A 70,723-nucleotide genomic window follows, 5' to 3' on the forward strand; every position below is an offset into this window, starting at 1 on the left:
TTATCCGTACATGAGGGGGGGGGGGGGCACTCGATGGGGAATTTCTAGAAGTGACACGTGACGTGAGACAAACGTTGGTTCACCAAAGATTTAACGATGAATGATACAAAAAAAAACCTTTAATCGATTATCCTCTGAGGGGTCTGTGCTCGCTGTGTCTCATAACCGCTGATGCTCAGGGAGAAGAGGAGAGCACAATGGCTCGACCAAACACTAAAACCCAATACGTCGTTTAATCACAAATTAAATGTGGGGATTGTTGTTGTTAATTACACGATAAAAGGAATGTCGTCGTTGGGAGAAAAAAAAGACACAACCGTAGCACAAGTGACGCTTCCACCGAACGCCGACAGGACCGTGTCATTAAAGGGCTCATTGTACACTGGGTAATGAATGAGCTAATAACGGCCCATCTCACTCCAAGGTAAATACCGACTTGAAAAAAGAAGGTCGACCGAAGTTGTTTTAATCTATAATGGACCGACCGCACACCCAAAACTGCGCACGCTAGATTCGCATCTCCCTTAAAGTAAGCTGCGAGAGGTTGAATGGGCTGAGGAGCGGCTAGCTAACACTTCACTGCTCCATTAAAGGCTGGGGGATAAAAACGTACGTTTGTTCCCACGAGGTTTCGCTCACTCGGACACGCGTGTAATAACACAACTGGTCACGTTGGGGGGGGGGGGGGGGCGTTGTTCCAGTGTCATTTCGCGGTATTAGCATTTTAGCTGCGCGAGGACAGCCAACTTGGGTAAAAGTGACAGCTAGCTAGCTAGCTAGCTTAGCGAGCTAACGTCAGCTGGCAGTGGAACTGGTGGCCTGCGACGGACTCTTTCTTACCGTCATAAACTGCTCCAGGGGCGTCCAGTTTTTAAGGAATATATGTGTTTTTTGCCGTGTGCGGAAAATCTTTTTTGAGCCGGGGCGGCTTGGCCCGAACATCCAAGAATCAGTTGACCCGCTGCCGCTGAAACCCGAGCATCGTCGCACCGTCTTTCACCAGCACTCGGGAGTCCAGCGCCGCCTCACGCGCGTCCGTCCCTCCGGGGCAGAGCGGGGCCTCCTCCGGGCTCGACCATGCGACTGGCTCGGCGACGACGGATAATCCACACGACAGGAGCCCCCGCAGTAACCATTGGCTAGACGCGGCGACTGGCAGTCATTTCAGCTTCGCGAGAGAACGGCGGGGGAAGGAAAGGTATATATGTCTATATCCATATATATCTATGTACTCCCACGCATGCGTAATAACCACAATAAATAAAGCAAACGGAGACGTGACAGCGTGGGTGGGGGTGAGGGAAAAGGTGAAAAACGTTGCGTTGCTCGAGTCTCCGTTGTTGTTGTCAGCGTCCCCTGGTCTCGCTGCAGCTGCTCTGCCTCGCAGCTCAGCAGCGATCAGCGCAGCAGCGACGTAATGGCGCAAAGCGAGCGCAGAGGGGAGGGGGGAGGAGGGGTCTAGGGGGCGGGGCCACCGAGCGGGGGGGGGTTTGTTTTAGCGCACCCAGGGAAGAGCTGCTTCTCCGAAGAGCCGTCGGATTTATCACAGTAAATATTGGCACGTTTTTAGTCGCGTTTTAACTTTGGTTCTGTTGAATTATTTCAGCTCGCCCGAGATCCAACATCACCACAGTTTGCATTTATTCTGATATGTAAGCTCTCTGTGTAGCTTGACTGTATTTGGAAGCTTTATTTTTGTATATAGGTCGAACATATTGCATAAGGGTACGTCCTACTAATTGCAAAAATATGATAATATATCATTTTATTTCCTATTACCCATGAAAGCCCTCCAGAATAAAATGTGTTTGAATACATATATGCATGTAATTAATATTACAGCTGCTACTGTAATTTGCATACAGACACACACATATTTTATCTACATTGTAATGTTTAATTTCATTTTTTTAAGGGCCGTGTCCCGCATGGGTCGTAATCTCATAACGTAACTTTCAAAACTCATGTAATAACAGACGTGACATTAAACCCTTTTTCTTCTTCTTATTCTCATTCACTTCAAGTCCAAGCCTGTCCATTCAACCCGAATGAATGCGAAGGCCCGTCATTCATGAGACACTGCAAAGAGAGTGACGAGTACTGAGAGTAGTGATGTGGGCTGTACTGACCTCAAGTGGCTTGACAAAAAAAACCCAGCATAGAACACAACTAACAATGGACCATTGTACAGTGACTCTGTTTGGCACACAATGAAGTGAGCAGATGAAGCGGAGTGCTGAGGGCGAGACAATGAGCCCAGTGTCGTTGATATGCATATCCTAAAAGCCCCATTATAGTCGGGGATTTGATGGAGGAGACCTAACAAATACCTTCATTTTTCAACATTCCTAATCAACTATGAATTCATTGTTTTTTTGTGTTCTCAACATGGCAGGAACACGTTATTTTTGGAAGGGAAATACATATACTATGGGATACCTATTGAGCATTTCTTGATGTAGGATGCAAGTTTTATAAAGGCGACGATCTGCTGCATAATCGTGGATCTGGAAGATCTTGCTCAAGGGCAGTCTGACTCGATGGCAGAATACTAAACCAGAGTTGTGCTGATTAAAAACGGTCCCTCTGCTCCACCCTTTTTTCCTTTGAATCTAGTGATCCATTGAAAGAAAAGATAGTGGGTCGTAGATTCCACTTATTGTGTATATATGGCCCAGTCTACCTAAGGACAATGATGTAAAAACTCCCAGTATGTCTGTCTACTACCCCATTAATTATATGCATCCTTCATTAATTTAGTCCACAGGGTAAAGATGGAACCTTTAATTAAAACACCATATCTGAACCTTGTTAATGTGCAGACAGACGACCTAAGGGGACCATTTCTGAGCCGCAACAGGCTGCATATTAAGATTATTAGTTAGGGCCATGCAAAGGATGTGTAGTAACAGAGATTTACTCTCCTTTGAGATTATTTGAGACTTACCTGGCGAGGTAAATACTGAGGTTAATTTTAGCAAACACAATTTGATATTATTGGTGCGAATGGGTGGCAGTAGGTAATTAAACCCGAAAAAGAGCTTCCGTAAAGCTGATATGGAATAAAATGTATGCTTTATGCAACAATAAATATTTTAGCACTTGTTCTGAAACAGGTTTCAAAAATATTTATTTTTTTCCCCCATTAGGTATTCAACTAAACATGTTTAAGAAATCTAAAGAAAAGCTCAGGAAGCCACTCTCGACCTGCAGTTCTTCAACTGCCTACAACCTCACTCGCCATGACGCAATCAGGGGACTTTTCAAGCCTTTTCTTCTTCTCTCAGCAGAGTGAGGATCCCGTCCCGCCTGGATGTGTACGGCGTGTGTTTCAGCTGAAAGATGTGAGCGGGAAACAAGTTGCCGCTGGCGGCGTACATCTCTTCTCCCTTCTGCCCCATCAGCGAACGCAGCGTCTTGTTTCGGGACAGAACCTTATCGTAAAACTCCACCCCTCCTTTGGCGTAATCCCGGGACACTCCGGCCGCTCGCCGGTCCGAGCTGCGGTCCACCCACTGGCTGACGGCATCCGAGGAGAGGAAGTAGGACACCGCCCCCACCGCCAGCGCCACGGCGTTGACGCCGCCGCGGAGCAGGGGGGGCCCGCCGTGGAGGCCGAACAGCTGCTTCATCAGCACGCTGTACACCCAGACGCCACCCAGGCAGAGCGGGGCCACGGCGGCACTCAAGGCGGGCCCCCCGGACTGCAGGCGGGCCACCTCCCGCGCTACGGCAAACCTCTGCGCATCGAGGGAGAACACCAAGCTCCGCTGCAGGGCCGCGCCGCCGTCGCTGGCCCAGTCCACCTTTCTGCCGTTGATGTAGATGGCGCGGTCGGTGATCCCGCTCGGGTCGTCCGGCGTGCTGTTGAAGTTGGCCGGGATGCCGATTTGGGCCCCGGCAGGGAGCCAAGGGACACCGGCACCGACCGGATGAAACCCAAAGGAGGCGAAGGCGGAGAAGTTCTTGGGGGCGCTGATGCCGTAGTCCTTCAGCACCTACGGACGACAGCATCGGAAATTGGATTTTCGCTCCTACATAGGATTTTTTTCATTTGTGAATGGAAGGTGCTTTTAGTGAGGGTTATAATTTAATATCCCTCTTACTTCAGCTGAAATGCATCCGGATAATTCCAGTAACCCCCGACGACATCACCGTTATTGCCACAATTTAGGTACAGTTGGCAATGAACTATACTTCAATATTAGGTCTTTTATCTCAACTGAATCATCTGCGAGCAACTGTATGAATCTCAGTTGGTCAAACTGTCTGGAACCGTAAGCTTGAAGGGAGATCGGACCACACTACCTGCTGGAATACGTCCTCGAGCTTTTCGGACAGCGCCACCGGTTCTCCTTTGGACCAGGCCTGATAGAGCCGCCGGTAGGAGACGTCGGGGAAAACATGGTAGAACATGTTGGCCGCAAAGACCCCGCCGCAGCTCGCGACAAGCAGCGGAGTCCTGTACTTCTGAAGCAGCACTGCATACCGGAGGTAGTTAGACGCCATATGGGGGGGATTTGCTTTTTAATGATGCTGCATCCGCTGAGGGCCACAGACGTCAACAGGAGGCATCTGCGAAGGAGGCAGACAATATTCAAGAATACCAACAGATCGGCATTTTAAAAGATGTGCAGATGCAACAGTAACAGGATGGTGCAGGAAAAAGAGGAGGAGGTTAGGAGGAGTGAGTCGATCATCTCTCTCAAGGACACTTGGAATGTTACGAGTCATCTGTAATCTGTATGTTTTATATGTAACAATTATCATGGTCATCAACGGTTGTTCAAGAATCTTTTCTGAATTTCCTGTCTGATTTCATGGGGCTGCGTTTAAAGGAAATAGATCTCCTTCTTTAGCTTGAAGTGCAGGTGACATTTGCAATGACGTCATAACCACTTCGGAAATGGAGTTAGCCTCGCAGTAGCTAACAGAATCTCCCGGCACTCAACGTCGCTAATGACACGAGAAAAGCGAACCAAAGGGCCCCCAAAAGTTCTGTCCTGCTCCAAACCCACACTGCACGTGTAGAGTCTGTAACTTTGTTTATTGCACATGATCTAATCTTAGCTAACCGACCCGATGAGGAAATGCTACCGCGACCGGTTTAACGGTTAAACTCTGACTGCAAACACGTCGCGGTTCATAACAGCAGATACTGATGCCTTCAATAGCAACGAGAAACATGTAAATCATGTAACTGCACTCACATGTTCTCCACATCCCTGCAAGGGCAGCAGAGCTTCTCACATGACAGCAATCCCTGTCCGTAAAGCGGTCAGCTGTCGTTGCGCGACAGTTTTACGACAGCAGGCGTAGCAGCTGCATTCACAAAGAGAGCGAGTTGACGTCAGGTCCACTGAATATTTAACACGCAATGAAGCATTTCTGAGACGTATAAATCGGAAACATAACTTGTCATAATTCAAATGTTATTGTTTGTCTAGAAGTATTCATCTCAGGCATGAAAGGTGGGACCGAGGGGGCTTCCTCAGGTATGACCTTTCAAACAAAGTACCAATAATGGATGTCGTTCTAATAAGCACTGCTAAGATTCTATGCAGTCATTATATAGTCGATATATTATAAATTCACATATATTTTTCAGTTTCAAAGTGTTTTATTGTTATTTAGTTCATGTGTCTGCTATTTCCTTCTGGAATAAATAAAGTACTAAATGTATCTGTATTCTTATTTGTGTACATGTTCCTTCCTGTAAGGTTTATTGGAAAATAAAGTGTTGCCCTCAGGAGCATATCTGATGCCTCTCAACAGCTTTCAACATTGGGACAGCCGAGGCGCAAGGTTGGGGCTAAAAGCGTTAAGAGCGCTAAGTGCTGACCGAGCAGTGTTTACCTGAGGGTGGGGGCTCTGTGTCCTCTGTATCGAGTGTTTATTGAGGACCGGAAAGTGGAGAAATACTCTTTTCCGACAGTCTTCCCTGTAACGTTCAGTACAAAAGCTTCCCATCAGCCAAAAATACTTTCCACTGATATTATGCAAACTGTTTAAAGTAACAGGTTGGATTCACTTCAAAAGGGGCCGGAAGAGGGACTCGCTGCAGATATTCAAAGCTTTGCTCACTCCAGCACTTTGTGCTGCCGACGTTTATCTGATGTCCCTCTCAGCGTCATCATTTTCCATCTATCAAAATGAAGATAAATAAAAGTAATGCACTCTCCTAGATTGATATTGTACAAAAAAATGTATTGTGATGGCAAGGCACAAGATTTTATTTTTATTTTCAGCTCACAGACGAACTAAAGTGAACTCTGACCTGCAAGGCAGCTCAAGTCGACCTGAGCTGGAATCAAGCAGGAAACGCACGCTTGACTTTGCTGTTCAAACAGGATTCAGTTGAAGTGAACGAGGGAAAGGGGTGAACATTTGCAGAGACAAGTGAAAGTGTGAATGTGCTTTGTATCAGGAGACCCAGGATGGAGGGATGGGATTATTCTTTTTTAACCCGTTGCTCCTGATCTTAGAAAATAATAAAAACCTTACTGAGTATTCCACCAAAAACAAATATCTAAACATACCATTTCTTTGTTTTTAGTGTGGGAGAGTACAGCGTTGCAATTAATTATTCATTTATCAATTTTTGCATCAGTAGTGGGTGTCATTCTGCATGCATCTGTAGTGTGTGTAGTTCTGCATGCATCAGTAGTGGGTGTAGTTCTGCATGCATCTGTAGTGTGTGTAGTTCTGCATGCATCAGTAGTGGGTGTAGTTCTGCATGCATCAGTAGTGGGTGTAGTTCTGCATGCATCAGTAGTGGGTGTAGTTCTGCATGCATCAGTAGTGGGTGTAGTTCTGCATGCATCAGTAGTGGGTGTAGTTCTGCATGCATCAGTAGTGGGTGTAGTTCTGCATGCATATGCTCAAAACGCCATATTTCTCCAGACCAAGTTACACAATCAAAAGGGGAAGGGGCGATTTGAAATGACGTGTGTTTCCTTTGAAGAGCTCTGAGATGTGGATACATGCCCGTGAGCATGCTGTTAAGCTATAATAGCTGAGCTTGGTGCTTACGCACAGGATGCAAATGAAAGGTGGAACCGGCCACAAAACAGCTGGTCTCAATGTGCTGACGGGCTGCACACCTGGTGATGGTGTTGAGGTGGAGGAAGTGAAAGCTGTGCCGTGAGACGGTAGATTAGATCATCTTATTGTCTTCACTTCCAACAACAACATGTAGGATTGCAATGTGCAATGGGTGAAACCGTAAAGATGTTTCATATTCTGAGGGTTTTCATGAGGCTGTGGATGAATGTTTGTGTTCTAATGCAAAGTTAGTATAGATGAATGGGGAAAGTGAAATGTCTCACCAAAATAAATAAAACACGAAATGGCACTACACAAGATCACTTGGAGACAAAATGACAAGGCAAAGTGACTTTTTTTTAAAATGACAATTGTGAGATTAATGACGCAAAAAATGTGTGTGTAATAACATAATAGAACAATTTAAACTATTATACAGCAGTGTAACATGGGATGTAGCGTGGTGTTAAAGGCAGTAATAGCCTGCAGCAATCACACCTGCAGGCATCCCATTAGAAAATGGGATTGTACATGTTTACATTACGGTTACAGGGTTCACCGTGTTATCCATTTTAACCAAAGGCATATTTCATCCTGTCACACCTTCATCCTTCTCAGTTAACTGCTATCCAACTTGCAGTATTTATTTTCAATAAATTACAAATATTAAAAAGTGAAGCTCTTCATTTGACACATTTAAACAAATCCCTCACTATCTGGAAAGGAACAGTTTTTCAATCTAGACGCTCAAACTGAGAAGCCCGGATTCACGGGGTCGTCGACATGACAGCTGTGAAGTGATGGCGCGTCACTTACACAACCGTGTACATGAGGCGATAAGGCCCCATGTAGGACGCACAGTCATTTTGTGATCAAAGAAAATGAACCATTCATCACTCTGCGGTGTGTGTGTGTGTGACCGCGCGCATGTGTGTGTGTGCATATGTATCGGGATCAAGTCAGACGGTGTGATTCAAGTGAAGAAACAGCTCCCTGCTGTCACCATGGAAACAGGCAAGAGGCGACGGAAGTGCGTGTGTCTCTCTGTGAAATGTGTGTGTCTCTGAAGGGAAAGAGATAATCCTCTATTCTATTCTATTCTATTCTATTGTCAGCTGTAAATCACAAAATGAAAATGAGTGTAGGGTGCTCATGACGGACTCAATGCCGATCAATTCTCGAATCAAGATTCTATCAAGTCGTCTTCCAATCCAGTGGAGTGACCAGTCAATAGGCGAACGAATCAGTAACCGGGTCAATCGATGCACCACCTCTTGATTGCCCCCCTACGAGTCTTCCACAGGAGAAATCAACATGTTCTTACGTCAAACAGAGCAAGCCTTGTGACGCCAGATGGAAAGGAGGATGAGACGCGTCATTGAGGAGTTGAACTGTATCCGGTTTACCTCTTGTTTACCATCCATACCATAGCCACACCCGGTTTAGTACACAGGGACACAACTCTTGTACTTTTGGTCGGTACACTCAGGTCAGGCTGAATTGGGGCAGGAGATGCGCTTATCCAGTTCTAAAATGGAAGAAATTTGAAGGCCACACAAGGAGTATGAAAATACTTACAAAGCATGGATGTGCATTTGCACCCGCTTTCAAAACTAAAATATTTTTCCCGGAAATACTGGACAATCCTACGTAGAGAGAGACAGAGAATTTCATCTCCAATATCATTTTCTGTAACTTGAGTTCTAAATGCCTAATGTCTGGATTCTTTTTCAGAGGTAAAACTCATAGCAAGCTCCCTCTTCCGCTTTTCAATTGCATTATTCACATCTTTACCCCCTAACTCTCACACGCGCACCTCTGAGTGTTAATGGACTGCTACATCGTAAACAGTCCTTCCGGTAAAGTGGACGAATGTGTGTGTGTGTGTGTGTGATTTCGGTCTCTCTGAACACGTGTGCACTCATGATCAACACTATGTCAAACCTCTCTCTACATAATACATCACATCACATGAGATCTGAGCGTCCGTTAGTTTCAGCGTTTGTCCTCTACGGCACTCAACATGCTGGCAAAGGAACCTGACTGCTCAGCAGTGATTTACCATCAGTATTTAATCCGTATTCAATCAAGACTGACTTTCTTTATTCCCTCTTCACAGATCTTCAGCCAGGTACAAGCTGATTTAATGCACATGTGAGAAAAATGTTTAAAAAATTGAAAAAGTAGAAAAAAAGTAGATATTCTCACGTAGATCAAATGTTTTCGTAATTACAAAATGTATCTCCCCATGTGAGAGGAAGAAATTCCAATAATTATAAGGAAAACCATACAGTTATGGGATCTTGTTACAATGACATGGGAATGACAACGGTTGCCTAATTGTGCATATATACATCAATGCATGTGCCCAATTAAAGCTACATCCAAATGCATAAAATAATATAATATAATAAAGATATGTATTAATGCAAACCGAAAATAACCAGTCATAACCTGGAAAGAGAGAAAGCTAAAAAAAATACTGAGATAAATACAACGAATAAAATTCAACATTTAATCGGAGGCTCTAACTAAAATATGTTTGCATATTTGATAACCTTCACCTGTTGCTTAGAGTATGTTATAATTTAACTAATTGTGAATCTCTTTGTTACATGTCGCTGCACTAATGCCCCCAACGTATTTGATGAGAGGTTTTATCAGGTTTTGCTTATAATATTGAAAACGTCCATATTTAGATAAAATGGACGTTTTCAATAAAGGGGTAGCCCTTTAAAGAAGTCCGCTGTGTAAAAAACGGAACAGTCCATTTCCACTGAATAGGGGGGGGGGGTCTCTCTTTGATTCGTGAGATCATCAAATGTTTACCCCGAAAAAACCACCTCGGGAAAGGAAAAAAACAGGTTTACTTTGTAATTTCTCCAAAACACGGATATCACATTACCCTAAACCCCGATTCTTTTGTTTCTGTGTCTTCCCAAAATACATAAAAGGCCCCCTATGGGGCTTTTCTATTTATAGCATCAGCTGTTGCAATACAAAGATGAAGCTGTTCGCCGTATTGTTCCGCCGAGGTGGGCAGCGCTCGCGCGGCTGTGGCGAAAGGGCGGCGGCGGTTTGAAGCCGAGCGGCAGCGAGATGAGGAGCAACATGTCGGCGTGAGGACGTTTTGTTCTTCGTGCTTCCAAAAAGAACTCCTGTCGGGTAAGTCGCTTTCCCCCTCTGACGGGGGGAGGAGGTGGAGGAGGAGAAGGTGGAGGAGGAGGAGTGGCAGAGGTCTTGAATGCGGGCGTCTGTGTGCTCACGGACGGCGAAGGAAACACCTTAGCTAACGGTAAAAAAAAAAAAAAAAAAAACCGCCGTCTCACCCGGGGGGGGGCGGCCGAGGCTCGCGAGCCGATGACAGTCTTGCGTGCTCAGGGGGGGGGGGGGGTTAACGTTAGCTTGTCCGGCTGTATTCACGGCGTCAACCACCGGGTCCGGTTGGCGGAAAGAACGGAACGTTTTTTTAAATTATTATTTAGGAGGGAAAAGGCGACCGAAAACCGTTATTTTTAAAGGGGCGGCTTCTGTCGGGTTTTCCACACGGCCGTTCACCCACGGACACGCGCACAGACGGGCCCTGCCTGCCTGCCTGCCTGTGCGCGTGCGTGTCAATAATTTCACCGACCGGGGACGACATAAACAAAACACTGTGCTCTCTCTTGTATTTTATTGGTATGTCAGGGATGCGCACTTGCCCCCCTGCACCCCGTGTGGTGGGGCCCCCGGTGGGGCAGATGTGGTGTGCAGATCTAACCGCTGGACGGAGCGATTCTTCATGTGTCAAATCAGAGGATGAGATCATTCGGAAGCTCCTCGGTCTGCAGAAAGAGACTCGCACATTCTCTCTCTCTCTCTCTCTCTCTCTCTCTCTCTCTCTCACTAATTACTCACTATTAATAGCGAAGTGAACTCACCAGATCATTTGGTTGTCGGGGGACAGACGCCCCTTTTTTTATCCTTCCATCGCTCAATGGAAATATCGAGCTGCACGGTGAGTGTGAGAGGAGGAATGGGTAAAGCTGACGTATCCACGCAATTTCATTTAATTGTGACCGGTGGAAATCCCCTTTATGTGCGTGTCATTACATTTGCACGGGGCCTGGTAATATTGGGCTACTAGGGATTAAATATAGATCCATGTGACATTGAAATTCTCGCTTTGATGTATATGACGTCTAACCCAGTGTGGGTGACAACTCGGATATGTCAAAAGCCTGGCCTATGATGTGGTGTTGTAATATAAAATGTAAAAGTGTTAACCAGAGCATGATCCAGACCTGGATAAATACATGAGAAGTATTTATAATAAAGTTAAAAACAGGTTTTGAATTAATGAATGGAAAGTTCAGAGTAGGAAGTCACACTCGCAGACTCTGGCAGCTTAGTCATTGGTGATGACCCACGCTCATGTGAGCAGCTATCAAGGCCCTCTATTAGGCCGGGTCTACTTTGTTCTCTCAGCCAAATGCCGCTCGAAGACGTGTGCATGGAGTACTTCATCACTGGGGAGGATGTGATGAGGAGAATGGGTGACTTTGCTCACCTGGTTTTCTAAAATCGTAAATGACGTCCGAAGTTACGTTTTTTTTTTTTTGTTCGTCTTCATAAAGTTATTTTGATCTGCGAGGATAACAAACTTATTTGAGGAACATTTTACACCATGGTGGCAAGGGTTGCATGGGTTGGATATTGGGACATCATCATAGGATTTTATTTTAAAAAGAATCTAAAGTTGATCATCGTGAATATCTTCTGTTATCTCAGAGTCTTCAGAAGGCCGTCCAGCTCACTATAATGGGAAAGAAGTACAAAGACTAACAAAAACACAATGTCAGAAATAAGACTGATGTAATCTGATTCATAGTCAGTCTGCTTTTTATTTAATTTTTTTAGAAAAGCAAATCCTCACTTTCTCCCAGCAAAAGGCTAAATCTCAAACATTGTTTAATATCCCATTTAACCAAGTTCAATTTGTGTACTAGACTGGGGTGTGACCTGCTGAGCTCCTCCTTAGTCCTGTTCTGGGAGATGTGTTGCTGCTTTGTTCCCATGTGAAGAGGGAAATACCTTTTTTTTTTTTTTTTTTTTTTTCTCTATTTAAAACTGCTTCTCAAGGGCCCAGAGAGGCTGTACGGAGTCATGTTGAAGACTGAATATGACGTCCAGAACGCAGCAACTGCTAACGTTGTTTTGCATGTGAAACCACACACCTGTGGAGGATTAATATGGTGCAGGACCACAGACTCCACCAGGCGCCATTTGTGGTTATTTTGCACGTGTAGAGCCTGCGGGAGAAGTTTCAGTCGGTTGCAATCTGCAAACCGACCGCTAGATGTCGCCAAATCCCTAAACCTCCCCCTTCAGAAGTCAGACATTCATATACTGTTGCATTTAGGCCCTCCTTTAAATTGTAGTGCTATTAATGTCACTGACTTCTATTACAACATATCACATCAACAATAATTGACACAATAAATTCGCACTAACTTAATTTTGCATCTTCATAGAGGTAATTATGCCTCTGACAAGCTCCATCCAGTACAGAAGACTGGTGGTTTTTTTTTTGGAAAGGAAGCCAACATCTTCCTTCCCGCCATTGTGCTGGGCAGGAAAGGATGGACTGCAGCCAGCTGACAGCTGTTTCCTGGTGGATGAAGAAGGAATGGGTGCGTGGGTGGTGTTGTGGTGCTAGTAGTGTGTGAATGTGCTTTCTTGTCTGCTTCTGACTGCTACAATTTAATAAGGAATAGCTTTGTGAGGGATTCACAGTAAGATGGCGTCGATTTGGTTTGATTTCAAGTATTACAATCTTAATTTTACATGAGCACTGTGGAGGGTTTGAATAGTTGTATCAGCATATATAGCATCTGCCTAACCAAAATGAGAAACTAGCTTAAGATATAAATGTAATCATTATCTAGGTCTCTTTTTGTCTGAATGTCTTTTTTAAAGTTCTTAATGAGTGTCATACATTTAGATTTGGTGCTTCCTCTTGGCCTTACAAAACTGGTGAATGCATTTCCTTCCTCAAATGTTTTTTCACAGGTCTCTTCTGATGTTATAAATCAGGATTAGTGTCCATCCGTGTACGTTCGCTTGCAGAACAGCGTCAGCAGGGATGTGTTTGGTGCCCGTGGGCCTTCTCGAAGGCATGCACGAGGGCGCACCTGCACGAGATGGTGACTCGTAAAAAACTCTAAAAACGATTGCCCTTACCACTACTGAATGTCGCACAAGTTAGACTTATTGAAGTTTAACAATTAAACTTGAAGCTATACTTAGTCCTGCAGTGGCCACGTCCATGCAGAGGCATACATGGTCCACAAATTGTCACGTTTTCACAACTCTGTCCTCGTGTGGCCTCGCTTCCTCTCATGTTTGACTGCTGCTTTCCTCCCATGACTCCTTCTCTCTGTAGCCCCCCCCCCCCCCGCCCCCCCCCTTTGTGGTACGCTTTAGTGTGAGCTGAGTGCAAACACTGCATAGGAGTGCATTTATGGAAACCAATTAAAGCTCCTTTCATTCGCCATGACTATTTAAACTCTTAGAAAGAGCAGTCTGATACACAAAATGCCGTAAAAGCTGTGAAAAGGTCTTAGTCGTACATGTTTGAAAGGATGCACGTTTTTTTGATGGGAAAAATGCTCCCCTTCTGTATTGCAGTAAGATGGGAGATTTATTTTTGTCTTCAAAAAGCCATAATTACAAGCTACAGCTCTCCGGGTATGTCGAAGCCATCATATTTCTCTGCTGGTTCTGTGGTTCTACGTCATCGGTCTAGTTCCTGCTGCAGCGTGAAACGACACGCGAGCAGAGTACAAGTGGTCGAGTACAATACCCGTTTTATTACGGCGGCTGCTTTATTTACAAATGGGCAAGCTTTCGAAATCGAGGACAATGGTTTTCACAATAGCAGTAAGCTAATCTTGATTACAAATGCGGCTGCGTTTCCTTTAGCTGACTCACAATAAAAGCCTTTTTGTGGTTCTCCAGTGACGAAATGGAGAAGGAAATGTTAACTTTGCAGTACCAGCACTGTCATGAATGTACCCTGTGGAGTTGTCTTGCAAACAGTTAATAGTCCGTGTTACTCACTAAAGCACATGCATGTATCCTTGAACTCTAAAACTAAAGCCACCAAATATTTCCACTCGTGAACTAGTTTTAAGAACGATTGTTAGTTGATGACAAAGAAGGGAATGGCATGCAAACCGGTTCCAAGGCCGCAACCACTGCACTAAGCAAAGCAATTTGTATTCTTAAATAGTAATTAAAACATTACTCGTATTATGAACAATCCTGATTAGATGAGTAAAACGACTCCAGTTTAATTTCTTACGGCATAAAGACTCGTACCATAATATACAGTTCCTGTAAAACTGACGGTACTAAAGGGCATCATGGATAAAGATCAGCTGCTTTTTGTAAGAAAGTAACTAGTCAGCTTTTTGAAAATGTTTAGGTGGGCTTAGAGGGTGCTGAACTCTCTCTTCAGGTCACTCTTTCTCTCCCCTCCCCGTTATTGCTTTGATCCACAACTTCTAGCTGTGGTCTGGTCTCCATGGTGATGAAAAAGCAGCTGGAACAAAAAAAACCTTAACGCCTCCCTCCCTTGTTCTCTCTCCTTCTGTTTTTCTGTTCTGTTACTCCTATTTTCAATCCTTCTTTCCCGGTCGCTTTCTTCTTGACCTCCATTTCAGCCAGGTGCGTGTCCTCAGCCAGCTACCTAGCCTCCCTTCTCACCTTCACCACCGCTGGGGAGGTAGCCATGGCGACCAGCGCCTTGCCAAGTGACAACCTGCCAACGTACAAGCTGGTGGTGGTGGGGGATGGTGGTGTCGGGAAGAGTGCCCTCACCATCCAATTTTTCCAGAAGATCTTTGTGCCGGACTACGATCCCACGATAGAGGACTCGTATCTCAAACACACGGAGATCGACGGGCAGTGGGCCATACTGGATGGTGAGTGGGGGATACTCTTATCTTTCGGTTTCAATTCAGCGTGTCCTTCCTTGACAGCATTTGTTTTGGGGTTTTTTTTGCGTGTGCGTATTAACTTAAATCTATTGTAGCTTTGAGAAGTCTTGAATAAGTTGTGTGGTGGTGCATTACAAATTAAAAATGACATGCCTATTTACCAATGTGACTGCAACTGAAAGGACATAAACATTTTTTTGTAAAAGTATTTAAATTGTATGCTTACTTACTCGGAGGATACAAATGACTGAATGCTTAAAGTCCGTCTGTTTGTGAATAAAGGAGAACTGTCCATAAAGTAACACGTTTGTGTCCCTCCGTCTCGGCAGTGCTGGACACAGCCGGCCAGGAGGAGTTCAGCGCCATGAGGGAGCAGTATATGAGGACAGGGGACGGCTTCCTCATCGTCTACTCTGTGACGGACAAGGCCAGCTTTGAACACGTGGACCGATTCCACCAACTCATATTACGGGTCAAAGACCGGTAAGTGACAATCATGAGGGCGTTGCTGCAGTTGTAAACGAGTATTCATCAAACCTCTGTTTGACTCGTGCTGACTCGGCAGATTGCGGCTTGACAGGCAGCGGTGTCTTGGTTCAGCATCAGACCGGTTAAGAATCAGGATGGCGTCCTCACTGGCCTTTCCTCAAGCTGCAGACCAACTCTGGCCGACAGTCAGATTTGTCAGAAATGTCTAATCTGTTGTGAAATGTCAGCTGTGAGAAGAGATGCATCTGTTCTCACAGTAGCCAATAAAACGGAGGTTGAAATGTTATATAAATAGAAACTGGAACTGAGCAAGGAGCCATATGTCCATATTTAGCGGTGCTGTGCTCTAGCTCGTTTTTCTACAAGATTTGAGTGTTGCAGAAATACGACATCTCTGACAGTTTGACACATGTGATCAGGTCTTTGAAATCGTCCTTGGAGCCCGAGAGGATTTTAAAATAATCTTTAAAACTACTGCAGGTGGTTTGGAAATGCATTCTTTAGTGTCACAGGGTTCCTTGACGTTGTGCGTTTGTCCTTTTCTTTGCAGGGAGGCCTTCCCCATGGTGTTGGTCGCCAACAAAGTGGACCTGGTCCATCTGAGAAAAGTCACCAGTGACCAGGGCCAAGAGATGGCTGCCAAACACAACGTAAGTAATGAGACACATTTGTTCATTTAAACTTAATGTATTGTTCTTGCATGTTTCTGTGTGCTAAACACAATGGAGGTGTGTCCTTGTATCTGAAATGATTCAAACAAAAGTCTGAATGAGACTATTTCCACTGCTGAAAAGTGGACTTTAGTCACTTCTGTAGCTAACGACACTTGAAGGACACAGACCACGTTAGGCTCACATCCTTAAACCCAGCTCCCAACATGAAGACGGCTCTTCCTTTGCCAGATGACACTGTGGACAGACAGCTGAGCTGACAAATCATCATGTGGCAAGATGCTCTGTAATTGGTTCTATAAGCGTTTTTTTTTTTTTTTTTAAGTGCACCATGTCCAGGTTGGTGGCAACGGCTCTGCTCTGTATGCAGCTGTGTTGGAATCTAAAATGATGAATCCCAGGGAAAGTCGAAAGTGGTAAAAAAAAAAAAAAGTTGCCTGCTTCATTTTGCTGCCACGCAGCCCCCAACCTTTGAGCTTTATTTTAAGCCTACGCAGGGCACCGCAGAGCAAAACCATGGTCAAAGTGCTGTGGGCTGCATAAGTCTCCAAACCAGAAGTCCCTGAAGTAGCAAGAAGACAAAGTGTTACCAGCAAAAGGCCATCGAACCCACTTCCACAATGTCAACGAACTGTAAACTGAAATCCTAGATCCACGGACCTGTTGGATTACCATTGTCTACAATGAAGTGCATTTTGTATCCTGTTTATCAAGCCAGTTGTGAATCCTCATCCGTGCTCTCACAGGGTCTCTGCTGCTTGAGAAGCACAAGCTGTGATGACGTGATTTCGGACTTCATGTCCGGGTTCTGCAGAAGCGCCACGTACTCTGCTGCCAGTTAAAGATTTTACTCTGGAGGCCTTTCTACATTCTTTTTTTTTATTTTTTTAAAGCTTTTTCAGAACACCCCCCCCCCCCCCCCCCTCTCTTTAGTCTGAGTTGGAGATTGTGTTTATAAAGCAAATTGGAGGATCGTGCAATCAGGCAGCTAAACACTACTGCTTACCTGCAGAGCAGATCCCGTCCACACAGACACCCCCCCCCCCCTCCTCCTTTTTAGGTAGGGGCCCCTTTTTCATTTAGCATTTTAGAACTTCGAGTCCTTTGCAGCATAAACCAAGAAACCGACACACGGGCCGTTCCTCCACTGGCTGTTGTCACACTCGGTTGATTCATCGTTCATTTCCGTGGCTGCTGGGCTCCACTCGGGGAACATCTGTCTCCGTCTTTGTCCGGAGCTGTTGGTTTAATGATAGTGGGTAAATTGCTGCTGCCATGGATACAGGTTCCGTGATCATGGGCTTTTCTTCTAGTTTCCTCTCATCAGGCTTTCACCTTTTGCGTATTTCTAGGAACACGTTTCATTAATTGTTGTCTTATTCTGTACATTTCTATACTCTCATAGATTCAACCAAATGTCTGTTTCCTCAGATAACTTACATTGAAACCAGTGCCAAGGATCCTCCAATGAATGTGGACAAAGCCTTTCACGAGCTTGTTCGTGTTATAAGGTAACTTCAAGTTGACTTTTGTGAAGTCTTACGTTTTGATTTAAGAAAAAAAATACATTTGCATTTTAAAAATAATGTGACACGGATTTACTTCCAGTAGCAGCTGTTACACCGATTGAAGACTTTTACAAAAAATACATCCACTCAGTGGGTCAGCTTTCCCCCCCCCCACTGTGTGTTTCACTTCTTTAGAGGCACAGGGAGAGGATTATGCTGCTGTGTGTTTTTAGGAAAAGCAAAGAATGAAATCCCAGTTATTTCCTGTCTTGACGCATGTAATTCCAGAAGAATCTGATTTGTGTCCATGTTTTGGATGTTGTGATATCCTGTATTAAGTTCTTTTCTTGCTGCAAGGACCAATAATCCTTGATTACGCATGTACTTTGTTTCATTACACTTTAGCTCGTGGGAATTAATCCATATTATGAAGAGTTTTTTGCTTTTGTGATAGTTATGGGAAATGCAGTCTATTGATAAACATCGCCCTCTTGTGGTCAGACTGTAGTAAGTCAGGAAGTGGAACGAGCCATAATGGTTGTCCTTTCTCTGGCCTACTCACAAGAAGTAAAACGAGCATTTTATCATGTTTTTAAATATTCCTTTTACCAACAGCATCCACAAAATATCTCCCAATTTGATATACGATTATTCTGTAAAAGAGTTTCTTCCGTCTCCACAGACAACAGGTGCCAGAGCGGCACCTGAAAAAGAAGAAGAAGATGAAGTGGAGAGCGGAGCGCTCGGCGGGTTCCCACAGGTTCCACTGCGCCATATTGTGACCTCCCTCGTCCGGCTCATCCTTCGTAACGTGCACACCCGCACTCCTTTTGGGTGTCCTGGAACCCCCCCCACCCCCCAGCAGGTTGCCTCCTGGAGCACAAAAGGGTCGTCGGAACGGCGGGAGCGTGAAGTGAAACTGAAGCGTCTGCTCGGAGTGAGAGCTGAGCCCTCTCTCCTCAATTTGTGCTCCCCTTTTTGCAAACATGCCCCCCCCCCCCCCTCTCCTGAGTCACCGGACGCTTTCTCACCCCACCGATCTCATTTCAAATGTGACAGTGGGCCGACAGGAGGGGAAGAGACCGGCTCCACTTTGACGTGGGGGACTTCTGTCTTCCTGAGCGAGGGAGGCACCTCGTTTACACAAGAGAGTTGCAAAGGGGGGTTTTTGGTGGGGGAAATGGAAGCCGCGTGGCTGGGGGACTTGTAGGTCATGTGATGCTCTGGTTTTGAAATGTCAGTCGAGAGAGGAGAGGAGGACGTGATGCTGAGAACGTTTTTCCAGGTGAGCGCTGTGGTCCTGATTGAAGTGTTTCACAGGTGGGAATCGTAAAGGAGAGCTTGGCTGGCGTGTGTTAAATAACAAGACGCTGATGTGTCAGCGGCCATGTTTACAGAGGTTTATTTTCTCATAACGACACCGAGCAAGTGATTGAAATGAGCACTGTTTATTTATGGTGCCTCCTCAGTCATTGTCTATGGCGCAATGAGAGCAGTCTTCACCAGTACTGTATGGACAATAGCCCATATATATATTTTGGGTCTCTGTAGTCTTAACACAGTTCTGTCTTCATAACTAATTACTTTCAATGTTTTCTGTAAAGAAATCAAATCCATTATATTTGATATTAAAGGGTCTAATTATAGGTGGCAATGTAAACAAATTCAATGCTGTTTTACAAAAGGTCTGCAGGATGGAATCCAATAGATAAGGGACAACGGCTGGAGAAGCTGATTTGCACTGGCCACTAACCAAAATAATGTGATGTCACTTTATTGAAATCAAGGGGCTATTAAAGACCGCACCGCTGAATTCAGGACGAGATGCGCTCGGTAAAGGAGGAACACACATTCTGTGGCCCCGGCAATACGCTGGAGTCGGGCCGCCTGTCTGGAGCAGGTACCATGTGCCCCCCCCCCCCCCCCCCCCCACCTCGGGACGGCTCAAGGCCATGCTTACCTGGCTGGTTCATGGAAACACGCAAAGCAACAAGACATTGAGTATGTTCCACCCTGCAGCCGGGAGCGAGGTAGGAATGTACCATTTAATAACCTATCAAATGGCTCGTACTGTTAACGCACTAAAGTTTCGGTGGACAAACTATTTTTATTTGTCTGGAAGAATACCGTCTCTTGAAGGAATACATTTTTGCACTTTTAATACAATTTCTGACTTTCCTATTGCCATTGTTTTCCGTTCAAACCTGGCACAGTCAAAATAATTTGAAGGTAAAATCGAATCACAAAAGAAGCAGCGAGGCAGTTGTAGCTGTGTGTGCCGGTCGCCTCGGCAACCGTTGTGACCAATTAACTAGATTTGAATTTAATAGTTTGAAAGTTCTATGTTTCTCCGTTATTGAATGATGTACAAATTCACCTCAGCATGAAAGTGGGGGGAAAAATAAATGAACCTCAGTGAAAGAAGGGCATCGGCTTTGATGTACGGTTAAAGGAACTTTAAAGAGTTTCCAGAGGACGACGGATCGTCAACTCGTGTGTTTGAAAATGTTGCATTGTGGATGTTTGATACCATTTTGTATTGATATAATTCTTGCAAAGTGTTTTTTAAAACAACGGAATAATTTATTACTGTCTGTTACCTCAGCGTGTCCCGGATCTGGACAAAAAGCTAAGACCCCCCCCCCCCCCCCCCCCCCCATTTTAATGAGCATTTCTTGGCGACTCGGTGGCCTTTTTGCCTTCGAGTCCTGGTATGAAGAGTTTGGTCCTGAGCTCAAAAAAAATCACCCAAGGGTCAAAACACGTCCACTATGTAACTTTTAAATGTTTCTTTGTTCAATGTGAAATGTCTTCAATGAATTGATGGACACGTTTTGGACAATGTGCTTTTTCACTTTGTTGCTGAGCGATTCGTATTTGAATCCTAAGATGGAACCGGCAGTGGTTCTTCGATCGTTACCGTAAAGGCTGGAACGACCTCTGCCTCCCAGAGCCGGTTTTGTTACCTTTTGGACAAAGCCAGGCCAGATGTTGCCAGACTGTCCTGCATCTTTAGAGACGGACGCGGTGTCGATCCCCTCATTTAAGCAGTAACAAAGTGAAGGACATTTCCAAAAACGGTCACTCACAGCGGACTGGGTTTACGTTCCAGGCAGGTGTGTCCTCGAGTGGACTGGTTTTGAGGTCCAAAACGCGCTTTGAAATGAAATGGTTCCCTTTCCTGGATGAATCACCGCGGCTGGTACAAAGGAACCTGCTGATTTATTGTCTTCACATTTCCGGCAGACCAAATACAAATGCCCAAAGTGAAAATAATGCATCACCCTGGATCATGTGAGCTAAATTGAGCACTTTTGTTTCATGTATTGGATAATTTTTTTCTTGATGATAATAATAATAAACCCCAATAAACAGTAAAAGTATTGTTGACGTTATGCAATTGTTTTGAGTCTTGTATGTGAGGGTGGATTTCAAAAGGCCCCATTTGGAACCGTCACACCAGTTGTACAGTGTGTTTTTTTTTTTTTGGACAGGTCTGTTGTGTTTAGCTGGCTGTGTGAGACTGGGGCCTCCCCCCCCCCCCCTCTAGCCTCAGGGGTTGACTATATTTCAATAAAGAGATACAAGTATTGGAACTTCCTGTGTGTGTATGTTTTTGATAAACGGCGAGCGCTGAAGGCCTCTGATCACATGTCTCCGGGGTCGTCGGGCTTGTTCAGCAGAAGCGCCGTCGTGGTCCATCGATTTCAACAGCCACAATTGCTGAAACCTGCACTTTTGCCCCATTGGTTTTTATTTCCCAGGGGGCGGGGGGGGGGGGGGGCTACCTCTGTTTCCCCATTCATGTTCTTTCCAGAGGCGAGAGTCCTCGACACAGGTTTTTTTTAATTTTATTTTTTTTTAAGTCCGGCGCAACGTCGACCCTCCAAGCGGCGAATCCCTGTCCGACCGTCTGCAGAAGCTTCACTTGATCAATAATGTGAAGCAGCTGAGGGCCGGCAGTCCTCTTAAATCACTATTGATTCTTCTCAAATGAAGTGATGCAACGACTGGTCTTACCACTGGGGGTCAGCACTTCACTGATTACTTACATAAACACACACCACCCCCCCCCCCCCCCCCTCCCTCCCCTGAACCAACAGATGAGTTCCGCTGCAATCATTAAAATGCCTAATAAATGTTTGTTTTTGTTTTTTTTTTTAATATAAACTTAGTCATCTGCAACGGCTTCTTTCAGAGATGCTCACGAGTCCCAAAGCTCGAGTCTGAAGTCACCGTGTGTGCGACTCGAGTCTCACTCGCGTCCCCATCTCTGGTCACGACCCCCTGCGGCGCTTTGAACGACCTCGAGTGTGAATGTATGGACACTGAACCCCCCCCCCCGTGCTGGTTTCTCATTGTATAGCCGGTTCTTTCTTATTGTTGTAACATTGTTGTCTCGATTCAGACCTTGTGCTGTAAGTGCTACCTTTTTGTTCATCTCTGGTGTCTCACTTTCTCGCAAGCTTTTCAGGAGCAGAACCGAAGTGCAGCAAGCTTTTTCTTTCTTTTTTTCGGAGGGAGCTTTGTTTCACCAACATCCACGCAGCCCAACAGTGGACCCATTAGCCCCATTAGCCCATTAGCTAGACACCAGTAAACTCAGGCAAAAAATATTGCAAAGTGGTTGAAGATGACCTCACATTTAGATAAGAAAAGCAAGTTCTGCCCTCCTACTTGAGATGATGATGCCGGTTTGGAATAAAAGTATTTTATGTAACTCTCCAATTGTGAAACGGTTTAAATGACTCTCTGAGAGACATTCTATTGCATAGCGGACGGAACGAGACAAATTGAATGAACTCAAAAACATTTGTTCTTCTTAAAAACATTAAAGGCCGCGTGAAAGGGCAATGACACCGCCCCCCCCCCCCTCCCCCTCCTTGGATAGATCTACCAGTATGTTTAATCATGCCTGTCATCACCTGCCAAATCACAACCAACTGCTACTTTCATGAAACATGTCGTGTCCATTATTGGACTCAACCTCAATCTCCTCGTAATGAAAATCATTTTCTGTGGGCAGGACGCGTGACGACTTTTTGGGGTTTGAACAAAGTCTTTGGACAATCCGTCCTTCCTTCTGTGGGCCGGTCCTCGTGCCGCTAACCCCGCTCCGTCTGGGGAGTCCACAAAGATGCTGTTTTTTTTTTTTTTTTTTTATACGCTGAGGAGCCTGTCTGGAATATTTCTGAGTTCTGGGTTCAAAAGCTAATGGAACTCGCAAGAAACCCTTGATGAGAGCCGGGGGGGGGGCAGCACTCTGGTGTTGGAAGGGTGCTGCCGCCAAAGGAAGCGCTCGGAGGAAGATGGTCACACAATCATAGCCAAAAGGCAAAAAACCCACTACAATCTTCTACAGGGAGGAACATCCCAAAGTGCATTAAAACTCTCTCTCAACTCAACTTTCCTCCCACGTCCACTCTTTAAAACTTGTTTCATTACGGGTCGCGTCGCCGGTTTATCGGAATGTCTTCTGGCTGACGGGTACATTACCAAAGATGTGTGATTATTATCTGTGGAGCGGATCTGACATGATGTCATGTAAGTGTGAAGCGTGTAAACACCCATCTATAATTACTTGGAGTACACTTTCATGATAACTTAACCATTTCAATAAAAGCAGATGCATTTTTCTGAGCTGCCAAAAAGGAGTTTTCAGAGAAAATGACCCGTTGACCCCCCCCCCACCCCCCTCCTCCTGGGCTTCCTGTCTCCTCTTTGCACCCATCACATCCAGTGTGCACAGCAGGCCCCTGAGGTTCACACAAGGGGAATCTTACGAGAATAGAGGCATACATAAGAACATCAACGTGTTGCATACCCCCCCCCCCCCCCCTTTCTCCTTGGTTAAATATACAGATGTCCCCCCAGAGTAGAACACTTACTTCTGACAGCTCAACCGAGGCAGCAGGCCGCCTCATAACGAGGCAGGAAGGGGGGGGGGGCGCGGCGCGGTGTCGGATCTGAATGCTGTCCAACATCATCAGACTGGACACTTTCTGTCGTCATGGAAACAGTGAGGTGCATTGGGGCCGCGTGCATTTCCATAATTCTTAACAGCGTCACTGTATTTGGTTTAATGTTGAGGGGGCCGGACCTTTTTCAAAATCAACTCCATTCAGCTCTTTTTTTTTTCTTCCGTGATGAAGCTGTCGAGTGTTTTTCATGTTTATGTGAGAGAGAGATTCTAGATGGATGCTTTAATCCATCACAATGCCTCCTGTGAGCCAATTGAAATACGCGACATGTAAATAAAGTTCAACAAATTCCTTCAATGAATCAGAAGCATTAAGTAACAAAACTAAAGTCCCCTTTTGTATTCTGTTTGAGAAGATCCAGATAAAATGACTTTAAGCGTACGGCATCCAACAAAGCTGGACAAACACCCCAATGGAGATCAGGTCAAACAAATGGACCTGCGACTGTGAACTTTCAGTCGAATTTGTCCTTTCGTTCTATCGGAATGAATCCACAGTCACGGTGACACGCTTGCGTCACGTCTGCAACGTGTCACACGGTGTCCCTTTTGTTGAGGAGGAAGTGGCAAGAAGCTCTTGTTCCATCCTGGGTTCCTCCTGGTGGAACCTCCCTCCCCTTCAATGAGCCAGACGCAAAACTATCTGTTTTGAAATAAGTTTCTTTGCTTTTTTTGTTTTGTTTTGATTTATGTTCCTCTCGAGTCTAAAGTAATGCGTTTCGGAGCGAGCCCCAATGATTTATAGATGCTTCTAGACATAGAATTATGTGATGGGAACAGCATGGTGTTTTTCCCCCACAGGAACACAGAGCGTCAACAGGATCATTCAGACACCAAAACTCAGACGTTTCTCCTTTTGCGACGCGTGAATGGTTGGTTGATATTTAAGTGGGATGACAGACAGCTAAAATATTGTTTTTCATAATATTTTCACAGAACACCATAATGAAATATGCATTTTCATTAGATCCAAAGGGAGAGTTCCACAGTGTTAGTTCATATGGTAATTTGAAGTTTTACATATATATTTTACAGGCGGCATCAGAAAATAATTTCCGTCTTGATGATGCTAAGATTTCACTTTTGCAACCTTTTGGAATGATACTGTTTAAGGGGGGGCGGGGGGGGGGGCTGCAGGTATTTGCTCATTTCTAATCAAAAACAACAGAGAGATTTAGTGGTAACGGTACCAGTATCCAGCAGCGCTCATTAGCTCCTTTTGCATGTCTGTGTGTCTGGAAGTTTAAGACACTCATTTCCATCTACGATCTGGTGCCTAAAAGGGAGCAGAAATGCAAATCTGTCTCTTGCGTTGTTGTTGTTTTTTGCCGCAACACCCAGTGCACTCGAAGCCATCCACACCAGACGTGTGCCAACAGCAGACTGGGAGAGCAATGACTTCACTTTTGGAGGGTTTTGGCAGATGCACATTGTGTTGCAGAGGAGTTCTCACCAACCCCATTGGGACTCATGAGTCATGCTCCCCTCCCCCCCCCCCCCCCCCCCCCCCCCCCCCCCCCTCACGGAGGAGTGAAGCAGCAGAGCAAGCACTCTCTCTGGATGTCTGAGTGTCAATTTATTACATTTATTAAACACCAGTATGCTCAAGAGCTTTTTTTGTTTTTTTTGCGATAGCTGCACCGTGATTTCTGCAGCATTTCATTTACGGTAATGAAACACACAAGAAACCAGTTTTGAGGTAATGTCCCCAAGCGGGGTGCGTACCTATAAGCATTTCCGCTCACGAAACGGTTGTTTTAATCAAGAGGTCCCGTGGGTTGGTACCCAACGCGTCATAAAGACATACCACAGCTTTGTCTAATTCACTTAAATCCAAAGGGGAGACGGATGAGCCGATGCTGCGCCATCGCTGCTTGTAAAACAGTCATTTATAGGACCGACAGCGATCAAAACTGTACTGTTCTCGCTGAGGTGTAGCAACTCCAACTAAACAGTGAGCTAAACTCTCTCTTATTCATGAACATGAAGACATCCTGAGTTCCTCTTATGCAGATTTATTATCTTCACATTGTGCTGAATCCATACACATGAGATGAGTGATGAGAGACGAGAGAGTGAAACTAGGAAACAAACAGCAAAACACTATAATTAGCTAAGCCACCTAGCTTACATGACCATTACTTTTACAGCAAAAATCAATATGCTTCACAGTTAACTCAGTCAGAACGAGGATTATATACATACAAGCGATGCTTCTGCTGGGGAGTCAACGAACATGATGTATTTTCTCTGGCGCGATGACTGTTTGAATTTCCAATGCGTTATCTAACGTGGTGAATTCTACGTAGCGTCCTACTTCCGGTTTTAGCGCAGTAAACAAATGTCAAAATAAGAGTCTCCATGAACTACTTCCTGTTTTAGCTCAGTAAACCAATGTCAAAATAAGAGTCTGCATGGACTGAAACTATGCCGAGTTAAATGCATAAAAATTCAACTTAAATGCCTAAAGGGCAACACACTCCCCGTCTGACCTTAAAGGTCACTATATTGAATGTCTCTGAACCATCAGTCTTCGGCCAGAAGAAGAACGACCTCTGACACTGGTCTCAAGAACACCTTCACAGTCCCTTGGTCCGCCGTCTTGAGTTCCACCTTCCTTACTTTGCCGTCTCTCCCAGGAAAGACGGCTGTGATCCTTGCCATAGGCCACGCGTTACGTGCAGCTTGACTATTCTTCAGGAGCACACTGTCCCCTTCTTTGAGGTCTCGTTGGACATCTCTCCATTTGTGGCGAGCTTGTAGAGTGGGGAGGAACTCCTGACGCCAGCGACGCCAGAATCTGTCAGCGAGAACCTGAACTTGTTTCCATTGTCTGCTGAGAAGATCATTGTCTGTGAAGTCTCCAGGTGGTGGAGTAACGCCAACCTTCTGGGTGAGTATCATTGCAGGAGACAGTGCAAACGGTGACTCTGGGTCAGTCGAGACTGGAACAAGTGGTCTTGCATTGATTATCGCAGTAACTTCCATCATGAGTGTGCACAAGAGGTCGTGGGTAAGTTGGACGCGGTCTTGGAGCAAGATCCCGTCGAGGATCCGTCTTGACAGGCCTATCATACGTTCCCATGATCCTCCCATATGGGACGCATGGGGAGGATTAAACACCCATGAGCACCCATGTTGACTCAAGAAGTTCTGTACTGTGATGTCGGATTTTTGTTGGCTTAGTCCCAGTTCCTTTGCAGCGGAAACAAAGTTTGTTGCACGGTCTGATCTTATCTGCTTTGCAGGTCCCCGTATGGCAAAGAAACGTCTCAATGCATTGATGCAACTGGACGTATCTAGTGAGTCGATGATCTCGATGTGCACGGCACGGGAGCTCATGCAGCAGAAGAGCATTGCCCACCTTTTGCTTTGGGCCTGTCCTCCTCTTGTACGCCTGGTGACAATTTGCCATGGTCCGAACACATCCACTCCTACATAGGTGAAAGGTGGGCATGTGTGCAAGCATTCTGGGGGTAAGTCTGCCATGAGCTGTCCCTCTGTTCTTCGGCGTAACTTTCGGCACACTACACAGTTGTGCAAGACAGAGACAACTAGTCGTTTTCCCCCTATGACCCAGAAGCCTGCTGCTCTCAGAGCCCCTTCGGTGAGGTGGCGGCCTTGATGCTTCACCTCTTCATGATACTGTCGCACCAACAGCAAAGAAACGTGGCTGGTCTTGGGCACGATGATTGGATTTATTTCTTGCGCACTCAAGTCAGCGTGCTTTAATCTGCCGCCAACGCGCATCAGACCACCTTCGAGAACAGGTCTGAGCTTGTGAAGGGAACTGTTTTTGGATACAGCGTTTCCAAGCTCGAGAGCCGTGAGCTCTTTTGCAAAGACATCTTCCTGTGCGGCTCTGATAATGATGTGTCTCGCCTGAAGCAACTCATCCGGAGTACGTGGGAGGTTGCAGTGATGCCATCCTTTACACTCACTGGACTTGTCGTGTCTGTAAGTGCCAGCTATATGGATGAGTAGGGCGATAGCCCTGGTAAGGGCGCGCATGCATGAAAAGCGCTGTAACCGCGTGACGGTAAAGCCCCGGTTCTGAGTCTGAGTAAGAAAACTACTCACTTCGGGTCGTATTTCCATGTCTGATTCTGAGTTAACGAGTTCGAACGTCTGGCTTGAGTCTGTGTCAGATGAATTTGGTTTGTGCAAAAAGGCCGGTCCAGTGAACCACATAGTCTTTGTCAATTGGGACGCAGGAACTGACCTGGATGCGTGGTCAGCTGGGTTGTCCTCTGTGTTGACGTAGAACCACTGGTTAGGACTTGTGGACTGACGAATACGTCGGACTCGATTGTGAACGTAGACATAGAAGCGTTTTGTTTGATTGTGAATGTATCCGAGCACGACCTTGCTGTCACAATAGAACTTGATCGCATCAAATTTCAGCTCCAGTTCATCTCGGATGAGCTCGGCGACTTCCACGGCTAATACTGCGGCACACAATTCCAACCGTGGAATGGTAGGTTCGGACTGTGGGGCCAGCTTAGCCTTTCCCAAGATGAATCCTACTTCGACTTGTCCCTCAGCTTGAATGGTCCTGAGATATGCCACTGCTCCAATGGCCTTCGTGGATGCGTCGGAAAAAACGCATAGCTCTGTGTGTACAGCATTGGGAAGTGATGTTGCTGTGTATGAACGTGGGATATGCAGATTGCTTAAGTCATGCAGTGACTCACGCCACGCTTCCCATTGCTTCAGCTTTTGTTCTGGAAGAGGAGCGTCCCAGTCGCAGGCGTTGACGCTGAGTTCCCTCAAGAGACCCTTGCCTTCAATAGTCACGGGTGCGACCATGCCTAAAGGATCGAACACGCTGTTCACTGTCGACAGAACTCCCCTGCGAGTGAAGGGTTTCTTGTGCTCTGAGACTGCAAAGGTGAAAGTGTCTGTCGTGGTCTCCCACAACAGTCCCAAACTGCGTTGCACTGGTGTAGCTTCACCGCTAAGGTCGAGGTCTTTCGGAACTGCTCTATCCTCTGGTGCAAAGGCCTGGAGGACGGTTTCGCTGTTTGAGGCGAACTTGTGAAGCCTCAGATTCGATTCGCTGAGAGAGGCCTGCGTTCTCCGTAGGAGGCTGATGGCTTCAGCTTCAGTTGGCACACTGATGAGCCCATCATCTACGTAAAAATGATGTTCGACGAACTGGACCGTGTCTTCTCCGTGTTTGTGAGCACCTTCATGGATGGCTCTCCTTAGTCCGTAGATGGCTACGGACGGTGACGGGCTGTTGCCGAATACATGGACTCTCATCCTGTAGTCGATGATATCCTTAGACATGTCGTTGTCTCTGTACCACAAAAACCTCAGATAGTTCCTATGGTCTCTTCGGACAAGAAAGCAGTGGAACATCTGCTGTATGTCGGCCATCACTGCTACCTGTTCCTTGCGAAAGCGGATCAACACCCCAATGAGGGAATTGTTGAGGTCTGGGCCTGACAGAAGAATGCCATTTAGAGATGTGCCGAAGTACTTTGCGCTGGAGTCAAACACCACGCGGATGCTTCCGGGCTTTTGTGGGTGGTAGACTCCGAAAGTGGGCAGGTACCAACACTCTTCGTTCTCCTCTAGTGGAGGAGCCACTTCAGCATGTCTGTTGTCGAATATTTTCTTCATGAACTCTAGAAACTGGTCTCTCATCTCAGTTTTCCTCCGCAGCGTCTTCTCCAGGGAGGTGAAGCGAGTGAACACCTGCTCGCGGTTGTTCGATAGACGTTGACGGGGAACTCTAAAGGGGAGAGGAGCGACCCAGTTGTTTGACGTGTCTCGGTACGTTTCTTGCTCCATGATTTCCAAAAAGATGGTGTCCTCTATGGACGGGGCAGGTTTGTTGTCGGACTCAGTCTCGTTGAAGACATCTAATCCAAGAACCTTCGACGATGCCTTGTGTGGTTTGTTCTTTTGCTCCCTGCTGTGGGACACATGTTCAGTCAGCTTCATGTTGCCTTCACATGGTCTGAGAATAGAGGGTCGGCCGTTCTCCAGCACACTTGTCTTGAACGTGCTCACGGCTGGTTTGTGTGCGTTCCCTAGGCACACGTCTCCTACCAGGACCCATCCCAAATCCAGTCTTTGTGCAAAGGGGGCGTTGTGAGGTCCGTTCACTTGTTGTCGGACTTTATGGACCCTCACAATGTCTCTGCCCAGCAAGATGAGGATTTCCGCCTTGGGGTCAAGTCCTGGTATGTGTGCCGCTACCCTTCGTAGGTGAGGATGGTGACGGGCTGCATCAGGCGTTGGTATTTCAGAGCGATCGATGAGGATGTCATTACACTCGATTAGCGGTGGTAGCGGTAGGATAGTCTGTCCATCAAGCGATTCGACCTGGAAACCCTCTGCCTTCCTGCCTGACGTCTCAACCAATCCGGAACAAGTCTTCAGTGAGTAGGGGAATGATTGGCCTTCGATGTTGAAAAGCTCAAAGAAGTCTGATCGCACCAGCGAGCGGTTGCTTTGATCGTCCAAAATGACGTACATGTTGGTTGCCTTCTCACGTTGACCTTGAGGGTATATCCTTACCAGACAGATCTTCGAGCAGGATCTTCCTATTTGCTCTGGACCACATACCTGGGTACAGTGTGACGAGATAGCTGTGCTGTCGCAAGCATGTTCCTCTTCCTCCCCGCCATTGTCTGGTGGGGGTGTAGGCCTTCTGTAGACTTGAGGTGGTGGGCCAGGATGCATAGCGGCATGATGTCGGTCACTGTCGCACTCTATGCACCTTACTGTTGCTTTACAGTCTCTTGCGAGATGACTGGCTGATGTGCAGCACTTGAAACAAATTCCGTTCTCCTTGAGGATGCTCTTTCTTTCTTCGAGGGTATTGCCTCTAAGTACTTTGCACTTCCTTAGTGGATGTGGTTTGTTGTGAATGAGACAGTTTTTCTCACCGGGCTTTCTCTCCGGTGAGATCGGAGGTGAGTTTTCACCAGAAGAGATGTCAGTCTTGTGAACGGATATCTTTCTTCCATAGTTATTTGAGACTACCTTATCTGACTTCGGTCCGTTGGTGTTGGCGCATAGAACTATGAAACTGGGGTCATTTCTCCGGCGTGCTTCATGGCAGATGAAGTCGGCAAAGTAATTGAATGGAGGAAAGTAGCCATTGTTATCTTCTTTAAACTTGGAGCCGACTGAGAGCCATTTCTCCTGTAGCCCGTGAGGGAGTTTCTCCACGATGGGACCAATGCCTCTGGCGGTATCCAGGTAAGTCAATCCTGTGAGGTAACCTTCTTCTCTGGCACCCTGAAGTTCCATAAGAAGGTCGCCTAGGTCCCTCAGCTTCCCGTAATCTTTGTTTGATATTCTTGGGAATTCGTCCAATCTCTTAAAAAGCGACTTCTCCATTACTTCAGGTGCAGCGTAGCACTCTTGGAGGCGTTCCCAGGCCTTTTTAAGTGCTATATCTGGGTTCCTGACATGTACAGAGCGAATCCTTCTGATGTGTTTCACGGACTCTGGTCCGAGCCATTTAATAAGCAAATCCAACATTTCAGTGGAGGTGAGTCCTAAGCCTGTAGTAGCGTTGCTGAATGATGACTGCCATGCTAAATAATTTTCAGGTTTATCGTCGAATTGGTAGAGACTCGTACTCACCAAATCGCGACGAGCCAGGAATCGTGCCAGGTGTTCTGTTTCAGGTATCACTCTTGGGATGTATGGTGCGTGCACAGGCACATATGATGGAGCTGCCGCTTTAAGTTGTGGTTTGAGAGGCTGATGTATCATCTTGGTTTTCGCCGGTGCTGTGTTATGCTCAGATGGTCTATTATGGGTTTCAACCTCTTCTTGCCTTTCTTGTAACTGTAAGTTGCGTCCTGATGGAGGATCCCATGTGACGTAGCTCCCTTCTGACGATGCTGCCGCAGGGAATGTTGCATGGGCTGATGCATGAGTTTGTACTACGTTATGTTCGGCTTGCGCTTCGACGTATTCTTTAGTGCGTGTTACAATTTCGCCTTGTAAATTTGCCCGAGAAGATATGTCGGTCTTGATTGAATCTTCTAGATCCAGTTCAGCTGCTTCCAATGCCTCCGCTTGGGCAATGGCTGCAGCTGCCTTTCTTCGAAGCTCGAGTGCGCCTAGTTTGGCTTCCAGCTTTGCTTTTCCTAATTGAAGCTCCGCTTCCTTCGCTGCCCTTTCTACCTTCAGCTGTGCTTCTTCCTCAGCGAATGCTGCTCGTGCCTTCGCTGCCTCTGCTCTAGCGCGTGCCCTTACTGTGGCACTCGATGCTGTTGACTGAAAGCTTTTTGATTTCCTAGTACGCACAGATGCATTGTCAGTCCTTTCTGCTTCCATTTTACCTCTCTGCTTGCTTATCAGAACGTTGAACTCAAGCTGGATTACGCTTTTTCACTGTACTGTTCTCGCTGAGGTGTAGCAACTCCAACTAAACAGTGAGCTAAACTCTCTCTTATTCATGAACATGAAGACATCCTGAGTTCCTCTTATGCAGATTTATTATCTTCACATTGTGCTGAATCCATACACATGAGATGAGTGATGAGAGACGAGAGAGTGAAACTAGGAAACAAACAGCAAAACACTATAATTAGCTAAGCCACCTAGCTTACATGACCATTACTTTTACAGCAAAAATCAATATGCTTCACAGTTAACTCAGTCAGAACGAGGATTATATACATACAAGCGATGCTTCTGCTGGGGAGTCAACGAACATGATGTATTTTCTCTGGCGCGATGACTGTTTGAATTTCCAATGCGTTATCTAACGTGGTGAATTCTACGTAGCGTCCTACTTCCGGTTTTAGCGCAGTAAACAAATGTCAAAATAAGAGTCTCCATGAACTACTTCCTGTTTTAGCTCAGTAAACCAATGTCAAAATAAGAGTCTGCATGGACTGAAACTATGCCGAGTTAAATGCATAAAAATTCAACTTAAATGCCTAAAGGGCAACACAAAAACCCTTAACTTAAAGAAGCGCCGACTTAACGGCTTTAAAAGGTCAAAACCCGACTCGCCGCGTTGCCCAATAGGCTAAAAGCGTGCAGCACCGCTTGTGCCCTGTTAGCATCGTTGGGGCTGTTAGCACCGTTAGCCTGTTGAGAGACGAGTGGGTGAATATTAAAATAAATATTGCTTAAAATTTAGATACAAAAAATGTGATCCAATTTCAGAGACAATTTGTCACTCACCACAGGACTTCGATTGGTGTAATTCTTTGTCTATGGGTGTTGATGAGTTGTGTCTTTATTGTCTAGAGCCTTGTCTTCCAAGATAAACGGGTGCAAATGAAACAGATTTTAAATGGACCCGGGGTCACTTTATAACTACGTGTCACAACACAACCTCTGCATCTCCACACTCCAGATTAAGCTCTGAGGTGGTTGCAATTGTTTTTGACTTTAATAGGCACATTATTTTTGATTGTCTTGTTTGTTTTCATGGGTTTAACGTTGTTTTTTTTTCATATTGATCTGCATCTTATGTGCTGCAAAGAAAGGCCTGTCGGCTTTATTTGATGCTAATCAGCTTTCAAACTGAGCTTTCTTAATAGGATGAAGAACATCCCTACAGTTAACTATTCATCAGTTCCAGAGCAAAACAACATGTGGTTGAAAAGTCCAAAAAAGGCCCACAGCATTTCCGTGAGGAAGCTGTCACCAACTCCGCTTTCAAACTCTCATTTTAAACACCTTTCTCTGTCCATAACTGACTCACACTGAGTCATGTGTCCTTTTACTCTTCGACATTGAGATTCGAAGCCATCAATGTTGACTCCGGGGTCCAAACTGGGCATCGGGGAAGCAGCGCCCTCCGCGGCTTCTGAGAGGAAACCCGACGACGAAACTCTCCACTGAAGCTTGTGATGGAGATAAAAGATAAAGAACCAGTGAGGAGACATCAAATGCATGTGAAGTCACGGATTAAACCAAACGTCTCATTCATATTCAAGGAACGCCTACAGGAAAGCATCCAGTGTGTTAAAAAGCTTCTATTGGCAGCCGTGGTTTGGACTACGGCTCATTGGGAATGACAGCGAGCCGTGTAAACATATTGAGTGCAAAAAACTTGGTAAAATGCCACAACATGTGGTCGCTTGAGACGTCAGTCCCTGCAGCGGCATGTTGTACCCTGAGGATTTTCTTTCATCTTTAAGGGGACACTAAGATGACATTTGAAATGAGAGGAAACAATGAATGCAACTTCCATTTCTCTCTTTCTTTTGCAACCTCAGCTCATGGTGGCAATTATTGGGTCTTTGTAGATAAATACTGTCACACGTCCACGTCTGGGCCGCGCGGCTCACTTCTCTTATTATTTGTGCAATTTGAAACCGTGTTGCCCCTTTTTTATACGCCTAGCAAATCCCAAATCCATCTTTGTTTGTTTGCTGTCGTGTTGATCCGACTCCATATCAGACATCTGTCCTCTGACGCGTTTGGCCTCATGGAGGAAAAATAACCGCACTCACAAACGAAGGATCGGACGCAGGCAGTTCCAGAGAGGGGCTCGGCGGGGGGGGGGGAAGGTGAGAGAAAAGCAATGTATTGGGTTCAGGTCGAGTCGTGCTGACCACAAATGAGCTTCAGCAGCACCGGGTTCCGTGTGAGGACGTTTATGGTTTCCCTTAAGGTGTCATGAGAGGGGGGGCAGCGATGCAACATGTTGGGCCTTGGGTTCATCAGAGAGAGGAGCCCTTCATTATGAGATGCTGATAAAAAAAAAACCCGTGACTGCATAAGTGGATGCCCTTTTTCCTCTAATTGGGCAGAGGGGAAAAAGCCAGTGTTTGGATGTGAAATCATACAATGCTAACAGCCCATTCAAACGGGTTTTGATGAGAGGGTGCAGGCTCCAGGATCTATTTCTGCATGAAATGCGTTCGGAAAGTAAAAAAAAAAAAAAAAAACCATAAATATATTATTCCTCTCTCTCCGTCGCCTCTGTCTCTCCTCTATTGTCACACTGCCACCAGGAGGTTGTAAAGTGGTTTATTTTACACCCATTACATGCTGGGTAAATTATAGCCCTCAAATGTCAATTTGACAGCTGCGTGCCTTCAACAGATTCCATTTGAGCAGCAGGTTGCACAGTGTGCGCCCGCTCGGACGCGTACGCTCGCAACAGACGTTTCCACAAGCTCCGCCCCCCCCCCACCCCCCCACCCCGTGCGCGTTCTTCTGCAGTCCACGTGCGCGTCGAAAATAAGGGCTCAATGTGCTCGAGGGAGTGAACGGAGGCGTCCTTTCACATAGTAGACAACAGTTTGCGTGAAATGAGGTGTCAATCCTTCCCCCCACGCCTTCTTCCATCGCGCACCCTGTTGGGTGTCCGAAAGCCCGTCACGTCTCCACTCACTGGATCACGTGATCCAGTGAGTGGAGACGTGACGGGCTTTCGGACACCCAACAGTCCATCTCGAAACGCTTCAATGGGGACGCTTTCCAAGTTTCATGGAACGTTATACATTTTTTTTCTTGTTGGTCATAAATATTTGAATAATGTTCGAGACTCACAGCCTCTTATTTTGTTTGAGGCCTCCGTCGCTTCAGAAAGGAGGAGGAAATGATGTGGAGTTAGAAGAAGACTGAAGCTTGAAAAGAAGATTGGTTGTTCCATTTATATTGCCAGATTGCCATGGTAACTTAAGGTTGCCGAGGTGTAAGTATGATTACCCAACTGCTCACTGAGAAGTTTTCCCTCTAATCAACGGTGTATACAGAGATGATATTGTATCATATTATCATATCATAAATACATACAATATTACTATTATAAATAAGAATCTTTAGCATTATATGATGGTATCCTATCGCCACTCTGTATTTTATTGTTATGTATGTAAAACATTGGAATTTGTTTTGCTGGAACTCTGAGGTTTCACATTGTCAGTTGAAAAAAAAACTAAGAAATGAAGTCCATGAATAAGAACAAAACTTCTCCGATGTCCTATAAAAGCGCGCCTTTGCGGCAAAAACACACCGCAGGTGAGGCGCGCGTGCCATCTCCCGCGCTTTACTCCACGGGGAGAGAGAGAGGGAGAGAGAGAGAGGAAGAGGAAGAGGAGAGGAAGCAGACAAGATCTCAGCCACAAATCGCACGGAGGCAAAGGCAGAACTTGAGGTCCAGAACATTGTTTTTTTTTTTGTCATGTGATGACGCACTGTGACGACACCGTACGCGCGGCGGACTTCCCCGCAGACTAACGGCGATGCGCGGCCAGGGAAGTCACGCAGGAGGAGCACGTGGAGGAGCGCCAGTCCGTGCGTTTCGGAAGCACAACTTTTTTTTTGTCATAATGTGAAGCTTCAAACGCAAAAATGCGGATTAAGTGTTCGTCTCGAGCGGCTTGAATTCAAACCCACGCTGAGTTCATATTGTTCTTCTTGAAGATGAAAGCGCTCGTGAGGATGTTGGTCTTAAACTTTTTACTGCGCTGGGCTCCTGCAGACGCACAGGTAAGGACACGTCACGCAGCCACTTCACCAGCAATCTTTGAAATGACAACAGTCCTTTTTTCTGCTACTGTGGTCATATTGTTAGGATTATAACAACCACATTTTCATTTTATTTCATATATTTTTTTTTAATATAAATCTATTTTCGAAAGCCTGTTGTTGTTTTCGTCCCGTATTTGTGGAGTTGTATCAATAGCCATCTGCCAATTTTGCACACACTCACACTGCCCCTGTTGGCTTTGCGGCATTGCATTATGCTTCTAATTAAATAGATTGCATGAAATCTGTGGCAGACTCCTAAAAATAATTTAAACCAACAGCTCCTCTTAATGGTCAACGTGCTCTGCTATCACCTCCTTACATTCCAAATAATTCATTTGGAAACCTTTCCCCAGTGATGAGCTGCCACCAAACAGATCAGGGCACCTGGAAGCGCGGACCGTTGGCCTTTCAACGAGTACCATTCAAGCCAATGAATCACCAGGCATGCCGGCTTATTATTTAGTTCCCCCGGAACAGCGTGAGATGTTTGAGGTGTTTCTCTTGAATTGGCAGGAAGGAGTAACGCGTCTGTACTTTCAGCACCGCGGACAGCGCCTTCTGCCCCGGCTGCCTCAAAGAGAAGATTCAGTCCAAACAACAACGCTCTGCCATCAAACCGCAAATGCCACAATTGTCTAGTTGGAGAATGTGTTTTTCATTTTTTTTTTTTATGGAATCTGACATTTCCAGATCAGTGTTTAATGGGCTGTCTGTGTTGAGGGGTGAAACCTTTTTAAAGTCTTAAAGAGCAGGAAGCTTCGTTCAGTGTATCCCCAAGAACCCTACCCCCAAGACATTGATGTTTTTTACAACACACTGGTCCTGAAGCTCTTGGGTCATTCCAACTTTTAATTGGTGGATTGAAGCAGCAACAGCTGCTGCATGAATATTTATTTTTTTCTTCTTTAACCGATTTCTTAATTGGCTTCATGGCATTGACACTCACTTCTAAAATGTAGCTGCCGGTTAACAGCCAGTAGAATCTGATCCATCGGTTTTTTATCCGGCCTCCCCCCCCCCGGGTTCCAGGGTCAGCGGCTGTGTTGCTGATAAAAGGTTCCCTCCCTGAGCAAACATGCACGTTGGATTTGGCTTCTTCAGGAAAAAAGCTACAAACTTGTCTGAAAGAAGAGACGCCTCGACTACTTCTGCGAAATGATATCCACGGCTCGCCTGCAGTCATTTTAATATTTTCATTTCAGCATATCACAAATTCTCAGAGAGGGAGAATAATCATCCTCGTTTGTTACTTCAAGTCACCATTCTTTGCCAAAAAAAAACGTATTGATTGTTTTGAGGATATCTTACAATGTGGCTGGACTTAAAGAGTGAAAGAAGCCGAGGAATGTGTGTAGTGAACAAATGCAGTCGGGTCCCTCTGACTGAAGAAGCTTGTCCCAATTACCTCGACGTTGGTCCCAGATCAACGTGCGCGTCCTCGCTGGAAAAGCCCCCAAAAAATACCCCCAACGTGTTCCATTGTTGTGTGAACACACACACACACACACACACACACACACACACACACACACACACACACACACACACACAAAAAGCGCCTTTCATCTGTGTAATTAAACCCTCTTTCCTTACCTCATTATGCAGCACTGCTCCCATACAGATGACATTGATATGTTTTGGAGTAAATGTAGCTGTTTACGTGCCCGAGTAACATGTTTTCTGGGTAATTAAGCATCGCATTCTGCTGCACAGAAGTCACAGGGAGACAGGGGGGGGGGGGGGGGGGGGGGGAGGCTTTGATCCCAGAGGCTGGAGGGGGCATGTGTAGCATCCTTGAGGTTTAGGCAAAGAAAAATATCCAGGAAAGGATAGTTGTTAGTTTCTAGATAAATATTAAAGAAGAAAACAAGTCACGTTTCGTGAAAATGTTCAAGGTTATCTTTATTTTTTCTCAAGGGGGCGGGGGCTTTGTGTTGCCTTAATGGTTCATATGTGAACAGAATACAAATATCAGTTCACAGCAAGAGCAGGGAAAGGGGAAGCCAAACAAAGCACACACAGGAGTGCAAAAGAAGTGTTGCCGGATTGTAATATGCATATGAACAGCACCTGGGATGTAATCAAGAGAGCCCATTTAAGCATTAATGACATTCCTCAATATCCTTAACATATTCAGTCAACAAAAGAAAAATCTGATTCAAAGTAAGTCAACTTTTACCCTGATTGCTTGTAGTAGTTACTGCTTTCTTGCCTTTAATGTTTTTCTGATAATATTCTTGTTTTTCTTCTGTGAGAAACCATAGGCAGCTTGTGTTGGATTACTCTGGTACGGTGGTTCTTAGTGGAAATGAAGGTTTGAGGTCCTCACTTTGTAAGCAACAAAAACTCACGCCTAAACCGCAGTGAATGGAAAAGGCAAAAAGAAAATGTCCTGCACTTAAAACCCACTTTTCTATTCTCCCTTCCACTCACAGCACCTTAACAGCTCACTTCATCACTCACCCGTTCACCCCCGATCACCCCCCCCCCCCCCCCCCCCGGTGACAGGAGCTACCATACACAGTGCCACCTGCCCATCAGACGCCAACATTCACAGCGGTTGAAGCACTGTGGGTTTAAGTGTCTCGTCCGAAGGGCACGGCGACGTGGAGCCAGGGATCGAACCCCCGATGCTCTGACCGAAGGCCTGGACTCCATTGAGCCACGAGGGGCACTTAGCTGAAGCTAGTTAGCGGCGAGATTGAATTAAAAAAAAAAAAAGCTCACACAGGTGCATCAACCAAAAGATTCACCTGTTGGAAGCCACCGTGGAAGCAAATGGACTCGATCGAAAAAAGAAAAAACTCACAACTTACACGTGACCATACCTTTTTTTAATTTTATTTTTTTAGCCTCAACAATATTACCACGAAACAGGACGGCTGTGAACCCCGTCGTGAATCCACAGGGGAGGGACATGCCTGGAATCCTGTTAGTGAGAAGCCGGAGAGTAAATGAGTTCCCCGGGAGCGGCGAGGGCCGAGCCGGTCGCTCGCCGAGGGCTCTGCGACGTGAGCGGCTGGCCCTCATTATGATGCAGGCAAAGTGCCTCTTCCAACCCCCCCCCCCCCACACCCCCCCCTGGAATCAGTGATAAGCAGGCAGCGAGACCCCTCAGCCTCCACGCAGCAGACGTTAAACGCGAGAAAGTAACGCAGAAATGAAAACCAAAACAAGTGGGGCCCTCAGGCTCAGGTCGAAGGGGGGGGGGGGGATTTGCTTTAAAAGGTGTGAAAGACAATGTGTATTCGTCGGTCAGACTCGTGCTCACCAGCAGCCGCCTGCAGGAGGTGACGGAATCCAGATTGTTGCCCCTTAGACTCGCAATTCGGTCCATTTTTAACAGAACATCTCCTCCTTGTCAGGAAACGGACTCTCGCTTGAGGAGGTCTGAACTTGAACCTATTTTTTTAGAGGTGAACATCTGTGTTTCCTCAGCCAGAGACCAGAGAGAAGGGGGGAGCAGCCGGAAGACTTAAAACAGCGCAGATGAGCTTTCATCATAAAATAGATCAGAGCCAAAGAGTCTCCTGCCCCCCCCCCCCCCCCCCCCATCGTCCTGTGAGAATCAAGATAGTTGTATGAACAGAATGTTCTATTAAAGCTGCTAAGTGCCTCAAGAAGTAAAAAAGTTTGACTTAAATACTCGCAGCATCGAAACCTTTAGTCCGCACTCATTCCCATTAAAAGGAGGAAGAAAAGTACACCTGGATCCATCTTATGTTCTAGTTTGCTGGAGGCTTCATTTGAACGGAATCCCGACAGCTGTGCCGAAAAACATTAGCGCTTGGAAAACGGGGGACATTGGACATGACTTTGGACACAACGTCACGCGCCCCCGACCACCTCCTCTGAGCATCTGTCATGTGTGAGAATCGATGGCGATGACGAGGAGACTCATTCCCGCCTGACTGGTCTCGGATCTTCACATCACACCGTCCAGCAGACTTGGCCACCATGAGCACAGTGTCCTTCTCCGCGACAATGTCTCTGCTCACGGTCGCTACAGACCAGTAGATGCACAATGGTAAAAAATAAAATAAAAATAAATTGTCATTCCATTTCCGATTGGGACGGCCTTGCCCAGTCCAAAGGCACAGGGGTAGTTTAACCACTCGTTTGTCCCGGTGTCCCTGAAGGTGTCACACGTTGCCAAATGCAGGAGCGCCTGGGTCCCGGAGGATAAAAGCCCCCCCCCCCCCCCACGTCAGTGTTACTCTGACACATAAATAGCATTCATTTACCACCCGGTGCTTCCGGTCCATTATTCCCTCCTGCCTAGGAGAGGAAGGCGCTTAATACAAAAATCTCTTTTTCTTTTTTTTTTTTTTTCACAATTTCCACATCTGAAAGTGACATCAGGGGGCGACTCATCCGCTCTGATGAGGTGGACTCATGACTCACGGTATTTTCGACTTGAACTGACAAAAACAACATCCTTATTTATTTATTAAGGACCGTGACATGACAGAGTAGTTTCTGGTTTGCTGCTGTGTTATTATCATTCGTATCGCAATAAAAAGAAATAGCAGCGACAAATTGGGTGGGCGGAGAAAAAAAAACCTGCTGAAAAAAGTTCACTGAGGTTTGAAGGATTGATTAGAAAACCAAAGAAGAGACCATGAAAACCACGGTGATGCTTTTCCATTATTTGTGCAAAATTGTAATTGCTTCTTTCAGCAAAAAGCAGAATGACACACAACAAACACTCGACTCTTTGATTGTCCCCCATTTGACGAGCTTAACGGCTCACGACCCCCGGATGAAGAAACCTGAACACCAGGAGAGGCAGCAGTGGATCTGCAGGGACTGCAGGGGTGTTATTTGGAATTTTTAGCACACAAAGGACTTAAAAAAAACTAATCCTGAAATAGGCTTACTGTTATCTTCACACGATTCTTTCCTAGAAATTTCCTCGGGAGCCATGAGTTTAAAAAAAATGCAGTTTGTTTAACAATTTGGATAATGAACAGCCTGCTAATTAGCAAATGTTAGCATGCTAACATGCTAATCTAAAAGGGGGAAGATAATAAATATTACGTTGGGTGCCTTTACCTCTTATCAATCAAAGCGTGAAGGGGTTAAAAGAGGAAACATTCATTGTTCTTTGACATTCCAACTGTGGCTTCTACGTACAGGTGACCAAGTGGGGGGTGACTCCACCGTGGGCAGAAGGCGTGGCAATTAAATTAGGTATCAATAATCACGTCTTTCACATGCAACAGCATGAGAGCGCCGTGTGGTCTGTGTTGGTTCAATATGAAGTGAAGTAAAGCTGTCTCGGAAGGTGCCATTTCTCCTGTGAAACTGTCCGGTTCGACGGACGGGAATCCAACTCAACGCACTGTTGAAGGAATCACACTCAAAAGACGTGGAGTTGTAAAATTGAATAAAAAGATGAAATGAGACACAAAGTGGGATGAGCAACAAACAAAAGTCTTTGAGACTCAAACAGCAGATCCACCTTTGACATCATGCATCGACTTTAAGAATAAGAATATTTTAAAAGCAAAGGGGCCGAAAGGCCTCGGCAGCCAGTCGAAGTCTCTAAAAACCTGGAATGGAGCTCAAATATCCAACTTTTGATCAACACGGGACACGGTTTTTAAAAAGTCGTCTTTGGCTTGATGCTGGTTTGAAAAATTTAGAAAAAAATATTGTACTGGTATTGACAGTACAATAAATACTTGTGCCAACACACCAAGGGGTTTCAGCTACTGTACAATTTAACTAAATGACTCATATGGTGTTTCCTGATTGATTTGTCCTGCAACAGCTTCAACAGGTCAATCACCCTGTAACACTCGTTATGAAGCAGGACTCTGTGATCTTTGCTCAGCAGTTCTTCAGTAACCTCTGTTATGCCATAGAGCAGTGCTTCTCAACTGGTGGGTCGGACCAGTTTTTAAAGGGTCCCGGTCCTTTGCATGGGAAAATAAAAATTAGAATGTGATTTTATTTTGAAGGGACTTTTTTAATGGAGCGGGGTGTCGTTTTTTTGCCGTCCATGTGTTTAGCAGCGTGTGCCAGGTGGGGTCAAACCATTCTGATATGGGGGCGACATTGGGTTTTTAGGATAATTAAACATCCTGAAAATAAAATATAAAATTCAGCTTATGAACTTGATTTTGAATCAATTTGAGAAGTTGAGAATGTTCCTCGATTTGGGTCATAAAGGCGTGATGGTGGGTCCCGGAGCCAGAACCAGTTGAGAACCACTGCCATAGAGACTATTAAAATGCACATAACTGTGTATAACTGCTTTTTCCCCCCCCCCACGGTAACGTGGCCTTTGACCCGCGGCCAGCGGAAACATCAAGACGAGGCTCCCAAATGCCCTCGAAAAAAAAGCCAAACGCAAAAAGGGCAATTTGATGAGCCGCAGATGGAACGTGAGGGATCTGACCTTGTTTGTTGTGCTCCACAGATGGGGTTTGATGGCCCGCTCTCTGCACAGGAGCAGATGTACATCCTCTATGAAATCAAACTGCAGTGCTACCAGAACCTGACCAGCGCCGAGCCTGTGTCCGCAGGTACCACACGCAGGTCACGCTCCTGTTCCCACGCCGTGCCCTTACTCTGACGTCCTGTACGATACTCGGACTGCTTTACGTTTTTTTGTTGTTTTAGTTTTTGGCAGATTAATCACAATTAATCAATCACAAATGAAAAATGCATTTTCTCTCCAGCGGCTGTGTCATTCGGACTCTTCAGATTAAAACCTTACATGCAAATATATGTCTGCGGTACGTTTTCCAGGGTGTCTACTAGGGATGCAAATACGGGGGGGGGGGGGGGGGGGGTACTTTGTCCCTTCATCAAAGCGCCAATAAATGTGACATAGCAAACAATCGATACATTCATACATCAGTGAGTTCAGAGGTTCATTTGTGGCGATAGCGAGGAGCAGAGGAGTCGCTGGAAGGACACACTCATGTTTGGAGATTCCATTTCCGCGTGTCTAAGTGGCTTTTTACATTTTTCACAGGATGTGAAATGTTTTTGGATTTTAGAACCATCCTACGCAATGACCTCCACTGACATCCACCGGTTTCCGTTGACCTCTTTGATGTATTTTGTTGGCAAAAAAAAAAAGATTTTTTTTCACCTACAAAATCAGCGAAGAGCAAACATACAGAAAATGCAATATGTTACCAAGATATTTAACCGAGGCTTTGTTACTATGTATACTGCATGTATGTTTTCATGTATATAGGGTTATACTCAGCGAAGGCGATATCATGACTATAATCTATTATGCTCAAATAATCTAAAGACCTGCAGAACAAAGGCTGGAAAGGAACCTTAAACTCACATCGAACTGATTGAAAGCACAAGATTTGATACTTCAATGACATTTAATAATTGATTCTTTAACAACAAAGAGAAGAAGACGTGCGAGTTGTGTACTGACCTCTCCCCCCCCCCGCTCCCTGCAGATGAGGTGTGCCCTCCGGACTGGGACGGGCTCATTTGTTGGCCCCAGGGCTCCCCGGGGCTCGTCACCAAGGTCCCCTGCCCGTCTTACATTTACGACTTCAACCACAAAGGTCAACAGTTGTTCCTTTTCTTTTCTTTTTCTTTTTGACCATCACCAACACAGAGAAAAAGAAGACTACCAGCAATTGGAGCTCTCACACAGGTGTTTTCAAGGGTGAATTAAACCTCTTCTTCGGGTGGAGATGGCTAAGGCAGCGCTTACCAGAGCCCCCTCCTTCTGGTCCCCCCCCCCTCTAATGTACCCAGTGTGCAAAGGCCTTCATGCCGACGTCAACATGTCTTTGCAAAAAATAACGCCCGCAGAGATCACAAAGTCAAAATAGCTGGAGGGAAGTCGGTGGAGTTGGAGATCAATCGAGCCACTCGGGTCTGAGAAGAGCTCCAATGAATCACAACCATTGAATTCACCTGTGTGGGTTTAGAGTGGACAGCTTCTTAAAATACAGATTCACTTTACTAGACTATATATATAATATCTATTTGTATGTATGTATGTTTTTTTTTTTTTACAGGATATGCTTACAGGAGGTGTGATGTGAACGGATCCTGGGTGTTTGTGGACCACTGGAACAAAACATGGACCAACTACTCCGAGTGTCTGGGTTTCTTTCAGCCCCCCGATGAGGAAGGGAGGGTGAGTACCACCGCGTAGTCATTCCTCCTCCTCCTGCCGCTGTAAACCCACATCTCGGTCTCCTCCCTCGCCTCTCTTAGCCGGCGCCCCGGCTGCTAGGGGCCCGCCGGTGATAAACAGAACCCCCCCCCCCCCCCCCCCCCCGCCATAGCCGCTCCAATCCGGCGATTCTTTTGCCCCCCCCCCCCCCCGTGTGCAGATAACCGCACGGTTCCCCTTGTGTGTTTTGACACTCTCCTGTAAAGTGGATTCTGAGCCCATCGCTTGTCACTCGGCTGCTTTTCAGTTGAAGGAAACCCGCTCTTTTTGCAGCGCGAGCGTTATTCAACCACACAAACACTGCAGAGATCCACTCAGCGCTCCTTTCTCGTTTACTCCTTAATCACCTCATCTTTAAATCTTTAGCTTCAACAAGGGCTCTAAGGGAATGTGCTTTTTAAAAAAAACAAAAAACTATTGCAGTCATTTTCATGCAGTTGTTAAAAAACCTGGTACGGGTCAATCAAATACAGGACACTAAGAGAAGTTCAGCAAGTTGTGTATCATCATCTCCGTTGATTTGATCCTTATTGTGGAATCAATGGGTCCCACTTCCCCTGAGACTCTAAGAGTCTGCAGGAGTGGCTCAAGTGGACATCGGTCCTCGTGCTGATTGCAATCTCTTAATTACAAGCCTCCATTCTGAAACTTTTCTTCAGTCCAAAAAAGAAGCGTTTTACACTTATTACAATTTACAGTATATATTCTATACTTATAAGCTTAAACGTATGAATAATAGGCAGGATTTTGGTCATTGTACAGTTGACAAAAAAATGTACATCTCAGACGTGACTTTAAGGAGATTCATTGCTGTGGCTTTAACTTTACAGAGAGAATAGATTTGGCTAAAATGTTATATTTTACTTATAAGATGATGGTGGAAATGCAAAGGAATAATCTTTTGTCAATTCGAACCAATTTAAAAGGATTTAGTTTGTCTGCAGTTTGTGTGCATGCAGAGATTAAGGATTTAAACCTTTTTAAGACTTACCTAATACCCTGTTCTGTTACGAGCTGGCATAGTAAGTCACCCATCCATTCCTGGGTGTGTCATGTGTGCAGCTTTAGCCTCGCCTTCAACCCTCGTCATACCCCCAAATCCAAAATAACGACTTTCCTTGCCTTCCCCCCCCCCCCCCCCCCCCTGCTCCACCCTAACGGCTGTGACTGGTGTTTTGTCGTTCCGACCTGCGAGTTCGGCACTGAAAGCCTTTTTGTATGTTCACAGCGAGACTTCTTCGAGCGCCTGTACGTCATGTACACCACCGGCTACGCCGTGTCCTTCAGCGCTCTGCTGGTGGCCATCCTGCTCATTGGATACTTCAGGTACAAGTGCATGGTAGAAGTGTCAAAATGTCAATTCCTGACAACCGAGCGCTTTTTTGTCAATCGGCCCCCGGGGGGGAGTGGGGGGGGGGGGGGGGGAGGCCCAAACGTTTGCCCTCAGCGCTGCTGATGGAGAATCTGCACGGTCGACCCTGAAAGGGTGGTTTTCGTCCCGTTTTTTTTACATTCGGGGAGGGAGTCGATGCGCCTCCTCGCATCCGTAGTCCCGTCGCGGGTCGAAAACAGAGAGAAGAGCATAACAACCATTAGATCACAAGTCATGCAAAAAAAAAAGAAGAAAAAAAAAGAGCACGCTGGAGGAACGATTATCAAAAGTCATTAAGACCATCGCTTAGAACTCAAGGTCAGTGAGTACATGGTTCAGCAGCTTTTAAAAGACTTTCTCAATTGGTTTTGAAGGTGCTAATTGAGCTGCAGCTCATCACACCAGCAGGCAGGCCGCATATGCTCCGTGGAATATGAAATGTCGAGTTTAATTGAAGAGTTCATTGAAACAGATCTGCCGCTCAATAGGAATTATGTAAATGTTTTAGTGCCAGTGCAGGAAAGGGATAATTACAGGTATGAGATCCGCGTTTCATCAAAGGCTTTCAATTAAGATTCACGTTTTAATTTAACCATTACAAATTTGTCACTGGATTTGAAAGGAAAAAGTTAAAAGTAAAACTCTGTGTCAAATATTGAAATGATTGAAACCAAGATCAATAATACTGTGAACAGTTTCACACTGAGGTGATAATCAGACAACTAATCACACAGTTTGAGATGTGACAAATGGCTTCTTTTTTACATTAAAATGATATCCAACACCGCGATGATTAATGAATAACAAAGTTACACTCTGTGCCAAGACTTGTAACTTTTTTAATTAAGTGATCGTAAGTTGCTGCTAAATGTGCTACGTGGTTTTGCATCAAGTGGCACCAACGTTTACTCCTAATCTCCTAATTCCAGCGTCCTGCAAACTCAAGCCACCTAATCAATAAGTTTGATCCAGTTTTTCATTTTCATCCTGTGGGCAGAAACATAAAGGAATTAAAACAAAAGAGCGTTTGGATGGATCCCTCGAAGAGAGAGAGAGACACAGAAGGACATTTCTCTCCTGGCACCACAGCCATTGATCCGTGTTCTATTGAAGGCCTCGATGGACTGATTCCAGCGGCACAGCGGCTTCATTAAGTCCTTTTAGTCGTCCCATCCACACCTCAAAACCCTTCTTTAAAATCTCTTTGGGCTGGAAGCTGTGCAGCCCTCTCAGCCCAAGTGCCCCCCCCCCCCCGTATTAAGAGCCTGGCAGGGGACGCAGGCAAAGTGACGGAGAGACCAGGCCAAAAAAGATTTTTCAGGAAATGAAAACACTAAATTGAATCAATATTCACCACAACTGTACGCGGCTTAATGGGTCCTTAGAGGCAGCTGCCGTGTCTCCACAGCCTCAGAGGGGCTCTGCGTTGGCAACAGAAAAGGAACAAGATGTCTGTGGAGTAGAAGCACGACGGGGATTTGACCTCGGAAGAAGCTCTGAGGCCTTATCTGATAAATGACCTCCTTGGGGTCACTGCTGGTGCGGCTCACTTGTTGACAAAAGGCATCCCGCCCACTTCAGAGCCCACCCATCGCGACCTCCGTTTATGACTCGTTGGATTTGAATCCAGCAGCATTTTTGCAGCGAGGGGGGGGATTTCATTAGGAGGGGAGGGAAGGGGACAGTTAGGCCAGTCAATGACAATCTCTTATATCTAGCAAAAGTGCCGAAAAGGAAAACTTCAAGCAACTGATAAGATTCATTTTGACAAACGCGGGCCTGAGGTCTGCTGTGCTGAGCAGCTTTAGAAATCTACGATTCCTCAGCAACCCTCTTCTGCTCCCTTTGCTATTCTCTTTGTATATATAACGTCAAAATAATCTGCATCCCCCCCCCACCCCCCCCCCCCCCCCCCCCCCCCGACATGGCACCTCGTTTCCCAATTTAGCTGCAACACATTAACTTGAGCAAGCCGCAGCCAACCATTAGCTTATTACGGCGCCGGGCAACCACAAGCTGTCCAGGGTGCCTAATGCAGCGTGAGGGGATGAGCCAGAGCAGTCCCCGTGGCACGCCATTATTCCCCCAAACCCCCCCACCCTCCCTCCCCCTCCCCCAGAGAGATTCAGGCAAACATCTGCATACTAAACTCGATTATGGATGCTCCCTACAACGGCTCACTGAGGCTTAAGAGCCAATTAGAGACGGCTGTGATGACAGCGAGGACGGTGACGTCGTCAATAAGTGAGCAGCGATCGCAGGCAGCAGGTAGAAGGGAAACGTGAAGTTCTGTTTGTTTGTTCGGGGCAGAGAGAGCTCAGCTTACCAGTGCAGAGCAGAACTGTTGGTTTTTTATTGGCAGGCGTCTCCACTGCACCCGGAACTACATCCACATGCACCTGTTTGTGTCCTTCATGCTGCGGGCGGTCAGCATCTTTGTGAAGGACAAAGTGGTCCACTCCAGTGCCGGGCTGCAGGACTTTGATTCCGCCCTGTTGGACAACTTGAAGACCGTCACCATGGCGCCACTGGACAACACTCAGTATGTAAGTACCGGATCGACCCGTTTTTTCTTCTTCTTTTTTTTTTGTCGGGGCCCAAACCCGAGCTGAGTAAAGGCTCTCTGAGGTGCGCTGAGAGGGAGGCCAAGGAGAGACGGAGGCTGGGGAAAGGGGAGACACGGGTGACTTCTGCTTAAAAAGAAGCGGGGACCCGAATGTTGCTCCTGAGTAAAACGTGTTCATTTAATCATGTTCAGAAATAGACGTCGTCGTCCCAGATTGGTACAAAAGGTCAGGATTGTTTTGCTTTTTTTCACTCCGCTGATTTGAGTCATAAATAAATCTTTCAGGTCACCAATAACTTTGCAAATCTTAAAGAGTGAGAGCAACTCAGAGATGTTGTTTTAATCCTGGTCCATTGTAGTGGTCAAACAAATGGTTGTCAATCAGTCAAATGTGCCCTTAATCCCTTAATGTGCGTTGGATTAGTTTGAACTGGGATCACGGTGATGTGTCGGCTTCGAATGGGACGTGATAAAAGGGAATAATGTTTTGTTATCAGATTGGCTGCAAGGTGACAGTGCTCCTCTTCATCTATTTTCTGGCCACCAACTACTACTGGATCCTGGTCGAAGGCCTCTACCTCCACAGTCTCATCTTCATGGCCTTCCGGTCGGACTCCAGGTACCTCTGGGGCTTCACCCTCATCGGATGGGGTAAGCGTGAAAAGTGCTGCTCTTTCTGAGTTCATTCTGAGTGACAGGGAGGGGCGTGGGCATCAGAAGCGACGCGGCCGCCGGTACTATTTAATCATCAGTGGATCAAAGGGTTGTACATTCAATCCAACCCGAATGGGGACCGTCGTATCACAACATTGCCCCACAGCGCCAACAGTGAGATAAAGATCCGCGATATCTTGAACCCGCTTTAAAAAGTAACAAAGCAATGCAAATGTGTAAAACAAATGTTGAAACACATTACAGCTGAATGCACATGACGAGCTCATTTCGAATAGCTGTCCTGTGCAGACTCGTACTTTTTTAAAATAGATCTTTAAACTGCTGCCAGCTGCTAATACGGAGGAAAACGCTCTAATTATCTTCTTCAGCTGTCATCACGTTCCCATTGAACAAGCGGGATAATTCCGTGCTTCTTCAGCTGAGCGATCGGCGGAGGATTACTGTGACGTCCGCGTCCTTCCTCCTCAAACTCCGCGTTCAGCCGCTTATCTGCTGGGCTTTTTTTTTCTCTTCAGTTCAGCTACATTCATTTAAAATGTGTCCATCTGACAACTTAGTGAAGATGGGGAGGGGGGGGGGGGGGGGGAGAGTTCGGTCTCCCCCATCCGGCGCATTCGCTTCGGCTTCAGATGGTCGATGTGTTCATGAAGCCACATAATTAATTACGCGCACCATCATTCACACTCCCTGGGCTTTGACCCGAATTCTGCTGTAGAACCAACAATTCTGCGAGATGAATCGCCGCGGTAACCCCCCCCCCCCCCCCCCTCGGGGGGACTCTTTCTGTTGATTCAGTTGGTTTATTTCATTTTCTAAAGACGTCTCTCTTCAATGATGTTACAGTGGGTCAAACTCTTATCACAGGTATATTTGTATTGTTGCCCTCTTCATTTCAAGGTGTCCCGGCTGTTTTTGTGTCCGTGTGGGCGATCGTCAGGGCGACGCTAGCAGACGCCAGGTGAGACAACCAAATCTTTTTAAAGCGTTCAACAAGTTAACAAGAATGTATGAACATGAAAAGGAAACACAAAGATCATTTTAATTATCGCGTAATTGGGGGGTGACATTAAAATCAATTGAATTAATGTTTGTGCGTGATCTAGAATGCGATGGAATCTGAATACGTTTTTTATTTAACGAGCTTAACATTTTAAAGGTGTCGTATATGGTTTCACTTCACCTCATGAATTATGCATTCGTAACTAAGTACACTATTAATACTGTTCCATGACAGCTTAATATAAAGGGCTTAGTGTTGGAGAATAAGAAATGCTTACAAAAAGTATAAATGATTATATGAGGTCTATAAACAGGGCGTCGGGGTCAATCACACACGTGTCTGCGACAAGATGGAAAGATAAATATCTTTAAATGCAGTAGTTGGGATCGAGTTATTTTTCTGTAGTTGGGTCGAAAGGCATCATTTCTTCCTATGAAATCATAAAGCTTAAAGCTGAAGTGACGTGTGTGAATTGAAGGAGGGGACAGTGGAGACGACGTCACTTTCATGCGATTTCCGCCGATATCATTGATTTGTACGTATACACAACAGCATTAAGTCACGCTGCCAAGCCGCACGCTTTGTGCAGCTAATTCCAAACAGGTGCAACAGGATCAATGGAAAAGTCCAACTAATGACACGAAATGGGTTTCATGTAATGTATGAAGAGAAAAACTGAATTCAAAGAGAAAAGACTCCACTACAAAGCAAACGACGCGTTCTTTCTCATGAAGTCTGACAAAATGAAGTCAACAAAATGAAGTCTGAGTGCGTCAAAGTCGGAGAGGCCAAGCTTCTCAGAAATTATTGTTCAATTATTGAAATTGTGTTCATTTCGAAAATGTGGGTCCATTTAGAGTGAAATAGACCATAAAGCCGGGTCGGCCTTGTGATTGACAGGGCGTTTCCGCCGTGTTACAAAGGTCTGTGATTTTTAACCCTTTCACGGCGTGTTTCCAGTTCATGAAGCTAGAAATGTCTGCTTTAGTGTACTCGGCTGCACCGTCATGTTCTGCACTTTTTAAAAGTCTTTCACAAAGACCTGAATCATTTATTTTGTGCCATATTTTCTCTCTCTGCATATGACTTTTGAAGAAAAAAAAAAAAAAAAACCTTGCATTCTTATTGTTGGTGTATTTGTGCTTGTTTGCAGGTGTTGGGAGTTAAGCGCTGGTGATATTAAATGGATCTACCAGGCTCCCATTCTGATCGCCGTGGGGGTAAGATGTTTGGATGTGAAAAACACGTTTGACGTTGGTTTTGGCTTCAAGTGATTGTGGCTTGAAGTACAATTTAACTCTTTCGAACAGAGACGATCGTCCTGGTAAGAAACTATTTCACTCAACGCCCGAAGGCTGCAGACCAGGATGATTTCAACTAAAGCAAAAAACCTCTCAGTTTTTTTAACGATGACTCTAAAAAGGGGGAGGAGCATCAAAAATGACGTGTACAATGTAGCAAGCAATCGGCAACAGTGTTTGTTACAAGTGAACATCTTGCAAATCGGAGAGGATTAACGGGGTGTCGTTAATCCTCTCCGCTGTGCACACACCTCTACAAGCTGGGGATTATTTTAGTACGGGAGCCATCACAGAAACACAGGTAAAGGAAACAGAATTACGCTAAGTCGTATTGTCCTGGCGCTTGATTGGTTCGAGCTGAGGTTGGAAAAGTCTCCTGCAGATTGAAATGAGACCGGATGTTTTTTATCAGGACTGACGCACCGCTTCCTGATCTCGACGTCTATCTATTTAACTGCCATGAAACGTTTGTAGACATGTCCTTTGTCCCCCAGAAGACTCAAGGAACGGTTTAGATATCGACGTCTTCTACAAAGTATCAACAGATTTACCAGACTCTGCCAAAAAAGCCACTCGGATTGTTTTTTATTAGTCATTATTGCAGCAGATAATTACATATTATTCACAAAATCAATATGAATAATCAGCAGTCTGTCACATCAGGTGAAAGACAAGGTGCTAAAGATGTATGCTGTGATAATAACATCCACAACATCATTTTAAAAAGCCACCTCCTCCTTTATGGAATCAATTTCTGTCAATCAGTGACGAAGAACTCTCTGTTCTGAGTGGATTTGCCGAAATGACTGAGTGGTACCAGGGGCCGGTGTTGACACGCAATCAGGCAGATCTCCTGCTACCAGCATGGCTGAAAGTCCACTTTCTCTCAGATTGTTATTAAATTAAAACGTTATTACTATCAAATTAAATGAAATTAAAAAGAATCATAGAGTTTGGTGATTTCCATCCCTGCTGAGTGTAATTACATCAACATTTACATTTTTCGCTTTTCATCCAAAGCCACTTGCAACGAGTGCGTTCGAACCAAGAGGCGTACGGACCCAGAACAAGAATGAAGAAACGCACAATTTCTCCAAGAAAGCCAAGCATACGAAGTGCTTCTAAAGTGCCGAGGTGTAGTCGGGAGAGGTGTGTTTTTAGCGCTTTAATGAGCTCGTCAACACGTCTCCTTCGCGCTGTTTCTCTCTCACAACAGACTTCGGGAAAGTGTTTATTCCTGTCGCTCCACCGGCTGCTAAAAACATTATTTCCGTGACCCAATGCCGGATGATAACACATTCATATTCAGCAGGCTGTTTCCTTCTGACAAGCGAAATGCTGTCCGACCTCCAGCACGATGTCTTAAAAGCATTAGCATTTAACTGTGTTTGTTCATATATGAAACTAGAGAGACTTTACCAAGTGTTCCCGGCTCCGTCTTAATGACCGGTTCCGTCAATAAAGCTAAACCTCCAATTATCATTTCTTTTTAAAAGTTTGAATTTAATTGTGGGGTTATTTGGGTGGACCTAAAACTCAATTTTAGCATTATCCTCTTCATACAAATGCTTTATTCATGAGTAGATATATCATAGCTTGTCATGTGGAAGAAGGTTCTCTGCTGTGCTGCGTGATGAAACATGAGTGAAGTTATCTGCAGTTAGATGTTTAGATATCTACTTCAGAAACCTGCTCTCCCGCTCAGGCAATTTAAAATGGATCAATGGTAATAAATTACATTGCAAAACACCTGCCACATAGTGTTATCTTTATAGATATTGGAAGAGACATCTCATTAGCCCTCTGGTCCAAGTAAATGGTTGTACTCCGTGTGAGGCACCGTTTTGTCTTTTTGATTTTTACTGATCATACGTGAACCGAGTCTCTCTCGTAGTGGATCAGTGAATGATGGCAGCGAAGAGAAAGGTGAGGAGGAGTTGGCCCGCGTTTGGATATTCTGCATCTTCTCCTTCAAGCTCAGCCAGGGTTTGGATCCAAAGGAGGGTGCAGGTTATTGTGCTTTGAAATGCTTTTTTGTTCTTGCTGTTTTGAAATGAGAATAAAATTGACTCAAAATAACAAGTCACTTTAAGGCCTTTTTTTTACTAGTTGTCCATCAAATGTAGCCGCTCAATTTTTGGATTCATTTTTTTGTTTTTGATGAACAGAATTAAAAATTGCTTTTTCTTTATTGCAAGTTGAAATCAAGTATGCGTTTATGAGTGAGTTTATCTGGTTTACAACCTGTTGAGTGGAAGATAGAAAACCACAAACTTTGGCTCGTGATTTGAAAGAAAACACATTCGATCTGTTGTTTGTCTTCAACAAAGACATTTTTGTGTTAATAAAAGACATTTTGATACCGTCGCTGGATACGCACAACTCCACTCCATGATTCCATCAACTTGAATTGAGTTGGAGCAAAAATGTCTTCTGTGAACATGGAAATAATGACAACTACACTCAACATGTTTGGATTCACTCTTCAAACGTTGATGCTCTTTGATTAAATCCACGAGGTTAAATTAATAATTGAAATAACCAATCAATAAGGGCAACATTGACACAGAAAACCGAGAAATGACGAGTTTTTCTGTCTCTGTTCCTCTGCTTCAGCTCAACTTCGTCTTGTTTGTGAACATTGTACGAGTGCTGGCCACCAAAATCCGGGAGACGAACGCGGGAAGATACGACACCAGGAAACAGTACAGGTCCGTTCTCACCTGAAGGTATCTCCAAAACCACCTGGTGTCCCGGGTTGGAATCTGACGTAAAATGTGGTGCTGCAGATGTAATGAACGCGTAAATGCAAAGAGGTAAACATACGTACCAGTGTTTTTCAAATGACAATATTTAATTTGCGGGTCAATTCTGTTTTTACCCATTAATCCGCCACTCTTCTGACCACCAGACACAAGCAGACTTAATTAGAAGAAAAAAAAGTTCAAGGTGAAGACTCTGGATGCAGTGACCTGGCGACACAGAACCCCGTAACCATAGTAACTGGCTCCTGCCTGTGTGTAAGGTAGCGGAGGGAGAGGAGCGGCTGTCAGGTTTCCTTGAGCACAAAGCCGATAAAAGCCCCCCCCCCCCCCCCCCCAAAAAAATACTCCCCAACTTTTCAAACCGGCGTCGGCCCGTATGAACCACTCTCCAACTCTCATCTAACGCCAAAATCACGCTTTCTTCAAGACTCCAAGTTAGAGAATTACTCACAAACACACATGTGGAACGATCACTTTCATCAAAGTGTAAGATAAGAATATTATAATTACGGTGTGTTATCTGAGAAGAAGTACGATGCTGACGAGGCGCAGAAAAAGAGAAAAATGACAGTGATTGTTTGCAGCAAACTGGAAGCTGTGAGATGAATGGAAGCCAAACACAACACATTTGAGAAAGTTAGAGGGGAAAATGCCGACATTGTGTGTGTGTGGAAAGCTTCAAAAAGGCCGATGCAGAATGTTGAACACTCAAATAATCAAAAGGTTTACCGTGGAAGCAATTTGAAAAATGCAATTTCGAAAAGTACTCAGTCTACCTGGAAATTTCATCTTTGAATGCATGACATTAAGCATCTATTACATTGGCCAGACCTTGTTTGTGTTTTATTTTCACATGTTCAGCAGCAAGAATAATTTGCTAAGAGGAGACAGGGAAGGAGATCGACATTCAACACTATAAATCCAAAGTAGAATAAATATGTATCTCATTTAGGATTACAAATAAATGTAATCTAAATTTTGACATTTATCTTTGCGTACTTTCATTAAACATGGTTTATTTCTTTCAGATTGATGGTAACTTAAAATCGCATTTGTTTTTCTAAATTCTAAAAATTCCATAAGATATTCCATTATTAAGTGATATTGTTCTTAAGTGTCGACAGAGCAGCCAGGCTTCTGAGACACACTGCATGTGTCTCCATAGGAAACTGGCGAAGTCCACCCTGGTGCTGGTGCTGGTGTTCGGCATACACTACATCCTCTTTGTCGGGATGCCTCACACAATGGAAGGATCCAGCTGGGAGGTCCGCATGTACTGTGAGCTCTTCTTCAATTCCTTCCAGGTGGGCGTTACTTTGTAGCCATTTTCACACTGATATCAGGTGTGGAGATATAATATACCCTCGAACATTATTCAATAAGCCGTTTTGCAGCAAAGACCAACTCAAGGTTGATCCTCACACTCACAGATCAGATGGAGCAGTTGAGTCTTTCTACTGCAGTGAAATACTCAATGATGGGTAAACAACCCCTCACAGTCAGCATAGTTACTCCATTCAACCTCTCTCAAACACACACACACGCTTTATTTTTTTACCTTTCTGTCATTAACTGGAAAGTTGCTGTTAAATATGAAATATATATTATATATAACAAACATTTTCACCCATTGAAATGCTGTTTTTCTATTAAAACTTGTCCTTGTTTTACAACTACAGCGTTCCGATACAACTAACTTTCATAAGCACATCAATTTTACGGCTTGCTGGGTAACACATGTTTTTTTTTTTTTACACGACGACACATCTCACAACTTGCCACTAGTCTCATCTGCACTCACCATAACAGACCTCCTATATTATATACAATGATGGGAGCCATCCATGGATGCTGATACAGACAGTACTACTTTTTTTATCCACTTTAGCTCAAGTTATCTTGAAATGTTGTGACTATTGAGGGATTATGGAGCAAAACGTCGCAAAAAAACGCAGAGCGGTCCGTGGGAAAAATGACTCATTCAACGTACTTTTACAGACAATGAGATGACTGTAGATCTGTGTTTAAAAGGGACAGGGACTCCAGTTAGGAGTAATGCACCATCTGCAAAAATGTGCCCTTATTGTTAAATGATCACAGGTTGTTTCATTGACGAAAGGACCCAACATGTCGGACCGATGTGTGATCCTGTGCAGCCAATTCCTTAGAAGACAGAAGACACAGCGTACATAACTCATGCTAAAAACCTTTATAAATATATTTAGTATATGTTCGAGCCCAAATGATTGTCGTGTCGGGCTCCGGTCGGACAGATAAAGCAGCAAAAATGACAATCACATTATTTATAAAATATAAAAATACCTTGTTTGGGTCTTTTGGCATACGTAAAATAAATGAAACATGAGGAATAATCGTTTTTAATTTGAATCAAATGTCACCTTTTTATGCCTTGATTTGGTTGTTTTTCCCAGATAGAAGATTCTGTCACAGATGCATCATTCATGGATTTTTAAGAATACAAAACTAATTTCTGTTTATAAAGCTTCTGTCTTTTTCAACATTTTAATATTCCATAAAGTTTGTCTCTACACTACATTTTACTTGTGTTGCAACAAGCACATGTTTTTAAAACAGCTCAGGAATATCAGCTCCTATTTTCATTATAATGGATTTCAATACCTTCCACCTTTACAGTGAATCAAAACAATATAGGTCCCTTCTTTGGGAGGCTGATGCTCCTGCAAACGTGTGTTCATGCAATTATAAAAAGGAGAAGAACCACAAATATGATGTAACCCCCGTCATTTATATAATGGTAGATGACAGGGTTACTGGAAGACACAACGTTTGCAAAGATAGTGCTGAAAATCAAAGGAAACACAGAGTCAAACGTTACAATGAATCCCACCTCTGTGTGAGTCGCATAATGGATATTTATCTAAGATCTTTTATCAAACATATGCAAAGAGGAGAACCGTCTTCCTAAAAGATTATGAGCAACACACCCACTCGCATTCATGCAAAAGATGCTCTGACTAACACTCCTTTGAGGTGATAGAAAAGTGGAACTAGTTTATTCAATGTGAACATTTTAAACTGTGCAGAAGTGAACAGAACCTCCCTCAAAACAGTTAACAGTTTAAAATGAGGACTGGATGTCTGCCGCTCACAGACACGCGTGAACAAAAGCGCACGTGGACACCAAGACCTTGACATCCTCCCGTCAGCCGCCGTTTTCACAAAGACGGCGTGTCCCTCCTGTACCGTCCTATCAAAGCAGCGCCGGGGCGGGGGGGACAAGAGGTGAAACGGGAACCACAGCACCTTGCAGAGACCACCGTTTCTGTCTTATTTTACTAGTTAGAATAGTTGAATAGACGTAGAGCTGGATGACCTGGAGCAACGTCTTTTGATGATAGAGATCATGTCTGTAAGAATGACATTTAATCCGTGACTGCGGTCGCTGCACCGCGGGCCTTTTTGTTCTCGCTCGCGCCAAGAGACTCAAGCTCACAAATTGTATGTCAATCTCTTCCTTTCAGGGCTTCTTTGTGTCCATTATCTACTGCTTCTGCAACGGAGAAGTGAGTAGATTGTTTTTCCAAGTGCTATTGATTGCTTCAAAATGACGCACAAACAAAAAGGAATGCCAACCACTAAAAATGAGCCATAGTTTGATTTTGGATTAACCAAAGCCACTGAAAACAGCATGATTACTCCTCATCCAATCAAGGGTCTGGCTGAAGAATTTAAAAAGGACATTAAATACTTTGCATTTTTTGATTCATTATTGTTTTGCCTTCTCAAATGGAACATGATGAGAAGAGCTGACAATACACCAATGTCTCTTTTTTTACGCTTTGTACTCAAAGCACTTAATTGGCAACAAGAATAATTTCTTCTGTATTATTTTCACAAAACCCTCCCTGTTGTTTTCTTGCATGTCTTTTGTTCTGCACATTTGATCATTTGCACCACTTATTTTATCCATTAGGATATTCATCAGGAGTTACAGCAATTTAAACAGCTTGAAAATCAAACCAATTTTTATTTTCATTTGGATACAAATCTATAAAGCATCATTTTATTTTTAGAAATTACAAAAATTAACAAAAATGCGGAAGCCGTGCTCAGCCATTACGTAAGTTGAAACATTTCATAACCAGTAACAGTTCCTTTTAGTAGCTTTAAGTGGTGAAGAGATGAAGATGATGCTGGATGAGAAGCTATAGGTTCATTCTCTTATTGGAGCTAATTGGAGGATTTAGTCACATGACCAAAAAAAGGACTCATTCGGGATACATTTGTTGCTCTTCGTTTCCTTGTGACAATTGTTTGGTTGTATATCAAAATTCGTCCATCTAAGGGTGTTGAATTACAGTTAAAGGAAGTTCACTGTAAAGAAATGACTTATAAATAAAGTTGTCCCTCCCATCCCCGCAGGTCCAGACAGAGATAAAGAAAACATGGACGCGTTGGAACCTGGCCTTTGAGTGGGAGGGTCCGGTGGTTTGCGGCCGGTACCGCTACGGCTCCGTCGTCGTCGGCATCAACAACAACAACAGCACCAGCAGCCAGTCCCACCTGGCGGGGGCGGGCCCGTCCACGCGCTCCACCGCGCTCCCCCCGAGCCGCGCCTATCGGAACGCGGGTCCTCCCGTGGTCAGCACCTTGCCGGGGTACGTGGTCAGTAGCTCGGACCCGTCCATACCCGAGGAACCGGAGGACGGCGGCCCCAAGCGGGTGGACGATATCTCGCTGAAGGAAAACGCACTCGTCGCCCGCTCGAGTACGACCGCTGAGGAGGAGGAGGAGGAGGAGGCGCTGTAGCCTTCGTCGAATCGTCGTCCTTCGTCGTCCTTCGTCGGTGGGTGAAAAGGCCGCAGATTTAGTGGCACCTTGTGGTTGAGTTGCAGATTGCAACCGACCCAATACACATCTGGGGTCGTTTTTGCTGCAGAACCATGACCTCAAGGACAACGAACCATTCGCTGTGTTCATATGATAATTTCCTTAAAAAAAAAAAATATTAAAACACCATTTCTGTCAATTCATTCCACTTAATGTTAAACGGTGTGTAAAAATGTGTGTTACCTTCTCAAGAAAAATGTTCTATTTGAAAGAAATAGAACACCCGACGTGTTTAATACGTCTGTTCTCCCTGTGAGGTGCCAAAAGATGAAATGCAACTTTTTCTAAATAGATAGTAGCTAGATTCACAATACCTCGAACTCAAAGGCATTCATTTGCCACTCTGAGAAGCTCTGAGGGAGGGCCTCGCCTTTGTGTCCTTACAACAAACAACATGTTGGATGGATTGTGCTGGTCCGACTTCATAGAAATGTATTTCTATGTTGTCAGATAACTGCACACGTCTTGCTTTGACCTTGAGAACCACAACTTAAGAAAGGGATTAATCACACTCAGTCAGGGGTGCCCAATAGCCCTCATCGCGATCGACCTATTGGGCACCCGTGCACTAAGTACACAGTACACAGAAACACTGGAGGTGTGGGAATCGATACATGCAGTTCCTCCTTTTACTAATAGAAAGTCACACGCATGATTGCTGCAGAAGAAAACTCATCTCCTGGAATGTGTCAACACGATGAGTCTTTCTTCTCCCCAAGGTGTTACTGAAATTGAACATTTTTATGTCATTTTCTCCACTTGTTCCAAAACGCCTCAGAAACCAACACAATTACACATGATTGATAAGTAGCACCGCAGGTAACTGCAGTCTAGATGTATTTTTGGTTTGATCTGGCGAGCGTTGGAGATATTTGCTGGAGTTGCGTCTGCTTTCTTTCCAATCTCCTGGAACTTGGAGACACTCGGCTTGTGACGTTTCAAGTGCCGAGCAGAAACTCGACAGCAATTTATCTTATCCAGACATGACCTGGGTACCCAAAATAATCCACCAACCTTGTTGTCAGCAGTTTCACTTTTACAGTTTGTAGCTTCTTGATACTGTTCACTTTGCACAATGAAGGCATTGCAACTCAGCTGAACACATTCCTGTTTACATCTTGTTCTGTTAGGAGCAACAGCATGTAAATATAATTGAAAGTTAATGTGAGCAGTTCCTTTAAGAAAAGCATTTTGCATTAAAATCCAGATGTATTGTTGCATCAACTGTTCTGCTGGCTGTAAAGGGCTACATTAAGTTCCGTCTGTGCATGCATGTTTCTTCAATGCAGTGAAAAAATCGGATGTTTATTGTACATGTGCCCCTCCTGCTCCAGCAGAAGCCTGGAAAAAAAATTGGAAGGAGTCTTTTAAATCGTGTTTCTTATTCGCTTTTCCACCCTACGCACCTCTTTGTTTTCGGTGATCTTAAATCTCGAATGTTTACACTTTGTCAATCTGCTCGTTGGTGACCGATTTACCGGAAAAAAAAATGTATTGCCACACAGTATATATATAATGAGAAAAACATCTGTGTGTTATAAAACATGAACTGAAATGTTGTTCTGTGGCCTTTCAACAGTATTTGTCAGACTGACTTAAAAACCAATACCTCAGAAAAGTTAATGGTTTCTATGGGTCCCTTACAGCATGGATGCTCTGTGTGTGTGTGTGTAAAACCTTGTGTACTTGTTTTCTCCAAAATTGTCTTGTTTTCATGCTCCCCACTGGCTGTATTAACAAATGAATTTAAGTTGTTTCTTGCAAGAATGAGGCAATAGCGCAAGGTCTGTTAGATTAAGAATGCTAACTAGCCTGAGATGTAGCATGTAGTGAGCCAGGATGTTGTTGGTTAATGGAGTCAGAGATTTGCTTCCTGCTTTGGTCCTGTCAACGGATATATTTAATTCCAATTTGTGAAATAAATTGTATGTTACATGTAAATCACCAACAGTCGACCATTGTTTCGTAACTTCCCGCTACGAGCTAGCTGCGTGGTCGGGATCACACTGGAGACAAAGCCACTGAAAAGACAGGTGAGTAGTACTTGTTGACTTCCAACATATGTACTATTTACTATTTATTTAAGACACAAACGTCTTATAGTTTTATGTAAAATGCCATAAATCCCGGCGATGTATACATACACTGTCATTACCGACCATTACAGATTTGTTACAAAAGCGTTCAATTAAATATCTTCATGAGGTTGTGAATGTCCTCATAACGAGACATGTCTTCCTTGCTGCAATAGAGGACATGGTACATGAATTAATTTCAGCACATCTCTAGACCCTCCATGACTTTTTAAAGTCAATCAGCTCTTGCAGCCGCGGAGCGTCTCTCCCTCCCTCTCTCATCCTCGCTGTGCCACTCAGGCAGAATGGGGTTACCATGGTTACGGGCATCGGTGTCGCCAGTTCATTTTAGCGGGGCTTAACCCTAAACATTTGAGTGTAGGCCAATGCATTATTTAAAATGTGAGCCAATGTGAAACATAAAATAAATTTAAAAAAACACCCAATGTAGGGTCATGACTCATGTGGCAGCATGTCAAAAATAAATGCAGTTCATTAAAATAATTGTGTGTGTGTGTGTGTGTGGTTGTTGGCCTGGAGTGACTCAGAATGACAGCAAAGCAGCCTCAGCAAACACATTTCCTGTTTAACCATCACAATTCAAATAATAAATCTGTACATTTTATAAACACATTGTTTTTGCAGTAGGCTTTACACTTAATTGTTTTTTATGAGGACGTACATTTGGTGTAAATATTGTTCCTGAGTGCATTAAATAGCTTAAAACGTAGAAAAAAAACAGAGCCCAGCAGTGATGCATTGGTGTCAATGACTTCACCTATTGAGGATGTGCTTATATTTGTAAGCTGTTATCAGCTTGGATCAATACACCTAAAATTGCACCTGGAATTCAAACGGATGCATTTGTGCAGCCAAACACAGCCGTAGCTGGGTATCCCTCATTTTGACACCCCGATGTGTCTATCCCCTTTGTCTCCATGTCTAATTAGTGTAACCAGAGATTCTCCGTCATAGTGGGTAGTGTGTGAGGAGGCCAAAGGGTTGTTGTGCGCTTGCTCTTTGACTCATTGTGTCCAGAGCCGTTGTTGTTTCCAAAAGAATCACGTGCTTTGTGTGCTGCTCCTTCTCCCCCCAACTCTCCTTTGTCTTGGCCTTCTTGAATTCAAAGAGATACTCCCCCTCTTTTGCTGTTTGCTGTTATCTCGCAGCGCAGCATTGGAGAATAAACCCACACAAGCACAAACAAACACGCAGTCACGCAAATAAGAATTGTTGGGCCCTGCTCAGACGCATCCCAGCAGCCCAGGAGGAGTTTTGGTAATTGTTTACCACCAGAGCGAAACCTTTCAAGCGCTTGGCTTGCGTTAACGAGCGCTTAAAAAAGGCAGGAAGCAAATTAGAGACGTGCTTGAGATTTCAGGTGCGTGGTTTCTGCACAGTTTAATTTGACGTCTGACTGTGGCCCCGAGGCGCACACGCGAAACGATCCCAGCTCAGCTGTTACGCCAGCCAGTGGGGTCACATGATCATCCTCACCGGGGGGGAGGGGGGGGGGGGGAGATTCCAATTGCTGTCCATCAGGGTCACCGATTGAGGGCAAAAGGAATCTCCTGGTGAGATAAGGGGTGTTAACACCAGCCAAGTCGGTGATATGAAACATTCTTTTGAAATATCGAGTATGTAAATGTGCAAAAATTCTGAAAACGTGTGACAGGTAAAGAATATGAAACTTTGCCTGAAGATTTAGCACAATGTTTAAACGCAGTTTAAGAGTAAGAAATTGATTGATGCCATTCAATTTCCAGCCACAACTGTAGATGAATTAAGGTAAATGTTTGGTAGTGCTAAATACGCATTAAATATAAAATACAGTGGCATTCAAACCGTATCGCCCCCCGAGAGAGAGAGAGAGAGAGCTCCGTTAACAAAAAGATCTCAAATCTAATATAAGTCTTGTATTTACTGTAATTAAAAAGCCTTCATATGTTACTGATGTTCCCGGGGTCTCCAGGATACTGCTTTCTCATCCCGATGAAGCACTTGGCTGCCGTGGCGACCGACATGGCAGAAGAATACAGCCTTTAGCTCTGGTTTTCATAATCTCACCAAGCAATGTGCTTGGTGAGATTATTTTAACAATAATTCTTAAAGTAATTGAAACTTTTTTGTAAGAATTCATTACCTTCATTGAGTTAATTTCGTTAAATGATCAGCGAAATCCCACCACTCGCAAGCAATGCATTCTGGTCCATGCAAGCCGGCCTGCACAGCAGGGTCCGGTATCCTCTGTCGATATGATGCGCAGAGGGACCTTTATTTCCATTAGCCCTTTAATGGACGGCCACATGAAAGGTGGCGTGTTACTTCTTAGTTAAGAGAGCTCTCCATGAATCCAAAGCAGTGAAGAGAGAGCTGATCCTCCAAAATGAACACAAACATGCGATTGGACCCTTGAGTGAATCAATACGAAGCGTATTGCAAGAAATATAAGTGATGCTCCTCTGAACTAAACGCCGTGGAGTCATTTTAGGACACTAAAAGGATTTCAGGTTGTTTCTGTGCTTTTGATTCAAACGTTGTTGGTTGATGAAAGTTGATGACGTGTTTTAATTCATTGCCTATAAGTCATGTTCATCGCCTCCACCTTCATTCACCTCACATCACTTTTGTGGCTTTTGAGACAAACCTTTTAAGGATAATTGGACCTCAGGCCAGATAAGAACACCAAATGGGGGGCAACGCAGTATGTAGATGAGATCATGGAAGGGGAAAATTGTAAAACAATTTCAGGGATGAGAAAATAGGAAACAGCAGGGGAAAAATCCATCGTGCTCAGTACAACAGACGGAAGCAGCAGCAAAGTGGGACCAACTAGATGCTCTTAGATACTCAGAAAAGGAAGGTGAAGGAGAGCCTCAAGAAAGATTGATTCAATCAAAAGACAATCTGAAAGGAAAAAGGGGAACTGGATGATGGTGGAAACTCCAAAGTGAACCATTGGACCCTTAAGAAGGCTTTTTGGGGCGCACACACACTTTAAAGAGTGCAGACAATTCAAATGGTTTGTTTTGCTCTTGGTTTCATACGGTTCATTAAATCACACATGTAGAAATGTTCTTTCCCGTCGATTATATCTACATATGAGGTTAAAGCTCTCTGGTCACAATCAATGCTCTGCATTCATTTGTCGTGCATCATTAGTCATCGACTTGTTTATCATATTTTTAATTCATTCTATTGATGCTGTTATTTTTCACCGTTTGTTCTTTCTGTGGAGTTCTTTAGTTAAATGATTGTTTCACTTATAAAGTACCTGCTCATAATTGTTTGTACATAAAATGATAGGTCCCTGTACACCTACCCAAGAACTGAATTATGAGAAATTGCCACATAGTGATATGGATTATTTATAATTTAATACATTTTCTATGATGACGTGGTGGAAAGAAATCTGATGGCCATCGTTGAACCTTCGAATGCTGTCACCCGCCGCGGTGAGTCATTTAATGGATGTTTGTGATCCAATAATTAGACAGTAACTTCATACATTAAACATGGCGTGTTTTCCACCTGAGGGGCGAAGCTAATGCAAATTGAGGACCCGCCGGGGACGGAGAGGCACATCGCCGACCTGCACGGAGGCTCTCGGTGGCAGTTGCCTTTTTGCTGTTGATTCAGACAGAGATTCCTTTTTGGGGGGTGTACTCTGTTTTATATTGTATGTGGATTTTCATCGGGCTGTCAGATTGAAGGCTGTGGGCACAAACCTCTCCTTGTTTACGCTGTGACGGGGTTCAACCTCAACCCTTTGACGGACAGCACAAAAAGATGGCGTGGTCGCAGGGAGAGGTGGTGAAAGTTTATTGTGCGTCTCCGTTACTTTAACATTCCATTTCACTCTCCTCTAAAAGGCTTCGGCCTCGTCGCCTTCCACGGGCCACCCTCCAAACCAAAGAAGCCCCTCCATCCCGATCAATAACAAGTCTTCTTCTTTTAGATTCATTTAAAAAAAAATTTAGGTTCGCCAATATTGTTCTTATTTTAGGAGTCGGGAATCAGGAATGAGGAAACATTTATTACCAAAATATGTCAGATGCTTTTTTAATTTCATTTTCATTTCATTTAAGTCAACTAGACAATGACTGATTATTGTGTGAACACAATACTCTGTTACGGCTTAAGGATTTTCTTTTCAAGAGCTTTTATCGCACTTTGCGTGTTTTCAAGGTAAGAGAGGCTGGATCACGATACCGTTTAAGAGGGATTTTTTCCTGAGATGCTCTTGACTCTTATCACTGATAAGGTCAAATGATGTGCCTTTGTGTGAAAAGGTCAGGATTCTTAATCATTGTGCCGCTCAATTTGTAGAATTTGTTTACGGTTCCCATGAAAGTGAAAAGCTTTTTGTTCACGCTGAGAACGAAGAGAGGCTTTCATGACCCCGTTTTCCGGTCGCAGTCATTAGGCAACTTCAACTGGAATTTGTGTTATTCATTTGTGGATTGTATAACGTTGTCTACCATACATTGAATTGGACCTACTGGCCACATACAGTTTCTTTATACAAATATAGAAAAAGGTAACTTCAAAAGTAAAAACATGTGAGAGAATCAGCATTTAACAACTATGGACATAGTTGTACGACATGCAAAGAAGTTCATTTAAATCTATTTTTTTTTAGGCTTTTCTTTCTTAGCAGTCGTGACGATGTTGGATTTTAAATGCCACTGAAGGTCTCATTGCTTGTTAGTTGTTCTATTTCTGAATTCTAAAACATTTGCTTTGTAGCAGCACTTTATAATGACTTTTGACCTTTGTGATTGTCTTTGGGCATTTGGTGCCAGAAAATAAAGATTTAATGCAAAACCGTGAAATAACATCACGTTGTAAAGTTTGCCTTCATTTAGAGACCCGTTTCTGGCCATCTGACAGATGGGAGTAAATATTCAGGCTCCTTTAAGCTCTTATTTGGATCCTTCCTGATGAATATGTATGTCTCTTGAGGTTCTTCTCTGAAAACTGCAGCGTTTTTCTGCTGAAAACAGCTGCCGGCTCAAGAATTTTCTGCACACAAGACAAATAGAATGGAAATAATTTGATTAACCCTATGGCATTACCAAATATGTTTGTGATTGTCATAATAACCCTTACCCAAGTGGTTCAAGGATTTAAGGATAACTTATTATCCTTTAGCATCACAGTGATGCACAACAAAACCCACCAAAAGCGGTAGTGCAAACTTATTTTTATTTTATTTATTTGCATCATAAGAAAATAGCAGCAACATTTGTTTAACAGAAACTTGACCAATCCTAACTTTGGGACATTTCACAAAACATACCAAGCGGGGCTTGGTTTATTTAGTTTTCAATCATTATAATCATATAGCTGGGAATATGTGTTACGCACCAGCTCCCTAGAAGGGAGGGGACACACCGCTGCTCAAGACCCAAGTGTATCACTAACAGGGGGCACGTGGGGGTCGTGGTGCAAGTAGGACACAAACAGTTTTACCGTGTATAGATTATTTTATTAGTCTCTAATCTCACGGCTTGCAGGGAGAAGGGCTGGGCAGAACCAAAGCAACGAAACAAACAAAAATACACAGGTTACTTCCTATATACAGTGCCGTAGCTTTGGCACGCTAACCAAAAATACAGGTGGTGGTCTGCCCAGGTCTAAGCTAGTGTTCCCAGACAGAACCTCACTGCGGGGGATGTATGCCCATGGGCCTCTAGTCTAGCCACAACGGCTCCCTTCCCCCTGGGACGAAAAGGGAAAAGAAGAACACAGAAATGGATGTAATAATAACAAAAACAGAAATCAAAAACTAAAACACCCACAGAACAGTCAATCCACCCCCCCCAATGCAAAACAAATGTCTGACCATACAGTATCACCCATGTGGAGCGGGAGAGACAGGGGCCTGAAGACTGTGGCCTTTTGAGCTCCAGCCAGGTGCAGCCACTAATGATCCTGATGTCCTCAGCCAATCAGGGGGGGGGAGGTGGTAAATCCTGTCAATTAGAGAGAAGGGAGATGCACACACACACAAGCAACCTCATCAAAAAAATGTGGAACACGTGGAACACAGGGCCGTGACAATATGTTTTGATGAAAACAATAATGATCATTGATCGAATGAAAGGTTTGCGTGCAGGTGTTTTACCTTTGATGGTCGCTTAGCGTATTTGGCGTCTATATAACCAAAGAAATGCAGTCATGGGGTTTGGCTCTGCAATCTGATTTAACATGCAGGGATTCTGAGACGCTCCTTGTGAGACTTTGATCTCAAAGCTGTTTGATATGCAACCTCCAATTGAACTTTAAAGAAATGCGCAAACATCTCAAGTAAATCTCCCGTATTACACTTTGTCAGATGCAGCATTAAATGTAAAACTGTATCTTTGGTGTCACTGAAACCAATGAATCTCAGAAGTACAATAAAAGTCAAACGATGTGACTTTAATGAGAAACAACAACAACAACCATGAATACAAACGAACATGGCCGTGAAGAAACATAACAGCGATATGACGACATGGAACCTTTCTAAAAATCACTGTGCTATAGAAAAGCAATCTGCAGGGATCTCACGTAACATTTATGCCAGTGCATCCTCAAAAGAACCTCGTCATCAACACAGATGGGAGGCCACATGAGCCTTAATTGAGTCACTGATGTTTCTCTTGTGGATTTACAAGAAAGTCGTCGCTTCTTCGCCGCAATCAATCCCTTTGGTCCGAAACCAAAAAGCCTGTGCAATCCACAAAGGGCGAGAGGCTTTATGTGAACAGAGTAATGATCCGCACACAGTCTGAGTTGGTGAGCCCCTTTAAAAATAGAAACCTCTCCTCTCTTATTATAAAATACTTGAATCAAATAGGTACATCGATAACAAAGGACCAGGCAATTAATGGTGCAGGATGCACATTATGAGGCGTCGCCCTTCAAGAACGTGATGATTAAGAGCCTGTACATGATCATGGATGTCTACCAGTCCAAACTGAGCTTATGAACAATGGCGCTGTAGATAAAGTGCATGTCTGTTCAAATTAAATCTATCAATATAGCACAATATAATGAGTGCATTGCCCTCTTCTTCAAAGAATATGCTGTGTTATTCTATTGAGTGATAACTTACAAAGAATTCTTTACAGTCCGGGAAAACAAAGGAAAGATTATCTTTCGTTCCCGTACTGACGCCTTTGATTTTTGCACATTCTACATTTTGTGAATTCGGGCCGAGCTCGACCGCGTGGCTCTCTCCTCTGTAGAGCACCATCAAAGTCCTCGGCTTATCCTGCGCCTGGTACCTCAGGAGCTGGAGGTGTCTGCGGAGATGTAATCAGAGGGTTGTACAACTGTGTGTGTTGGTTGTGCAGAAAGGTGTGCATTCAAAAGGTGGATGTAGACTGTGCGTTGGAACTCAAACAAGATGACACATCCCATGCAATTAGGACAAAAAGATCACATTCGAGCGGAAGGTAAAAAAGGAAATAATATGAAGCTGTGGGAGGCTGGTGGACGCAGACAATGTGTGGTACAGTTTCAGCCTTCAGGGAAATTGGCTTGTTCCTCAAAACCAATCCAACATGTTTGTCGTGCTAGAAAAGCTTCTGATTGTCTGACAGCCAACTTTTTAAATGTAAAAAAATCAGTTCAGGGGTAAATTCGGGCTAAATCCCTGCAGTGTCTATGCGGTTTTAACATGGTTCAAGATCGGTTTTCTACCCATTTTCTGGGCTCAAATACAGTAATTCTGTAAAAGACAAACATCCATCCTCATATCTCCTATTCTGCCTTGGATAGATTCTTACCCAGATCAAATCCAAAAGGTAACTTAGTAGCGATGAGGGTAAACACTGTGAGCCGCCTCCAACGTTGGGATTTCTGGCCGTGTGCCGCCAGCAGCAACATCTACATAAACCTCCTTTGGGCTGCAACAGATGGGCACCTCAGGGTCTCCCCAATGCACCATGTGGCTGCACAGTCAGCACAAAATAGCTTTTTATTGAACGTTCAGTTTTTTCACAGCTGTGATTTGGGACCAATAAATGAAATCACTCGTTTCTATAAATGTGAGGAAAATGAATGATACCATTATTATAGCTGCTATTATTGTAGCAGGAAAAGTACTTAAAGTACTTAATGCACCAATGCACCAGGACCTTAACACAGAAGCAGGTAAATGTAAGCTGGTTGTATGTCTAATATTTTGATTATTGTGGTTATTTCACAACATGGTTTTTGGAATCTTTTGGTCAACTAGAAGGTGTGTGGATTCTATTTTTAAGTTCTACTCTGTCACGATTAACTTGATTTAACACACGTCGGTTTTTAAAGTTTGGCCTTCAATGCAGTACACTTTTGTTTTAAATCTTCATCACTTTGGATGGAGCCATGTTAATTCTTCCCATCTGCCTCCAGTCTTTAGGCTTAACTTAATATTTAATATTAAAAATACATCAAAATTGGATTGACTTTTGGCAAGAGAGAGATGACCTAATTTCTGTTTAATTATTTGTTTACAACTACTGTCAGCTGTTTTCCAAACCAATTTCCTAATTTGCCAAAAAAAACAGAATGTGATGAAAGTTCCAGTGAAACCAACTAGACAAACGTAGAGCTGATTAATTCTCAATGTTAAAGTTGATTGAATTAATTTCAAGGCTCTGTCATAACCTGGAGGATAAAAGTAAAAATACACTTTAAAGACGATTACGCGTCCAAATCACGCAACGTGGACTTTTTAACGAGTACCTTGTGTCCATCTTCTGAGCGAGGTCCTGTGGGTGGACACAGCTGAATGATCTCTAAGAACTTCATGCTCTGATCCTGCTGTGAAGAAAACTGTTTGGCGGCGTCCCAGAATGCATCACTGCCCTTTGAAAATGTAAATCATTTCTGATTTTGGTTAATTGGGTTAGTAACTGGTGCTATTCCTAAGCTTTGAAATGTAAAACTTTAGGAAGCAAATGTATGAACCTCTTCATTTGATTCTACGTTTTTTTTTCACAAGACATGAAAAGCCTACATATGTTAACATATGTAGGATGAAATGCATTAGTTAACACTTTCATGTTCCATTTAGTGTGCAGAGTGTTCACTCATGGATGATATCTCAAAGAAAAAAGAAGGCATGACTTAAGCACATTCATAGAGTTTAATTTATCAACAAAGAAAAAAATAATGAGGTTTGCTTCCGGCAAAATACGTTTGAATAATAATATACCTTGGACAGATGAGATAAAGGGACGAATGCTCTCTAATTTGCAGCCAGTGGATTTATAGACTGGAATGTGGACAGAAAACGCTGGATGTAAAATCTGTCAGGCTGAGCCGAGGAGAACAGACGTGAGCTTAGAAAAGAGCTGCAGTTCTGTATCACATCCAGCAACGTGTCCCAGTATCCCCCATCCACAGCAGGAACACACAGTATCATGTGTTTCCAATGCGGCCCTTTTTCCCAGGAATATAGGTAGTCATTTGAGTCCCAGATGACTGAGGTACTGGCCGTGCCACCTGTCGCCCCCCCCCCCCCCCCCCCCCTCCTTTGTGTTTTCTGTAATCCGACCGGATCTCCCCCAAAAACTCCCTCCTGACTCCAACACGACACATTTCATCCGCCCAGGTCTCTCAGCGACTCTTATGTGGCAGATTGTTGTAAAACCTCAGTGGTACCAGGGGCGTTTCTAGGATGCTAAGACGGGGCGGGGGGCTCAGCCCCATCGGGAGCCGTATGGCTGTACCACATGGCTATTTTTTTGGGGGGGGGGGGGCTTGTTCAGGGGCCAAGGATATTCATTGTT

At 44.5% G+C, this 70,723-nt stretch overlaps 5 protein-coding genes across 7 annotated transcripts in view; 2 read left to right on the plus strand and 3 right to left on the minus strand.

Annotated features, from left to right (window-relative positions):
* ptpn4a (protein tyrosine phosphatase non-receptor type 4a) overlaps positions 1-1,402 on the minus strand; it is a 40,366-nt gene extending 38,964 nt beyond the window's left edge. For both annotated transcript variants that reach the window (XM_037489034.2, XM_037489033.2), the window contains exon 1: positions 841-1,402. The gene's annotated coding sequence lies outside the window, so the exon portion shown is untranslated. The remainder of the gene's footprint in view (positions 1-840) is intronic.
* Positions 1,403-2,930: 1,528 nt separating this feature from the next.
* tmem177 (transmembrane protein 177) lies at positions 2,931-5,332 on the minus strand. Its single transcript, XM_037489515.2, has 3 exons — positions 5,211-5,332; positions 4,309-4,575; positions 2,931-3,998 (listed from the first exon to the last, which is right to left on the minus strand). The coding sequence occupies exons 2-3, from the start codon at positions 4,507-4,509 to the stop codon at positions 3,264-3,266; spliced, it is 936 nt and encodes a 311-aa protein (XP_037345412.2). The 5' UTR covers positions 4,510-4,575; positions 5,211-5,332; the 3' UTR covers positions 2,931-3,263.
* A 4,701-nt stretch (positions 5,333-10,033) lies between these two features.
* Positions 10,034-20,330, plus strand: mrasa (muscle RAS oncogene homolog a). Of its 2 annotated transcripts, XR_005121551.2 has the most exons (7): positions 10,034-10,209; positions 14,751-15,011; positions 15,356-15,509; positions 16,066-16,165; positions 17,618-17,697; positions 18,377-18,979; positions 19,482-20,330. XR_005121551.2 is itself a non-coding variant. In XM_037488700.2 (6 exons), the coding sequence occupies exons 2-6, from the start codon at positions 14,819-14,821 to the stop codon at positions 18,474-18,476; spliced, it is 627 nt and encodes a 208-aa protein (XP_037344597.1). In that variant the 5' UTR covers positions 10,034-10,209; positions 14,751-14,818; the 3' UTR covers positions 18,477-20,330. The 2 variants fall into 2 exon arrangements, 1 of the variants encoding a protein (XP_037344597.1); XM_037488700.2 differs by having other exon boundaries at positions 18,377-20,330.
* Positions 20,331-26,383: 6,053 nt separating this feature from the next.
* LOC119215156 (uncharacterized) lies at positions 26,384-32,600 on the minus strand (the record flags this gene model as incomplete). Its single annotated transcript, XM_037467150.2, has 2 exons — positions 32,334-32,600; positions 26,384-32,209 (listed from the first exon to the last, which is right to left on the minus strand). A coding segment is annotated over exon 2 (5,601 nt), but the record flags the coding sequence as incomplete, so codon positions are not given.
* Positions 32,601-35,641: 3,041 nt separating this feature from the next.
* pth2ra (parathyroid hormone 2 receptor a) lies at positions 35,642-58,794 on the plus strand. The gene is made up of 13 exons (XM_037489570.2): positions 35,642-36,109; positions 42,579-42,684; positions 43,591-43,701; positions 44,164-44,285; positions 45,553-45,650; positions 48,059-48,242; positions 48,760-48,913; positions 49,835-49,895; positions 51,091-51,157; positions 53,855-53,949; positions 55,169-55,307; positions 57,507-57,548; positions 58,408-58,794. Exons 1-13 carry the CDS (start codon positions 36,044-36,046, stop codon positions 58,792-58,794), a joined length of 1,632 nt encoding a protein of 543 aa, XP_037345467.2. The 5' UTR covers positions 35,642-36,043.
* Positions 58,795-70,723: the final 11,929 nt, after the last annotated feature.

The sequence above is a fragment of the Pungitius pungitius genome, chromosome 10 (genome assembly GCF_949316345.1).
Source record: "Pungitius pungitius chromosome 10, fPunPun2.1, whole genome shotgun sequence".
In the NCBI taxonomy this organism is placed as follows: domain Eukaryota; kingdom Metazoa; phylum Chordata; class Actinopteri; order Perciformes; family Gasterosteidae; genus Pungitius; species Pungitius pungitius.

What these genes read in the sequence shown, in the direction of transcription:
- mrasa (XM_037488700.2), top strand. Translation starts at nt 14,819, where the DNA reads ATGGCGACCAGCGCCTTGCCAAGTGACAACCTGCCAACGTACAAGCTG. An exon ending in GCAGTGGGCCATACTGGATG is followed by an intron (nt 15,012 to 15,355) that starts GTGAGTGGGGGA and finishes CCGTCTCGGCAG; the next exon opens with TGCTGGACACAGCCGGCCAG. An exon ending in ATATTACGGGTCAAAGACCG is followed by an intron (nt 15,510 to 16,065) that starts GTAAGTGACAAT and finishes TTTTCTTTGCAG; the next exon opens with GGAGGCCTTCCCCATGGTGT.
- tmem177 (XM_037489515.2), bottom strand. Translation starts at nt 4,509, where the DNA reads ATGGCGTCTAACTACCTCCGGTATGCAGTGCTGCTTCAGAAGTACAGG. An exon ending in TCGAGGACGTATTCCAGCAG is followed by an intron (nt 3,999 to 4,308) that starts GTAGTGTGGTCC and finishes TGTCGTCCGTAG; the next exon opens with GTGCTGAAGGACTACGGCAT.
- pth2ra (XM_037489570.2), top strand. Translation starts at nt 36,044, where the DNA reads ATGAAAGCGCTCGTGAGGATGTTGGTCTTAAACTTTTTACTGCGCTGG. An exon ending in GCGACGCTAGCAGACGCCAG is followed by an intron (nt 49,896 to 51,090) that starts GTGAGACAACCA and finishes GCTTGTTTGCAG; the next exon opens with GTGTTGGGAGTTAAGCGCTG. An exon ending in CCATTCTGATCGCCGTGGGG is followed by an intron (nt 51,158 to 53,854) that starts GTAAGATGTTTG and finishes CCTCTGCTTCAG; the next exon opens with CTCAACTTCGTCTTGTTTGT.